This window comes from Ranitomeya variabilis, chromosome 1, assembly GCF_051348905.1.
Source record: "Ranitomeya variabilis isolate aRanVar5 chromosome 1, aRanVar5.hap1, whole genome shotgun sequence".
Classification (NCBI taxonomy): Eukaryota; Metazoa; Chordata; class Amphibia; order Anura; family Dendrobatidae; genus Ranitomeya; species Ranitomeya variabilis.
The window spans coordinates 11,370,912-11,443,000 of record NC_135232.1 but is presented as its reverse complement, the minus strand read 5'-3'; the positions used below and the strand labels follow the sequence as shown (position 1 = coordinate 11,443,000).

Genomic DNA, 72,089 nt, shown 5'->3' with positions numbered 1-72,089 from the left:
TCCTGACCTGCTGGACATGAGAGTCCCAGTCATCCGAAAAAATCAGAATATCATCCAGATACACAATCATAAATTTGTCCAAATAATCGCGGAAAATGTCATGCATAAAGGACTGGAAGACTGAAGGGGCATTTGAAAGACCAAAAGGCATCACCAAATACTCAAAATGGCCCTCGGGCGTATTAAATGCGGTTTTCCACTCATCCCCCTGCTTGATTCGCACCAAATTATACGCCCCACGGAGATCAATCTTAGAGAACCACTTGGCCCCCTTTATACGAGCAAACAAATCAGTAAGCAGTGGTAACGGATATTGATATTTAACCGTGATTTTATTCAAAAGTCGATAATCAATACACGGCCTCAAAGAGCCGTCTTTCTTAGACACAAAGAAAAAACCGGCTCCTAAGGGAGATGACGAAGGACGAATATGTCCCTTTTCCAAGGACTCCTTTATATATTCTCGCATAGCCGCGTGTTCAGGCACAGACAGATTAAATAAACGACCCTTAGGGTATTTACTACCCGGGATCAAGTCTATGGCACAATCGCACTCCCGGTGCGGAGGTAGTGAACCAACCTTGGGTTCTTCAAAAACGTCACGAAAGTCAGACAAGAATTCAGGAATCTCAGAGGGAATATATGATGAAATGGAAACCAAAGGTACGTCCCCATGAGTTCCTTTACATCCCCAGCTTAACACAGACATAGCTCTCCAGTCGAGGACTGGGTTATGAGATTGCAGCCATGGCAATCCCAGCACCAAAACATCATGTAGATTATACAGCACCAGAAAGCGAATAACCTCCTGGTGATCCGGATTAACACGCATAGTCACTTGTGTCCAGTATTGTGGTTTATTACTAGCCAATGGGGTGGAGTCAATCCCTTTCAGAGGTATCGGAGCCTCCAATGGCTCCAAATCATACCCACAGCGTTTGGCAAAGGACCAATCCATAAGACTCAAAGCAGCGCCAGAGTCGACATAGGCGTCCGCGGTAATAGATGACAAAGAACAAATCAGGGTCACAGATAGAATAAACTTAGACTGTAAAGTGCTAATTGAAACAGACTTGTCAGGCTTCTTAGTACGCTTAAAGCATGCTGATATAACATGAGTTGAATCACCACAATAGAAGCACAACCCATTTTTTCGTCTAAAATTCTGCCGCTCGCTTCTGGACAGAATTCTATCACATTGCATATTTTCTGGCGTTTTCTCAGTAGACACCGCCAAATGGTGTACAGGTTTGCGCTCCCGCAGACGCCTATCGATCTGAATAGCCATCGTCATGGACTCATTCAGACTCGCAGGCACAGGGAACCCCACCATAACATCCTTAATGGCATCAGAGAGACCTTCTCTGAAAATCGCCGCCAGGGCGCACTCATTCCACTGAGTAAGCACAGACCATTTGCGGAATTTTTGGCAGTATATTTCAGCTTCATCTTGCCCCTGAGACAAGGACATCAAAGCCTTTTCCGCCTGAAGCTCTAAATGAGGTTCCTCATAAAGCAACCCCAAGGCCAGAAAAAACGCATCCACATTGAGCAACGCAGGATCCCCTGGTGCCAATGCAAAAGCCCAGTCTTGAGGGTCGCCCCGGAGCAAGGAAATTACAATCCTGACCTGCTGTGCAGGGTCTCCGGCAGAGCGAGACTTCAGGGACAAAAACAATTTGCAATTATTTTTAAAATTTTGAAAGTGAGATCTATTCCCCGAGAAGAATTCAGGCAAAGGAATTCTAGGCTCAGACATAGGTGCATGAACAACAAAATCTTGCAAATTTTGTACCTTTGTGGCGAGATTATTCAAACCTGTAGCTACACTCTGAAGATCCATTTGAAACAGGTGAACACAGAGCCATTCAAGGATAAGAAGGAGAGAAAGAGAGGAAGGCTGCAGTATAGGCAGACTAGCAAGTGATTCAATTAAGAGCACACTCAGAACTAGAGGGAAAAAAAAAAAAAATTGTAGCAGACTTCTTTTTTCTCTCCTTTCTCAGCCAGTAATTTAACCCTTTTTTTTGGGCCGGTCAAACTGTCATGATTCTCAATGGCGAGAGAACATAGCCCAGCATATATGAGAACTAGCTCTTGGAAGATGGAAACTATACTGACCATGAACTAAACCTGCCGCACAACTAGAAGTGGCCGGGTAGCATGCCTACGTTTTTTTATCCCTAGATGCCCAGCGCCAGCCGGAGAACTACCTAATCCTAGCAGAGGAAAAGACAGTCCTGGCTCACCTCTAGAGAAATTTTCCCAAAAGGCAGACAGAGGCCCCCACATATATTGGCGGTGATTTTAGATGAAATGACAAACGTAGTATGAAAATAGATTTAGCAAAAATCGAGGTCCGCTTACTAGATAGCAAGAAGACAGAAAGGGCACTTTCATGGTCAGCAGAAAACCCTATCAAAACACCATCCAGAAATTACTTTAAGACTCTAGCATTAACTCATAACACCAGAGTGGCAATTTCCGCTCACAAGAGCTTTCCAGACACAGTAACGAAACAGCAGCTGTGAACAGGAACAAAATGCAAAAACACACAAGGACAAAAGTCCAACTTAGCTGGGAGTTGTCTAGTAGCAGGAACATGCACAGAAAGGCTTCTGATTACATTGTTGACCGGCATGAAACTGACAGAGGAGCAAGGTTATATAGCGACTCCCACATCCTGATAGGAGCAAGTGAACAGAGGGGATGATGCACACAAGTACAATTCCACAAGTGGCCACCGGGGGAGCCCAGAATCCAATTTCACAACACGGAGCATGCTGCTATGCGGAGTTATATAAAGGAGTCTTTGGAGAAAGGACTTATTCGCCCCTCCTCCTCCCCTCTTGGTGCTGGGTTCTTTTTTGTGGCTAAGAAGGATGGTTCCCTGAGACCTTGTATTGATTATCGCCTTCTAAACAAAATCACGGTCAAATTTCAGTATCCTTTGCCATTGTTATCTGATCTGTTTGCTCGCATTAGGGGGTCTAGTTGGTTCACCAAGATAGATCTTCGTGGTGCGTATAACCTTGTGCGTATTAAGCAGGGTGATGAATGGAAAACTGCATTTAATACGCCCGAAGGCCATTTTGAGTACTTGGTGATGCCTTTTGGACTTTCTAACGCTCCTTCTGTCTTTCAGTCCTTTATGCACGACATCTTCCGCGAATATCTGGATAAATTTATGATTGTGTATCTGGATGATATTCTGTTTTTTTCGGATGATTGGGAGTCCCATGTTAAGCAGGTCAGGATGGTGTTTCAGGTCCTGCGTGCCAATGCTTTATTTGTGAAGGGCTCAAAATGTCTTTTTGGAGTCCAGAAGGTTTCTTTTTTGGGTTTCATTTTTTCTCCTTCTGCTATTGAGATGGACCCAGTCAAGGTTCAGGCTATTCATGACTGGACTCAGCCTACATCTGTTAAGAGTCTTCAGAACTTCTTGGGTTTTGCTCATTTTTACAGTCGCTTCATCGCTAATTTTTCTGGTGTTGTTAAGCCATTGACGGATTTGACCAAGAAGGGTTCTGATGTTACTAATTGGTCTCCTGCGGCTGTGGAGGCCTTTCGGGAGCTGAAGCGCCGGTTTTCTTCGGCTCCGGTCTTATGTCAGCCAGACGTCTCCCTTCCTTTCCAGGTCGAGGTTGATGCTTCTGAGATTGGAGCGGGGGCTGTTTTGTCGCAGAGAAGCTCTGATGGCTCTGTGATGAAGCCATGTGCTTTCTTTTCAAGAAAGTTTTCGCCTGCCGAGCGGAATTATGATGTTGGTAATCGGGAGTTGTTGGCTATGAAGTGGGCATTTGAGGAGTGGCGACATTGGCTCGAGGGAGCTAAGCATCGTGTGGTGGTCTTGACTGATCACAAGAATTTGATTTATCTCGAGTCGGCCAAGCGGCTGAATCCTAGACAGGCTCGTTGGTCGTTGTTTTTCTCTCGTTTTGATTTCGTGGTCTCATACCTGCCTGGTTCGAAGAATGTGAAGGCTGATGCTCTTTCTAGGAGTTTTGTGCCTGACTCTCCTGGTGATTCAGAGCCAGCTGGTATCCTCAGAGAACGGGTGATTTTGTCTGCCATCTCCCCAGATTTGCGACGAGTGCTGCAGGAGTTTCAGGCGGATAGACCTGACCGTTGTCCACCGGAGAGACTGTTTGTCCCGGATAGATGGACCAACAGAGTTATTTCCGAGGTTCATTCTTCGGTGTTGGCAGGCCATCCTGGGATTTTTGGTACCAGAGATTTGGTGGCTAGGTCCTTCTGGTGGCCTTCCTTGTCGCGGGATGTGCGTTCCTTTGTGCAGTCTTGTGGAATTTGTGCTCGGGCTAAGCCTTGCTGTTCTCGTGCCAGTGGCTTGTTGTTACCTTTGCCTGTCCCGAAGAGGCCTTGGACGCACATTTCCATGGATTTTATTTCAGATCTCCCTGTCTCTCAGAGAATGTCTGTCATTTGGGTGGTGTGTGATCGTTTTTCTAAGATGGTCCATTTGGTGCCCTTGCCTAAGTTGCCTTCCTCCTCCGAGTTGGTTCCTCTGTTTTTTCAAAATGTGGTTCGTTTGCACGGGATCCCTGAAAATATTGTTTCCGACAGAGGATCCCAGTTTGTGTCTAGATTTTGGCGGACCTTTTGTGCTAAGATGGGCATTAATTTGTCTTTTTCGTCGGCCTTCCATCCTCAGACGAATGGCCAAACCGAGCGCACTAATCAGACTTTGGAAACCTATTTAAGATGTTTTGTTTCTGCTGATCAGGACGACTGGGTGACTTTTTTGCCATTGGCCGAGTTTGCCCTTAATAATCGGGCTAGTTCTGCTACTTTGGTTTCGCCTTTTTTTTGTAATTCAGGGTTTCATCCTCGTTTTTCCTCGGGTCAGGTGGAGCCTTCTGACTGTCCTGGAGTGGATGTTGTGGTGGATAGGTTGCATCAGATTTGGAATCATGTGGTGGACAATTTGAAGCTGTCACAAGAGAAGGCTCAGCGCTTTGCCAACCGCCGTCGCTGTGTGGGTCCCCGACTTCGCGTTGGGGACTTGGTGTGGTTGTCTTCTCGCTTTGTTCCTATGAAGGTCTCCTCTCCTAAGTTTAAGCCTCGGTTTATCGGTCCTTATAAGATTTTGGAAGTCCTTAACCCTGTGTCATTTCGTTTGGACCTCCCGGCATCGTTTGCTATTCATAATGTGTTCCATCGGTCGTTGTTGCAGAGGTATGTGGTGCCTGTGGTTCCTTCGGTTGAGCCTCCTGCCCCTGTGCTGCTTGAGGGAGAATTGGAATACGTGGTGGAGAAGATCTTGGATTCTCGTATTTCTAGACGGAGGCTTCAGTATTTGGTTAAGTGGAAAGGCTATGGTCAGGAGGATAATTCCTGGGTTGTCGCCTCTGATGTTCATGCGGCCGATTTGGTTTGTGCCTTCCATGTGGCTCACCCTGATCGCCCTGGGGGTTTTGATGAGGGTTCGGTGACCCCTCCTCAAGGGGGGGGTATTGTTGTGAACTCCGTTTTCAGGCTCCCTCTTGTGGTCACAGATGGTATTGTGTGACTTTGGTTTTTTGGCTCCCCCTGGTGGTTTGGTTTATTATCCTGCGGGTCTGGCTGGATCAGCTGCCTCGTTATTGATCAGGGAGGCTCCTATTTAGCTCTGCTTCACTTCCACTTGTTGCCGGCTGTCAATGTATTCAGTGCTATTCTGATTACTCCTGATTATCCCGTTTTCTGCCTCTTCAGGATAAGCTAAGTTCTGTTTGAATATTTTTTGCTCATCTGCCTGCAATATGATTTCTGTGTATGATGAGTCTAGTCCAGCTTGCTAATATGTGATTTCTTGTTGCTGGTAAGCTCTGGGGTACGGAGTTGCTTCCCCCGCATCGTTAGTTGGTGCGGGGGCTCGAGCAATCTCTGCGTGGATATTTTGAATAGGGTTTTCTATTGACCGCACAGCTCCCTTCCTATTTTCTGCTATCTAGTATTAGCGGGCCTCATTTGCTAAATCTAATTTCATCTCTGTGTTTGTGCTTTCCCCTTAACTCACCGTTAATATTTGTGGGGGGCTACTCTATATCTTTGGGGTCATTCCACTGAGGCAAGAGAGGACTTTCTTTCCCTCCAGGAATAGTCAGTTTCTCAGGCCGTGAAGAGACGTCTAGGATTTTCAGGTAAAGTTCCACGGCTACCTATAGTTGTTTGCGGATAGGATCAGGTTGCGGTCAATCTAGTTACCACTTCCCCAGAGCTAGTCGTCTGTTCAGTTACTTAGCTAGTCCGACCTGCGATCCTTGCCACTAGGATCATAACAATCAGCCTTCACGTTTTTCGAACCCAGAAGATATGAAACCACGAAATCGAAACGAGAGAAAAACAGCGACCATCGAGCCTGTCTAGGATTTAACCGTTTGGCAGACTCGAGATAAGTCAAATTCTTGTGATCCGTCAAGACCACCACACGATGTTTGGCTCCCTCAAGCCAATGTCGCCACTCCTCAAATGCCCACTTCATTGCCAACAACTCTCGATTACCAACATCATAATTCCGCTCGGCAGGCGAAAACTTTCTTGAAAAGAAAGCACATGGTCTCATTACAGAGCCATCAGAGCTTCTCTGTGACAAGACAGCCCCTGCTCCAATCTCAGAAGCATCAACCTCGACCTGAAAGGGAAGAGAGACACGGGCTGGCGCAAGACAGGAGCCGAAGAAAACCGACGTTTCAGCTCCTGCAAGGCCTCCACGGCCGCAGGAGACCAATTCGTCACATCAGAACCCTTCTTGGTCAAATCCATCAAAGGCTTAACCACACTAGAAAAATTAGTGATGAAGCGACGGTAAAAATTAGCAAAACCCAAGAACTTCTGAAGACTCTTCACAGATGTAGGTTGAGTCCAGTCATTAATATCCTGAACCTTGACTGGATCCATCTCAATAGTAGAAGGAGAAAAAATAAAGCCCAAAAAGGAAACCTTCTGGACTCCGAAGAGACATTTAGAGCCCTTCACAAACAAGGCATTGGCACGCAGGACCTGAAATACCAGCCTGACCTGCTTCACATGAGATTCCCAATCATCAGAAAAGACCAAAATATCGTCCAGGTACACAATCATAAATCTATCCAGATACTCTCGGAAGATGTCGTGCATGAAGGACTGAAACACAGAGGGGGCATTAGAAAGCCCAAAAGGCATCACCAAGTACTCAAAATGGCCTTCGGGCGTATTAAATGCTGTTTTCCATTCATCGCCCTGCTTTGTGCGCACAAGATTATACGGTCCTCGAAGATCTATCTTGGTGAACCAACTGGCCCCCCTAATCCGGGCAAACAGATCGGACAACAGTGGCAAGGGGTACTGAAATTTGACCGTGATTTTCTTTAGAAGGCGATAATCTATACAGGGTCTCAGAGAACCATCCTTCTTGGCCACAAAAAAGAACCCCGCACCCAAAGGGGACGAGGACGGGCGAATATGCCCCTTCTCCAAAGACTCCTTTATATAACTCCGCATAGCGGCATGTTCTGGTACAGATAAATTAAAAAGTCGTCCCTTAGGGTACTTACTACCAGGAATCAAATTTATAGCACAATCACAATCCCTATGAAGAGGTAGGGCACTGGATTTAGGCTCATCAAATACATCCTGGTAGTCCGCCAAAAATTCAGGGACTTCAGAAGGAGTAGAAGAAGCAATTGACACCAAAGGAGCATCGCCATGAATCCCCTGGCAACCCCAACTTGACACAGACATTGCTTTCCAATCCAGGACTGGATTATGAGCCTGCAGCCATGGCAGACCCAACACGACGACATCATGCAAAGTATGTAGCACAAGAAAGCGAATCACCTCCTGATGTGCAGGAGCCATGCACATGGTCACTTGGGTCCAGCACTGAGGTTTATTCTTGGCCAATGGCGTAGCATCAATTCCCTTTAGTGGGATAGGGAATTGTAAAGGCTCCAAGACAAAACCACAGCGCCTGGCAAATGACAAATCCATCAAATTCAGGGCAGCACCTGAATCCACAAAAGCCATAACTGAGTAGGATGACAGAGAGCAAATCAAAGTAACAGACAAAATGAATTTAGGTTGTACAGTACCAATGGTGACAGACCTGGTGAACCTTTTTGTGCGCTTAGAACACTCTGAGATAACATGAGCAGAATCACCACAGTAAAAGCACAACCCATTCTGACGTCTGTGATTTTGCCGTTCAATTCTGGTCAGAATCCTGTCACATTGCATAGGCTCAGGCTTCTGCTCAGAAAATACCGCCAGATGGTGCACAGGTTTGCGCTCCCGCAAACGCCGATCAATCTGAATGGCCAAAGACATTGACTCATTCAGACCCGCAGGCGTGGGGAACCCCACCATAACATCCTTAAGGGCTTCAGAAAGACCCTTTCTGAAAATCGCTGCCAGGGCGCACTCATTCCATTGAGTGAGCACAGACCACTTCCTAAACTTCTGACAGAAAACCTCTGCTTCATCCTGACCCTGAGAGAGAGCCAGCAAAATCTTTTCTGCCTGGTCTACTAAATTAGGTTCCTCATAAAGCAATCCAAGCGCCAGAAAAAACGCATCCACATTTAGCAATGCAGGATCTTCCGGCGCCAGAGAGAATGCCCAATCTTGAGAGTCACCACGAAACAAAGAAATAACAATTTTAACTTGCTGAACAGAGTCACCAGAGGAGCGAGGTCTCAGAGAAAGAAATAACTTGCAATTATTCTTAAAGTTCAAAAACCTAGATCTATCTCCGGAGAACAGCTCAGGAATTGGTATTTTAGGCTCTGACATAGGACTGCGGACTACATAATCCTGAATGCCCTGTACCCTTGCAGTGAGATGATCCACACTAGAAGACAGACTCTGAATGTCCATATCTGCAGCTGAATTCAGAACCACCCAGAGATTAAGGGGAGGAGAGAGGCTAAACACAGTGCAGAAAAAAAAATGACCTCAGGACTTCTCTTCTCCCTCTTCTGCTGCATTAACACTTTGATGGCCTGCTGTACTGTTATGATCCGGTGGTAGGATCACAAAACTGACCTGACCTGTAAACCAGAATATTAGGACAAGTTCTGGGGATGTGGAAGCTATACTGACCGCAATCCTGATCCTATCCACACACACTAAAAGCAGCCGTGGAGCGTTACCTAAAAACCTAGACGCCTCTTCACAGCCTGAGAAACTGGCTACCCCTAGAGAGAAAGCAAAGACCTCACTTGCCTCAGAGAAATAACCCCAAAGTTTTAGACAGCCCCCCACAAATAATAATGGTGAGATAAGGGGAAAATACAAACGTAGAAATGAAACAGGTTTAGCAAATGAGGCCCGCTAACACTAGACAGACAGAAGATAGCTAAGAGTCTGTGCGGTCAGTACAAAAACTATCAAAAACAAACCACGCAGAGAATACAAGAACCCCCATACCGACTCACGATGTGAGGGGCGCACTCTGCACCCCAGAACTAACCAGCAAGCGAAAAATCACATTAAAGCAAGCTGGACTGAACTCATCATATACTGAGAAACGTTTTCAAGGAAATAATGAGCAAAATGAACAAGCAAGACTTAGCTTCTCCAGTAGGAGACAGGTCACAAGGAAGATCCAGGAGTGATCAGAATCAGGACTGAATACAACGACAGCAGGCAACAAGTGAAGGTCCAGGTGAGTTAAATAGGAACAGCAAAGCAGGAAATGAAGCAGCTGAGCCCAGCCACAGACCAGCCATATCGCTAAAGGCCACCAGAGGGAGCCCAAGAACAAACTCACACAGTACCACTCATGACCACAGGAGGGAGCCCGAGAACGGAATTCACAACACACCGGGGTTGGGGGCATCCGTTGTCCGCTGCCAATGGCCCGGGTGTATATAGATTTTTGTGGCGGGATCGGGGTGAAGGAAGTGTGGTTGGCCGAAAAATTGCCCACCGACGTTTTATTGGGGACTAGAATGAGTGAATATACTCGATATTTCTCGAGCAAGCTCGGGTGTCCGAGTATTTTTTAGTGCTCGGAGATTTAGTTTTTATAGCTGCAGCTGAATTATTTACATGTTAGCCAGCTTGATTACATGTGGGGATTCCCTAGCAACCAGGCAACCCCCACATGTACTTATGCTGGCTAACAGATGTAAATCATTCAGCTGCGGCAATAAAAACTAAATCTCCGGACACTAAAAAATACTCGGAGGACACCCGAGCGTGCTCGGGAAATCTCAAGTAACGAGCATATTCACTCATCACTATTAGGGACTGATTTGGGGAGGATGGTTGCATACTATTTCCCTGACCCCCTTCCCAATCTAATGCTGATGATAATGATGGGAAATTGCATGTGTTAGGCTACGTTCACATTTGCGTTGCGTCGGGCGCAGCCGCGGCGACGCATGCATCATGCGCCCCTATATTTAACATGGGGGGCGCATGGACATGCGTTGTCTCGCGTTTTGTGACGGATGCGTCATTTTTGGCGCAACTGTCAGGGCCTGTAGCAATTTTTTAGCGTTAAAAAAATGAACGCATGCGTCACAAAACGCTGCGTTATGCATGCGTTGTGCATGCGTTGTGCGTGCGTTGTGCGTTGCGTCGCTGACGCAGCACACAACAACGCAAATGTGAATGTAGCCTTACCCGACAATGCTTTACCATTTAATGATTTACCTGTGTCAGGACTCTGAACATTTTTTATTACCTTTTTGTGCATTACTGCCCTTTTCCAAGATGGCGTCTTTGGTCTCATGTGCACTGTGTCTTCCTGCTATAAAACTCCACCCCAGCCTTCAGTCTGTGCTAGAGTATTCTGCCTTGCATCCAGCTCCTGACCTCTGGTGACTCCCTGGCTATATACCTGCTCCTGTGAACCTGTGGGGATATCCTGCTACTCTGCACTAAGTTCCTGCTGCATACACCAGTTCCAGTAATCCTCCTTCAACTGCAGCTCATGTTTACTTCCATCTGCATTTGCTGGACATATAAGCTGTTGCTGCTCTGCAAGAACCTGAGACTATTACCCAGACCTCCCTGGTTGAGCTAAGATATTATTTGAACTGCCTTATAAGCATATCTAACTGTGTTTTGGACTAAGCAAGGACTTATTCGTGTCAAGTATCCTCAAGAATAATTGTGCTTCATAGACTTTCTGCGTGATTGCATTTTCCTCTGAAGTTTCCTATAGACTGCTGAGCTGCATTTGATATTTGCACCAAGTGTTGTGGACTTGAGTTTCTCTCTGCACCTGTTTGAATCTCCGTGTGATAATATAGACTTTACCACTTATAAAACTGTGTCCTGTAGTTGTCTTGTTCCACGCAAAGAGTCTCCTGAGTTATCCCCTATAATTATTACAGGATACTCTAGCCTAAAAAAAAAAGGAGACTGCTGGAACAATGACTGCAGAAAGCAGACTAGAGCAGATGTTTTCCATAATTAGATCACTGCAGAAAGATGCGGAAGGTCTGCAAAATAAGTTTGGAAGCTTTGAACACAATCAACAAATGTTTGGACAGACTTTGCAGGACTTAAGCACCCGCATGGCAGCCCAGGAAAACAAACTTGCTGGCATAGAGTCCCAGTATGGACGGGCTTTTCAGGACGTAAGCACGCAAATAGCTGCACAAGCGACTTTTCCCTCTGGGCAACCGCCACCAGCTAACCCACCTAAGTTGCCCCCATTCAGATTTAATGGTGATCGCGACAAATTTCGTGGCTTTGTGAATCAATGTATGCTATATTTTGATGTGCATGCTGACCGTTTTCCTAATGATAGATCCAAAGTATTGTGTGTAATAATGCTGCTGACCGCACACGCGCTCGCCTGGGCGAATCCGATGATTGAGTCTCGTGACCCATGGTTAAATAACTTGGATGATTTCTTGGCCGCTATGGCATTAATGTTTGATGATCCTAATCTCCGTGCAACCGCTGAATCTGCTTTATTGTCTTTACGCCAGGCAAAACGTTCTGTTATTGAGTATGCTACTGAATTCAGGAGATTAGTGGTAGTTACCAATTGGGACAGTTATGCACAATTGCCTATTTTTAAAAGGGGTCTGTCTAGTATTGTAAAAGATGAACTAGCTCGCTCTGAGTCACCACAAGAGCTAGAGACATTTATACAGCATTGTGTGCGCATTGACATTCGCCTTACTGAGCGTAGGCAGGAGAAGTTTGCTGCATATAACCGTATTTCTAACTTTTCCCTTCCTTCCAAAGAGCCTGCAGGTAAAACATCTCGGGAGGTGGAAGAGGTGCCCATGCAAATTGATTCTTTTCAGAGGCGCGAGATCAATGAGCGCCGGAAGCATCGCCTTCGTGAAAGTCTATGTTTCTACTGCGGCCAGTCTGACTACTTCTTGATCAATTGTCCTAAGTGTCCTAGACGGCCTAACAAGGTGCTAGCAGCAGTAGGGGAGTATTACAACTGTGATGATGAATCTGACATCTCTGAATGTAGCCTGCCTTTAAACGCTGTATTCCATTCACTTTCTATGACTTCACCCCCCAAGGAGCTGAAGGAGAAGAACTCTCACTGTTCTCTCCCTAATAAGATCCTGTGTTCAGGACAGTGGATTTCCAGTGCAGCTATGATTGACTCTGGTGCAAGTGGCAATTTCATGGATATCGCATTTGCCAAAGAACATCGTATTGAAATTCAGCAAAGCGCCTCCCCAATTACCATGGAAACAGTGGATGGGTCACCTTTATTCTCTCGGCCTGTGGATCAGGAGGCCGTACCCCTTGAAATTTTGTTGGAGCCTAATCATCAGGAGCAACTTTGCTTCTTACTAATTTCGTCTCCTCATTTTCCTTTGATTTTAGGCATTCCTTGGTTGCGTTCTCAGAACCCAGTTATCAACTGGGAGACCAAGGAGATTATCTTTCCAACAAGGAGCAACTCAGCGTTAACAGAAGCTGTCCCTGAGTCCACAGCTACAGAACCACATGTACAGGTATTTTCTTTACCTCCAGCATATAAAGAGTTCTCTGACATCTGTGACAAGAAGAATGCAGATCAGCTTCCTCCACACAGGCATTATGACTGTCCCATTGAGTTGCTTCCTGGGGCAGCTATTCCTTTTGGTAACGTATACCCATTGGCGGCACTTGAGCTTCAAGCCTTAAAGGAGTATATTGATGAAAATCTGGCCAAAGGCTTCATACGTCCTTCTTCCTCACCAGCAGGGGCACCTATCTTTTTTTGTAAAGAAGAAGGATGGGACCCTGAGACCCTGTATTGACTATCGGGAACTCAATAAGGTAACCGTACGAAACCGTTACCCTTTGCCTCTGATTCCCGAATTACTGGAAAGAGTCCGCCATGCTAAGGTGTTCTCTAAACTGGATCTTCGTGGGGCTTATAATTTGGTGCGTATTCATCCAGGGGATGAGTGGTAGACAGTATTCAGATGCCGGTATGGACACTTTGAATCTCTTGTGATGCCCTTCGGGCTTTGAAACGCCCCTGCAACGTTTCAACACCTTGCTAATGACATTTTCAGAGATTTGTTGGACCAGTTTGTAGTGATCTATTTGGACGATATACTAATCTTTTCTGACTCTCTACAGGAACATGAAGAACATGTCAAAACTGTTTTAAGACGTCTGAAAGAGAACCATCTGTATATTAAGCCGGAGAAATGCGAGTTCCATCATTCTGAGATACAGTTCTTAGGTTATATCATCTCTCCCCAGGGGCTGAACATGGAATCTGGTAAGATTCAGGCTATCCTTGACTGGCCGGTAACCAAGAACGTTAAGGAGGTCCAACGTTTTATTGGTTTTGCAAATTTCTACAGACGCTTCATTCGAAATTTTTCTGATATTGTCCCTCCCATTACTTCCTTGACAAAGAAGGAAAAGCCCTTTAAATGGTCATCACAGGCTCAAGAAGCTTTTGATCGGCTTAAGATCTGTTTCACATCAGCACCGCTGTTGATACACCCAGATCCAACACTTTCTTTCATTGTGGAGGTGGACGCTTCTGATAATGCTTTGGGGGCTATTCTCTCTCAAAGAACTGGAGAGAAGGGTCTGCTACTTCCTTGTGCTTTCTTTTCCCATAGACTAACCTCAGCGGAGAAGAATTACGACGTGGGAGACAAGGAATTGCTGGCTATTACTGCGGTTTTCAAAGAATGGAGGCATCATCTGCAAGGAGCTGTACAACAGATCATAGTGCTAACTGACCATCGCAATTTAGAGTTCCTTAGATCCGCTAGATGTCTTTCTCCTCGTCAGGCTCGTTGGAACTTATTTTTAAATCAATTTCACTTTGTTATCTCGTACTGTCCAGGTTCTCGTAATGGGAAGGCTGATGCTTTATCCCAAATCCATGCTACAGATTCCGTACCTGGAGCCCCGTCCAAGACCATTCTATCTGATGTCAATTTCATCGGAGTTATCCACGATCAGGACTTGTGGAAGGAGTGCAGGGAGGCCTATGACGGTGACGTATTTCTGGCCAACCCACCTGTGGATATTAATCTTGTCTTTAAGGGTGGCAGGTGGTTCAGAGATCGACGTATCTACGTCCCTGAGGTCATCCATCTACAGATCCTCAAGTTGGTACATGACTCCAAGTTGGCTGGTCACAGGGGGGTACAGAAGACACAAGAGTTCCTGAGCCGATTCTTCTGGTGGCCAACTTGCCTGAAGGATACCAAGGACTATGTTCTCTCTTGCGAGGTATGTGCTCGTTACAAGACTCCTCATGTGGCACCCATGGGTCTTCTACAACCATTACCTGTTCCGTCCCGCCCTTGGGGGTCTATATCAATGGACTTTATTGTGGAGCTGCCTACATCGGGGGGCATGAATACAATCATGATGGTAGTTGATCGCCTGACTAAAGCTGCTCATTTTGTTCCATGTACCGGCCTCTCCTGAGCTAAAGATACAGTGAACTTGGTTATACAGAATGTCTTTCGGTTGCATGGGGTTCCGGATGAGATCATCTCTGACCATGGAGTGCAGTTCACTTCAAGATTCTGGAAGGGGTTTTGCTCTGCACTCAATATTAATGTCTGTCTCTCTTCCGTTTACCATCCCCAGACAAATGGTCAGACTGAGCGTACCAACCAGACGCTGGAACAATATCTAAGATGCTATGTCAGCCATCTCCAGGATGATTGGTTGGAGTTGCTGCCGTTAGCCGAATTTTCATATAACAATTCTCAGAGCGCCTCCACTAAATTTACACCTTTCTTTGCCAATCTGGGTTATCATCCGTGTATCTTAGCTAGGTCTCCAATTAAGTCTCCGGTTCCGGCAGTGGAGGAAAGGCTGACTGCGATGAGGCAAAATCTGGAGGTTCTGAAGGAATCCCTGACCACAGCTCAAGAACGTTATAAGAGATCGGCTGAAAGATTCCGTAAACCTGCACCATTCTGCCAATGGACAGAAATTCATTGGCCCTTTCAGGATTAACGGTATTGTGAGCTCTGTGGCATGCCGGCTGAAGCTGCCTAGGACTATGAAGGTACACCCAGTTTTTCATGTATCTTTACTAAAGCCTGTTTCTCCTAATACCTTCCAGGGACGTGTTGTGCCACCTCCGCAGCCTGTGGTGATTGATGGGCAAGAACAATTTGTGGTGGAGGAAATTGTTGATTCCAGGATTCGCAGGAATCGGCTCCAATATCTGATAAGATGGTAGGGATATCCCCCTGAGGAAGACTCTTGGGAACCTGTGGAAAACATCAATGCCCAACAGAAGATTTCTCATTTTCATCAGAGATTCCCTGAGAAACCAGGTCCAGGATCGTCCTGAGGCCGCTTCTAAGGAGGGAGTAATGTCAGGACTCTGAACATTTTTTATTACCTTTTTGTGCATTACTGCCCTTTTCCAAGATGGCGTCTTTGGTCTCATGTGCACTGTGTCTTCCTGCTATAAAACTCCACCCCAGCCTTCAGTCTGTGCTAGAGTATTCTGCCTTGCATCCAGCTCCTGACCTCTGGTGACTCCCTGGCTATATACCTGCTCCTGTGAACCTGTGGGGTTATCCTGCTACTCTGCTCTGAGTTCCTGCTGCATACACCAGTTCCAGTAATCCTCCTTCATCTGCTGCTCGTGTTTACTTCCATCTGCATTTGCTGGACATGTAAGCTGTTGCTGCTCTGCAAGAACCTGAGACTATTACCCAGACATCCCTGGTTGAGCTAAGATATTATTTGAACTGCCTTATAAGCATATCTATCTGTGTTTTGGACTAAGCAAGTACTTATTCGTGTCAAGTATCCTCAAGAATAATTGTGCTTCATAGACTTTCTGCGTGATTGCATTTTCCTCTGAAGTTTCCTATAGACTGCTGAGCTGCATTTGATATTTGCACCAAGTATTGTGGACTTGAGTTTCTCTCTGCACCTGTTTGAATCACCGTGTGATAATATAGACTTTACCACTTATAAAACTGTGTCCTGTAGTTGTCTTGTTCCACGCAGAGTCTCCTGAGTTATCCCCTATAATTATTACAACCTGATAACCATTTTTCTGAAAATACCAAGGGTAATACTGATGATGATGATCATGAAAATGTGCATGTTTTACCTGCTAACCATTTATCTCCTAATGATGATGTGTCTACAGGTGCAGGAGTGCTCAGCAGCATCACCCTATGGGGTGAAATGGCTGAGAAACACCTAACAGGAGCAAGTGATGGTGCTAAGGGAAATGGAGAGATGCATGGGAACTGTAAGCAAGGTGATGCCGTGCAACTGACCAGTGCCACAGAGGAAGGTAACTGCCCCATAGGTAGCACTGCTCCTGAGGTGATCGGGGTGGATGGGTAGGTAGTACCCATAGCAGTTCCGGCTGATGGGTCTGTGGAAATCCCCGGGAAGACAGCCTACGTAGCTGCTGTCACCCGCAGTCAGAGTGCCCAGAACACAGATAACGTTCTGCCTTCTGGACCCTCATCAGTCACAGGCATGACTGAACCAGAAATGGACCCAGAGCATGTCCCAGAGGGTTCCCGTGGGGAAGGGACCCTGACCCTGACCCTGACGTCGCTTCTGGCTGCCTCCAGCCAGAAGTTCCAGGCTGCTCTGCACTCAGATGTGAGCCTGGAGAATTTGAGACACGTCACCGAGACGCTCATCTCCGTGACAAGGAGTGGGTGTTCTGGGAACGAGGGAGGTTGTACCGGGATACAGTACCCGGAAAATCCCAAAAGGAGTGGTTGAGGGAAAGACAGCTGGTCATCACATACCAATTCAGGGGTGAGTTGTGGTGTATTGCCCATGAGATCCCACTCGCTGGACACTTGAGGATCAGCAAAACTAAGGCCCGGCTGTCTCAACACTTCTATTGGCCCAAGATGGGGACAGATGTAACAACCTACTGATGCTCCTGTATCACCTGCCAAAGAGGGGGGAAGGTAGGGCCTGCTCTTAAGGCTCCTCTGATCCCTTTGCCAGTGATAGAGGAGCCTAAGGGATATTATTTGTTATGATCCTTAGTGGCTGAGGATCACGAATAGACCAGCAAGTGAATAAACTAAGGACAAGCTCTAGGGAGATGGTAACTGGACTGATCGCAAATCTGAACCTATCCAACACAACTAGAGGTAGCCGGTGAACGTGCCTAAAAAATTCCTAGACATCTCGAGCCAGCCTGAGGAACTAGCTACCCCTAAAGAGAAAGAAAGACCTCGATTGCCTCCAGAGAAATCCCCAAAGATATAGAAGCCCCCAACAAATATTAACGGTGAAGTAAGAAGAAGGCACATACGTAGGGATGAAATCAGATTCAGCAAAAGAGGCCCACTAGTACTACAAAGCAGAAAATAGAGCAGGGGTCTATGCGATCAATAAAAAACCCTTACAAAATATCCATCCTGAGATTTCAAGAACCCACGCACCAACTAATGGTGTGTGGGGAGAAACTCAGTCCACTAGAGCATCCAGCAAGCGAGGGAATAACATTTTAGCAAGCTGGACAAGAAAACATGATAAACACTGCTGATCAAAAAATGAGCAAACAAAACTTAGCTTGTCCTGGATGGACTGGGAGCGAGGTAGTCAGAAGGAATCTGAGTAGCACTGATTACATCGACAGCCGGCAACAAGTGGAAGTGAAACAGAGCTATATAGGAACCTCCCAGAGGATAAAGAACCAGCTGATAGCCAGAGACCAGCAGGATAACAAACAAAGCCACCAGGGGGGGCCCAAAGCAAAAGTCACACCATACCACCAGTGACCACAAGAGGGAGCCTGAAAACAGAGTTCACAACAGTACCCCCCCTTAAGGAGGGGTCACCGAACCCTCATGAAAACCCCCAGGGCGATCAGGATGAGCCACATGGAAGGCACGATCCAAATCGGCCGCATGAACATCAGAGGCGACAACCCAAGAATTATCCTCCTGACCATAGCCCTTCCACTTGACCAAATACTGGAGCCTCCGTCTAGAAATACGAGAATCCAAGATCTTCTCCACCACGTATTCCAATTCTCCCTCAACCAGCACCGGGGCAGGAGGCTCAACCGGAGGAACCACAGGTACCACATACCTCCGCAACAACGAGCGATGGAACACATTATGAATAGCAAATGATGCCGGGAGGTCCAGACGGAATGACACAGGGCCAAGGACTTCCAGAATCTTATAAGGACCGATAAACCAAGGCTTGAACTTAGGAGAGGAGACCTTCATAGGAACGAAGCGAGAAGACAACCACACCAAGTCCCCAACACGAAGTCGGGGACCCACACAGCGACGGCGGTTGGCAAAGAGCTGAGCCTTCTCTTGTGACAGCTTCAAATTGTCCACCACATGATTCCAAATCTGATGCAACCTATCCACCACAACATCCACTCCAGGACAGTCAGAAGGCTCCACCTGACCCGAGGAAAAACGAGGATGAAACCCCGAATTACAAAAAAAAGGAGAAACCAAAGTAGCAGAACTAGCCCGATTATTAAGGGCAAACTCGGCCAACGGCAAAAAAGTAACCCAGTCGTCCTGGTCAGCAGAAACAAAACATCTTAAATAAGTCTCCAAGGTCTGATTAGTTCGCTCGGTTTGGCCATTCGTCTGAGGATGGAAGGCCGACGAAAAAGACAATTCAATGCCCAACTTAGCACAAAAGGTCCGCCAAAATCTAGACACAAACTGGGATCCTCTGTCAGAAACAATGTTCTCAGGAATCCCGTGCAAACGAACCACATTTTGAAAAAACAGTGGAACCAACTCGGAGGAGGAAGGCAACTTAGGCAAGGGCACCAAATGGACCATCTTAGAAAAACGATCACACACCACCCAGATGACAGACATTCTCTGAGAGACAGGGAGATCTGAAATAAAATCCATGGAAATGTGCGTCCAAGGCCTCTTCGGGACAGGCAAAGGTAACAGCAAACCACTGGCACGAGAACAGCAAGGCTTAGCCCGAGCACAAATTCCACAAGACTGCACAAAGGAACGCACATCCCGCGACAAGGAAGGCCACCAAAAAGACCTGGCCACCAAGTCTCTGGTACCAAATATTCCAGGATGACCCGCCAACACCGAAGAATGAACCTCGGAGATGACTCTGTTGGTCCATCTATCCGGGACAAACAGTCTCTCCGGTGGACAGCGGTCAGGTCTATCCGCCTGAAACTCTTGCAGCACACGTCGCAAATCTGGGGAGATGGCAGACAAAATCACCCCTTCTCTAAGGATACCAGCCGGCTCTGAATCTCCAGGAGAGTCAGGCACAAAACTCCTAGAAAGAGCATCAGCCTTCACATTCTTCGAACCCGGCAGGTACGAGACCATGAAATCAAAACGAGAGAAAAACAACGACCAACGAGCCTGTCTGGGATTCAGCCGCTTGGCCGACTCGAGATAAATCAAATTCTTGTGATCAGTCAAGACCACCACACGATGTTTAGCTCCCTCGAGCAAATGTCGCCACTCCTCAAATGCCCACTTCATAGCCAACAGCTCCCGATTACCGACATCATAATTCCGCTCGGCAGGCGAAAACTTTCTTGAAAAGAAAGCACATGGCTTCATCACAGAGCCCTCGGGGCTTCTCTGCGACAAAACAGCCCCCGCTCCAATCTCGGAAGCATCAACCTCCACCTGGAAGGGAAGTGAGACATCTGGCTGACATAAGACCGGAGCCGAAGAAAACCGACGCTTCAGCTCCCGAAAGGCCTCCACAGCCGCAGAAGACCAATTAGTCACATCAGAACCCTTCTTGGTCAAATCCGTCAAAGGCTTAACAACGCCAGAAAAATTAGCTATGAAGTGATGGTAAAAATTAGCAAAACCCAAGAACTTCTGAAGACTCTTAACAGATGTAGGCTGCGTCCAGTCATGAATAGCCTGAACCTTGACTGGGTCCATCTCAATAGTAGAAGGAGAAAAAATGAAACCCAAAAAAGAAATCTTCTGGACTCCAAAAAGACATTTTGAGCCCTTCACAAATAAAGCATTGTCACGCAGGACCTGAAAGACCATCCTTGTTATGGTTCTCAATGGCAAGAGAACATAGCCCAGCAAACATAAGAACTAGCTCTTGGAAGGATGGAAACTAAACTGACCATGAACTAAACCTGCCGCACAACTAACAGTAGCCGGGTAGCGTAGCCTGCGTTTTATCCCTAGACGCCCAGCGCCGGCCGGAGGACTAACTAATCCTGGCAGAGGAAAATATAGTCCTGGCTCACCTCTAGAGAAATTTCCCCGTAAGGCAGACAGAGGCCCCCACAAATATTGGCGGTGATTTAAGATGAAATGACAAACGTAGTATGAGAATAGGTTTAGCAAAATTGAGGTCCGCTTACTAGATAGCAGGAAGACAGAAAGGGCACTTTCATGGTCAGCTAAAAACCCTATCAAAACACCATCCTGAAATTACTTTAAGACTCTAGTATTAACTCATAACATCAGAGTGGCAATTTCAGATCACAAGAGCTTTCCAGACACAGAAACGAAACTACAGCTGTGAACTGGAACAAAATACAAAAACAAACAAGGACTAAAGTCCAACTTAGCTGGGAGTTGTCTAGCAGCAGGAACATGCACAGAAAGGCTTCTGATTACAATGTTGACCGGCATGGAAGTGACAGAGGAGCAAGGCTAAATAGCGACTCCCACATCCTGATGGAAACAGGTGAACAGAGAGGATGATGCACACCAGTTCAATTCCACCAGTGGCCACCGGGGGAGCCCAAAATCCAATTTCACAACACATCCTGACCTGCTTAACATGAGACTCCCAATCATCCGAAAAAAACAGAATATCATCCAGATACACAATCATAAACTTATCCAGATATTCACGGAAGATGTCATGCATAAAGGACTGAAAGACTGAAGGAGCATTAGAAAGTCCAAAAGGCATCACCAAGTACTCAAAATGGCCTTCTGGCGTATTAAATGCAGTTTTCCATTCATCACCCTGTTTTATACGCACAAGGTTATACGCACCACGAAGATCTATCTTGGTGAACCAACTAGACCCCCTAATGCGAGCAAACAAATCAGTTAACAAAGGCAAAGGATACTGAAATTTGACCGTGATTTTATTCAAAAGGCGATAATCAACACAGGGTCTCAGGGAACCATCCTTTTTAGCCACAAAAAAGAATCCTGCACCAAGAGGGGATGAGGACGGGCGAATATGTCCCTTCTCTAAAGACTCCTTTATATAACTCCGCATGGCAGCATGCTCCGGCACAGATAAATTGAAAAGTCGTCCCTTAGGAAACTTACTACCAGGAATCAAATTTATAGCACAATCACAGTCCCTATGAGGAGGTATAGAATTGAGTTTGGGCTCCTCAAATACATCCTGGTAGTCTGACAAAAACGTAGGGACTTCAGAAGGAGTGGACGAAGCAATTGACACCACAGGAGGGTCACCATGAATTCCCTGACAACCCCAACTTGACACCGACATAGCTTTCCAATCCAGGACTGGATTATGAGTCTGCAACCATGGTAGACCCAACACAACGACATCATGCAAATTATGCAGTACAAGAAAGCGAATCACCTCCTGATGAACAGGAGTCATGCACATGGTCACTTGTGTCCAGTACTGAGGTCTATTCGTAGCCAATGGTGTAGAATCAATTCCCCTTAGTGGAATAGGGAATTTTAAAGGCTCCAAATCAAAACCACAGCGCCTGGCAAATGACCAATCCATCAGACTCAGGGCGGCACCTGAATCTACAAAAGCATTAACCGGGTAAGATGACAGGGAACAAATCAGGGTAACAGACAAAATGAACTTAGGCTGTAAAATACCAATGGTGACAGATTTATCAACCTTTTTTTTGCGCTTAGAGCATGCTGAGATAACATGAGCTGAGTCACCACAGTAAAAGCACAACCCATTTTGCCGTCTATAATTTTGCCGTTCACTTCTGGTCAGAATTCTGTCACATTGCATAGATTCAAGTGTCTGTTCAGAAGACACCGCCAAATGGTGCACAGGTTTGCGCTCCCGCAAACGCCGATCAATCTGAATGGCCAGAGTCATTGACTCATTCAGACCTGCAGGCGTAGGGAACCCCACCATGACATTCTTAATGGCTTCAGAAAGACCTTCTCTGAAATTTGCAGCCAGGGCACACTCATTCCACTGAGTAAGCACCGACCATTTCCGAAATTTCTGGCAGTACACCTCTGCTTCATCTTGCCCCTGCGAGAGGGCCAATAACGTTTTTTCAGCCTGGTTCTCAAGATTAGGTTCCTCATAGAGCAATCCAAGGGCTAGAAAAAACGCATCTACACTAAGCAATGCAGGATCCCCTGGCGCCAATGCGAAGGCCCAATCTTGAGGGTCACCACGCAAAAAGGAAATGATAATCTTAACTTGCTGAACGGCATCACCAGAGGAACGAGGTTTCAAAGAAAGAAACAACCTACAATTGTTCCTAAAATTCAGGAACCTAGACCTATCTCCAGAAAACAGCTCCGGAATAGGTATTCCAGGCTCTGACATAGGACTGTGAACAACAAATCCTGAATACTTTGAACCCTAGCAGCAAGATGATCCAGACTGGAAGCCAAGCTCTGGACATCCATGTCAGCAGCTGAACTCAGAGCCACACCTAGATTAAGAGGAGGAGAGAAGCTAGCCACAGCAGCTAGACACACGGCAACAACAACAAAAAAATTTCTCAAGGCTTCTTTTCTCCTGCTTCTGCCATGCAATTAACACTTTATGGGCCGGCTGTACTGTTATGATCCTTAGTGGCTGAGGATCACGAATAGACCAGCAAGTGAATAAACTAAGGACAAGCTCTAGGGAGATGGTAACTGGACTGATCGCAAATCCGAACCTATCCAACACAACTAGAGGTAGCCGGTGAACGTGCCTAAAAAATTCCTAGACATCTCGAGCCAGCCTGAGGAACTAGCTACCCCTAAAGAGAAAGAAAGACCTCGCTTGCCTCCAGAGAAATAATCCCCAAAGATATAGAAGCCCCCAACAAATATTAACGGTGAAGTAAGAAGAAGGCACATACGTAGGGATGAAATCAGATTCAGCAAAAGAGGCCCACTAGTACTAGAAAGCAGAAAATAGAGCAGGGGTCTATGCGATCAATAAAAAACCCTTACAAAATATCCATCCTGAGATTTCAAGAACCCACGCACCAACTAATGGTGTGTGGGGAGAAACTCAGTCCACTAGAGCATCCAGCAAGCGAGGGAATAACATTTTAGCAAGCTGGACAAGAAAACATGATAAACACTGCTGATCAAAAAATGAGCAAACAAAACTTAGCTTGTCCTGGATGGACTGGAAGCGAGGTAGTCAGAAGGAATCTGAGTAGCACTGATTACATCGACAGCTGGCAACAAGTGGAAGTGAAACAGAGCTATATAGGAACCTCCCAGAGGATAAAGAACCAGCTGATAGCCAGAGACCAGCAGGATAACAAACAAAGCCACCAGGGGGGGCCCAAAGCAAAAGTCACACCATACCACCAGTGACCACAAGAGGGAGCCTGAAAACAGAGTTCACAACAATTATTACTGTGGTGATGTATTTATTTTATTTTTTGAGGATACTGTTTTAAATAGGGTGGGTAGGTCCTGTTACTGTGCAGAGCGACACTATGTTGCTTTTTTTTCTTCATCTGGTAAAGTGTAGAAGTTGGGAAAAAATTAAGTAATGTGGTGTGCAAGCGGAGCTCCAGATAACTGTGTTATTTCCTGCATAGATGAGCCCTGGCTCGAAGAAGTGTTGGCAGTCTGTGCTGGATGAAGATGAAAAGCGAAGATGAAGGACTTCACCTAGAGACGTCACTGGTGAGTCTGTGTGTTACCTGTACACTGACACTATACAGTGTATACTATATACAGAGGTCCTGTGTACAATGTCACCAGTGATCACTGTATTACCTTTACACTGACACTGTCATGCTGCTGCTGTGCAGTATAACGCAACCTCCACCAGAGGGAGCATGAGAGGGAAGTGAGACTGCGTACACAGAGAAGCACCACAGAGCAGCAGCACAGGCACCACCAAGTGGAGAGAGAGTGGTAAGACAAGCCGAGTCAAAATACAATTAGAGGCAGAAGTACCAAAAGGGATAAGCAGTACACATGGTCAGGAAGCGAGTCTGAATACGAGCCTAGTCAGGAACCAGAGAATCAAAACGGACAAACGGGAAATGCTGGGAAAAGGGCAGACAGAGGGAGTCAACAGACATGGGGCAAGTCAGGGATCACAGCAGGACAAATCAAGAACTACCAGAGTCAGGTTCACATGCCGAAGGCAGAACTATAGCTGACACCACCAGCAGGATGCATCGGAGCTAAATAGCAAACCTGAACCCAGAATGAGACAGAGCAAAGTTAACCCTTGACATGATCCGCCCGGAAAAAGGCAGACAGGATTAAACCCTGGAAGGGATCATGACAGTACCCTCCTCTCAAGGGGGGGCCACAGGACCCCCAGGTTTCCCAGGTTAATGCCTGGACCAATCTATCAACATGGACAGATCACGCCGGGAGCCAAGATCCATCCTCAGGACCGTAACCCCTCCAATGGACCAAATACTGAAATGACTATACGGACCATGCGAGAATCCACAACCCGTTCCACTTCATACTCGGTCTGACCATCCACAGAGACAGGAGGCAGAGGGGAAGGAGGCCCAGCAGAGGATGGTACAAATGACTTAAGAAGAGACTTATGGAACACATTCGGGATCCGAAGCGATCGAGGAGCCGTAAGCGAAAGGCAACTGGATTGACCACCTCAATGATCTCATAAGGACCAATAAACCTGGGACCTAGCTTAGCAGAAGGTACCTTAAGATGAATGTTCCTGGTAGACAACCACACTTTATCTCCTACCAGGAATATAGGTCCTACAGACCGTCGCTTATCCGCAAAAAGTTTATGTTTGCCCTGAGCCTCCCCAATGTTCTTTGGACCTAAATCGTTGCACTGCCGTATCAGCCCCTGGACATCCTGAATCCAGCCTAGGAAATTCACCAAAATCGGGGTAAAAACCATAGATACAGAAGAATGGAGATGTGCCCATGTACTGGTTAATCCGATTGTTAAATGCAAACTCAGCCACTGGCAAGAAAGAACACCAATCGTCCTGCGGAGACGTAGCAAGACACCTCAAAATCTGTTCAAGTGACTGATTGGTCCTCTCCGTCTGACTGTTGGTCTCAGGATGGTAAGCAGGAAAGGTCAAGCAAACACCCAATCTTTTACAAAATGCCCTCCAAAATTTGGACACAAATTGTACCCCTCTATCAGAAAACACATTCACCAACGTGCTCAACAAACAGCTTAGATAGTATTTCAGCATTAGACAATCCTGCCAGAGGTACAAAATGCCCTTGTTTACTGAATCTGTCATCCGCTACCCAGATTACAGTTTTGCCATTAGAAAGACAGAGATCAGTGATAAAATCCATGGACAAATGAGTCCAAGGTCTATCCGGAATTGGTAATAGCACCAATTCTCCATCTGGCCGGTTATGGGAGCTCTTAGCACAGGCACAGGTATCACAAGCAGAGACAAACACAGTGATATCAGAGGTCATGGAGCACCACCAAAACAGCCTAGCAATGGATTTCCGGGTGGCTGAGATCCCCAGGTGTCCACTGAGAGCAGAATTGTGGAACTCTCGGAGAACCCTCAACCGGTACTGAACCGAGACAAAGAGCTTATTGTCAGGCAAAGAGGGAGGAGCAAGAGACTAAGCCTTCCGAATCTCCTTCTCCAACTAAGAGGATACCCCCGCAACAACCACGCCATGCTGAAGCATGGAGGAGGGAGGATTGGGGGGTGATATCGGATCAACACTGTGAGATAAGGCATCCACCTTGACATTCTTGGAACCAGGCCGAAAAGTGATTGAAAAATGAAAACGAGAAAAAAAAAGCGACCACCTAGTCTGTCTAGGAGTTAACCGTTTGGCAGATTCAATATACGACAAGATCTTGTGGTCCGTAATAACCATGATCCGATGAACCGCCCCCTCCAAAAAATGCCTCTATTCTTCAAAAGCCAATTTTATGGTCAATAACTCCCAGTTACCAACATCACAGTTCCTCTCTGCAGAGGAAAACTTCCTGGAGAAAAAGGCACATGGTCTTAAACTGGTCAAAGTAACGGGTCCCTGAGACAACACTGCCCCTACTCCCACTTCTGATGCATCCACCTCTACAATGAATGGTTCAGATGGATCGGGCTGAACCAATACAGAAGCAGACATAAAACTCTTTTTTAATGTAACAAATGCTTCAACTGCCAAGGGTGATCAAACTTTGAGATCAGCCCCCTTGCGAGTGAGATCGGTGAGTGGCTTGACCACCTGAGAAAACCCCTTGATAAATTTTCGATAATAATTGTCGAAACCCAGAAAACGTTGAAACCCCTTGGTTGCACCCAATCAACAATGGCCTGCACCTTTATGGGATCCATCCGAAACCCATTGGAAGAAAGGATGATCCCCAGAAAAGAAAGCTCTTGGACACAAAACAAACATTTCTCAGGTTTAGCGAACAGAGAATTTCATCGTAACCTGTGAAGAACAGCATGTAGATGACCAATGTGGGATTCCTTGTCAGGCGAGAAAACAAGGATATCATCCAGGTATACAAACATAAAGCGCCCGATAAAATCAGAAAAAACATAATTCATAAGGTTCTGAAACACCGCGGGCGCATTCGTGAAACCGAAGGGCATGACTAAATTTTCAAACAGACCCCCGGAGGTGAGAAATGCCGTTTTCCACTCATCCCCTTCCTGAATGCAGATAAGGTTATATGCTCCCCTGAGATGAAGTTTGGAAAACCACTTAGCCCCGGACAATTGGTTAGAGAAATCAGGAATGAGTGGGAGATGGTAGGTATTTCTCACCGTAATTTTATTTAGTTCCCGGAAATCGAGGCACGGGCGTAAACCACCTTCTTTTTTCTTAACAAAAAAGAATCCCGTGGCCACAGGTGAGACAGAGGGATGGATGTGACCTTTGCATAGGCTATCAGAGATAGCCATCCATATCCTGTCTCCTCCATATATCTCTGAACTTATCTCCCGATATCTTCCCTCACGTAATCTCCGGTCCTCCCAAGACCTCCTTCTCTCCTCCACACTTATTCGCTCCTCACCCAACCGCCTCCAAGACTTCTCCCGAATATCCCCCATCCCCTGGAATTCTTTACCCCAACACGTCCGACTATCAACCACATTCGGATCCTTCAGACAGAACCTGAAAACCCATCTCTTCAGAAAAGCCTACAGCCTGCACTGACCCTGCTGCCTTCTCACCAACACTGGAGCTACCGCCTCCCCAACGCCGGAGCTCCTGCAACCCTCAACCTATTGTCTCCATCCCCACCATCCTGTAGAATGTAAGCCCACAAGGGCAGGGTCCTCGCCCCTCTGTATCAGTCTGTATTTGTTAGTTTGCTTACTGTAAGTGATATCTGTAATTTGTATGTAACCCCTTCTCATGTAAAGTGCCATAGAATAAATGGCTCTATAAAAATGTACAATAATAATAATATTATTATTAATATAGTTTTTCATAGCAGTACATTCCGGGCCAGAATAATTGTACAAACAGGCTTTGGGCAATTTAGAACCCAGAATAAGATTAATGGTATAATCAAGGACGATGGGGTGGTAAGACTTCAGCCTCTTTTTCGGAGAACACGTCCCCAAAGTCCTTTAGGTACTCCGGAATACCCCCTGGACTAATGGCAGACACAAAAACAGCAGAAAGACAACCATTGGAACAATTAGGACCCCATTTAACAATATCACGAGATCCCCAGTCTATAGCAGGATTATGCCTCTGCAACCATGGGAACCCCAACACCAGTCCCACAGGAAGATTATTCATAACATAACATGAAATTCGTTCCTGGTGCAAGGAACCCCCTTGAAAACGAAGTCCTCAGAGATAAACTTAGACATTTTGAGCCACCAGTGTTTTATCAATTGCAACAATATGGATGGGAGTCTCTAGCCTAACTGTCCCTAACTTTAACTTGGACACCAGAGTCAATGAAGTTCATGGAAGATCCACAGTCCACAAACTCTGAAGTGGATGCAAAACCACCTCCATAACACAGTTCCTCCTCTAACAAAACTATTTGAAATGATGAAAATGGTACCTGAGAGTTTGGATGACCTCCTAGACAATCACCCAGACTTGGCAGCTTGTTACTTGATGGACAGGAGGGGCAGTCCTTCTTGCAATGTCCCGGATCTCCACAATAAAAACATAATTTCCCATCACGTCGTTGTTTCCTCTCTTTCTCCTTGAAGTTGGTGGCACCAACTTCCATAGTCTCCTTGAATGACATCACCTCAGACTTGGCAGGCAATACAGGAATCTCACGCTGGATAATTCCTCTCTCCCGTAGCCTCCGGTCCATATGAATGGCCTGGGTCATGGCCTCCTCCAGGGAAGTGGGCGGCATATGAAGGGCCAGCATGTCCTTGATATGATCAGAAAGTCCTCTCTCAAACAGGCATCTCAGAGCAAAGTCACCCCAAGACACCTCAACAGACCACCACCTAAACTCAGAACAATACTGTTCAGCAGTGAGTTCATTCTGGGAGAGACCCATGATCATGTCCTCTGCTACCCTGATCTGGTCTGGTTCATCATAAATCAGTCCCAAAGCCTCAAAGAATTTGTCCACAGACACACGTTCAGGGGAAGAAGCAGGTAAAGAGAAAACCCACGACTGAGGTCCCTCCCGCAGTAAGGAAATGATTATCCCCACCCGCTGACTCTCACCTCCAGAAGATCTGGGTCTCAGAGAAAAAAAATAGCTTGCAACTCTCCCTAAAAGTATGGGATCTCTTCCTCTCCCCGGAGAAGGTATCTGATCTGGGAGCTTGACTGTAGGTTCAGGAGAGTGCAATGAGACATCAACAGAGTTAGAGTGCTCACAGTCAGTCTATAACAATTTTACTGTGTCAGAAAGCTCCCTTTGCAGGTGGTTTTGAGACGAGGCCCTCTGTTCCACAAACAGGTCTTGTATCATCATTGTCAAACTGTCCATTTGATCCGCCAAGGTATGGAGCGGATCCATAGCAAACAGAGCAGAGAAAAAAAATGCAGAAATCCCTTTAAATGTATTGGGTCAGCTATAATGTCATGCTGCTGCAGTGCAGTATAACGCAACCTCCACCAGAGGGAGCTTGAGAGGGAAGTGAGACTGCGTACACAGAGAAGCACCACAGAGCAGCAGCATAGGCGCCACCAAGTGGCAAGAGAGTGGTAAGACAAGCCGAGTCAAAATACAATCAGAGGCAGAAGTACCAAAAGGGATAAGCAGTAAATGTGGTTAGGAACAAGCCAGGAGGTTCAGCAATGATCAGAAGTGGATAAGACAAAGTCAAAAGGCAGAAGCGAGTCCGAATACGAGCCTAGTCAGGAACCAGAGAATCAAACAAACAGGGATATGCTGGGAAAAGGGCAGACAGAGGGAGTCAACAGACACGGGGCAAGTCATGGATCACAGCAGGACAATGTGTTTTAGAGCAAACTCTTTCATATGTCTTGCACTGAGTAAAGGCTTCCGTTGGGCCACTCTGCCATAAAGGCCTGACTGGTGGAGGACTGCAGTGATAGTGTCATGTCGGATGCTGTTCAGACCAGGTCGTCCGACAGACAGCGGTAATTCCGCTTTTGACCACTATGTGCTCATTGGCGTCGGCTAGATTTTATCTAGCTGTTCCGGGGTTAATTTACCTGATCCTCGTATTGGAAGCTGGGCCATGCCCATTGCCTTTAAATAGTTCTCCGGATCATTGGGCGTCGCCGATTATAGCTTCTGTCTTGTGCGTTATTTCGGTCTGGAGTGGAGAGCTGGTTGTTGGAGATTCGTTGCTGGTGGTGTATTTTCCTTTGTCTTATTTACTCCTTCCTATATTTGTATTTATTTTGCCCTGCACATTTATAGTGCTTTCCTGAGTGACTGCGGCGTGGTGTATATTTTCCTTGTCTGTGCTAACTGTGGGTATTGGGGAATAACATCTTCACTGGGTGGTGGGCGGAGGTTTCAGCCTAGGGCTGAGCTCAGGAGACAGGGTGAGGTTCGAGGCCTGGACATGCACACCTTCAGTGTAAACTCCAGGTAGAGGGTCAGTCAGGATTTCCATAGTCTGAGGGAAACTGCAGGGGCCCGGGTTATTAGCTCTCGCTCACCTAGTCTCTCCCTGACAGGAACCTTGAGTACAGCAGAAATTATGCTGTAACCTTGGCCAGATCTGTGCCTTGTCACAATTCTGTCTCTGAGCTCCTTGGCCAGTTTCTTTAACCTCATGATTCTCATTTTGTTTGACATGCACTGTGAGCTGTGAGGTCTTATATAGACAGGTGTGCACCTTTCCAAATCAAGTCCTATCAGTTTAATTAAACACAGCTGGCCTCAAATGAAGGAGAAGAACCATCTCAAGGAGGATCACAACGAAATTGACTGCATGTGACTTAAATATGAGTGTCTGAGTAAAGGGTCTGAATTAGTGATGAGCGAGTGTACTCGTTGCTCGGGTTTTCACGAGCATGCTTGGGAGACGTCCGAGTATCTGTTATTGCTTGGAGATATAGTTTTCATTGGCTCAGTTGCATGATTTACGGCTGCCAGATAAGCTGAATACATGTGGGAATTCCCTAACAAACAGGCATTCCTCACATGTATTCAGCGTATCTGGTAGCCGTAAATCATGCAACTGAGGCGATGAAAACTATATCTCCGAGCAATAACAAATACTCGGTCACCCGAGCTTGCTTGGGAATACCCGAGCAACGAGTATACTCGCTCATCACTAGTCTGAATACTTATGACCATGTGATATTTCAGTTTTTCTTTTTATTAAATTTGCAAAAATTTCTACGTTTCTGTTTTTTTTTCAGTCAAGATGGGGTGCAGAGTGTACATTAATGTACTTTCTAGAATTTACCAAATGGCTGCAATGAAACAAAGAGTGAAAAATTTAAAGGGGTCTGAATACTTTCCGTACCCACTGTATACAAGTACATTGGTTATTAATATTTAGGCAATAAAACCTGTGAAGAAACATGTAAAATAACACAAAATGTTTTGACTTGTTTGAATTGTTAATTGTTAACACCACAATTCAGAAACATGGAAATACCAAAAAGGAAAACCAAAATACTGGGTTTCCTCAGATGTTCTGATCAACGCATTAACCTAATTATCCCTGTGTGGCCTATTAATAAAAAACAACAACATAATCACGTTCCTCCATCATGTTCTCATACACTTTATGCAGTTAATAGCCTCTGTGTCTGTACTGTTACATACTTAGGCAGTTAACTGGTTCATGCAGCTTTACATGAACACCCGAGCCTTACACTATGGCTGGTCCAAATAACTAAAGCAATTGTTACCATCCACCTCTTGTGTCTCCCCTTTTCCTCATAGTTTGTAAGCTTGCGAGCAGCAGGGCCCTCTTTCCTCCTGGTATCTGTTTTGAACTGTGATTTCTGTTATGCTGTAATGTCTGTTGTCTGTATAAGTCCCCTCTATAAGTTGTAAAGCGCTGCGGAATATGTTGGCGCTATATAAATAAAATTATTATTATTATTATTATTATTATGAAGAGGACAAGAGCAGCATGACTCGGGCGCTCAAGTACCTTTTCCAGATGTTGGGAGGTAAAGAAAAGTTTGGCCGACTCTGCCCATGAGTCCTGGAATTAGGACACAAAGAATTAAGATATCAAATAAGATAAAATCAGAAGACGTTTGTAGAATGCTTTCTCAAGATGTCACTTCGAGGTTCTGGGTTCCTTTTCTGATGGGGATTGCGGTCATAGCCGGGAATGTTATAGGTTTTTAAAAAATTCCAGCCATCATCAGGATCAAGTATTGGATGAGATTAGTGGGGAAACCCCATTTTTAGAGACTGTTATTAGCTCTCAGGATGGTGGGAATAGCTGCAAATGATTTTCTTGCGTTTAAGGTCTCTTTAGAAAAATCCGGAAACACTTTGATGTTTTCATATGGAGGAGGAAAATTCTTGTGCTTCATAAGATAATCTAATAGTCTGTCTTTTGTTTTAAAGAAATGAAGTTTAGCAATCACTTCCCTCGGGACCTCTCTTGGGAGAAAAGTAGGTTTTTGCAACCTGTGAGCCCTATCTATGGTCAGATCGATGTTGGAGGAAGTGCGTAGAGCCTAATGAATTAGATCTTGGATCTATGGAGCAAGATCTGCAGGGGAAACATTTTCTGGAACATCTTGAAGTCACATCTTCTGTTACAATCCTCCAAGTCTGTGAGTTTTGCCTTTAGTACTTTAACCTCGTGTTTTAACAGGCAATTATCCGTCTCCAGTGTATTCTGTTTGGTGGCTATAGACTCAACTTTTTTGTCTATGTCTGTAATTTTTTTATTAACTGTTTCTAATTGGGTTCATATAGCTGCAAATGAGGAATGAGGTTAGTTTTCAAATCAACTTGGTTGTGACAACCCTCCGATGTAAGGGCTTCTATATATTGTCTTGGGAGACCCACTGACATCGTACTGTAACGGGGGCCAGGGTGGTAGCCGTACCGAGGGATTACTGCTTCCTCATCACACCCCGATGCTCCGCTACAGAAATTTCATGTCCATTTTTTGGTGTGCTGTGTGTGTCAGTAGTTCACCCACCTGTGAGTCAGAATCCTTCACAGCATACAGGACTCCAATCCGTCGCAAACACAAACAAATTCATTTTCAATAAAACTTTACTTAACTCCTTCAGTTGCATTACAGACACCGTCCAACAGTCCTCACATGTCACAGATGTTTCACCTTCTAAGCTGTCCCTGGTCTTTCCTGACAACACATTATCTGGCACCGTAATCTCCATTCCTGCAGTACACTGGATTGTCGGCCTAGCTGGTCCCCGATGCTTCACCATCCTGGGGGAAAAGTCAGGTTGCCTCTGCAATTCCTGTTTGGCCCGTAAGTCCCGGACATCACGGGAGGTAACCCACAGACAAGCCACCGACCCTTCAAGACTGCCTCGCTTCCCACGTGCTTCAAGATCTGACATCCCCAGACCTGCTTCCCTCAGTGCTTCTTCTGTCTACTCACCACACAACTACTACCACTCCTTCTAGAACAATTCCTCTCACTCTGCTCTAGCTCCTCCCACTAACTGAAAATTACCTCAGGAAGGCCCTCTCCCTGCCACTGGCCCCACCTCCTTTCTCAACTGTCATTACTGCTGAAACCAGTTCTTAACATAATCTAATATCTAATTCTATAGTGCCCTCCAGTGTATCTAACCCGCAACTACACTATCATAACCCTTACCAGTGCTGACCTACCACTGCCACTGACTGTCCCTATTTGTGTCCCTAACACACAAATATCAGAACAGTGTCAGCCATTATTATACAGTGTCAGCTATCATATATTATTATTATTATTATTTATTTATATAGCACCATTGATTCCATGGTCTGTACATGAGAAAGGGTTACATACAAGTTATAGATATCACTTACAGTAAACAAACTAACAATGACAGACTGATACAGAGGGGCGAGGACCCTGCCCTTGCGGGCTTACATTCTACAGGATGGTGGGGAAGGAGACAATAGATTGAGGGTTGCTGCAGCTCCGGTGTTGGTGAGGCAGTAGCTCCGGTAGTGATGAGGAGGCAGTGGGGTCAGTGCAGGCTGTAGGCTTTCCTGAAGAGATGGGTTTTCGGGTTCCGTCTGAAGGATCCGAATGTGGTTGATAGTTGGACATGTTGGGGCAGAGAATTCCAGAGGATGGGGGATATTCGTGAGAAGTCTTGGAGGCGGTGGGGTGAGGAACGAATAAGTGTGGAGGAGAGAAGGAAGTCTTGGGAGGTCCGGAGATTACGTGAGGGACGATGTCTGAAGATTAGTTCAGAGATATATGGAGGAGACAGGTTATGGATGGCTTTGTAGGTCAGTATTAGTAATTTGAACTGGATACGCTGAGGGAATGGGAGCCAGTGAAGAGATTTGCGGAGGGGGGAAGCAGAGGAGTAGCGAGGAGAGAGGGGAATTAGTCGGGCAGCAGAGTTAAGGATGGACTGGAGAGGTGCATGGGTGTTAGCAGGGAGGCCGCAGAAAAGGATGTTGCAGTTGTCAAGGCGGGAGATGATGAGGGCATGCACAAGCATTTTAGCAGATTGACAGTTGAGGAAAGGACGGATTCTGGAGATATTTTTGAGCTGGAGGCGACAGGAGGTGGAAAGAGCTTAGATGTGCGGTTTGAAGGACAGAGTCGAAGGTTACTCCGAGGCAGCGGACTTCCGGTACGGGGGAAAGCATTGATTGTGATAGATAGGTCAGGTAAGGAAGATCTATGAGATGGAGGAAAGATGATGAGTTCAGATTTGTCCACATTGAGTTTGAGGAAGCGAGAGGAGAAGAAGGAGGATATGGCTGATAGACACTCTGGGATTCTGGACAGCAGAGAGGTGACGTCTGGGCCAGAGAGGTAGATCTGAGTGTCATCAGCATAGAGGTGGTACTGGAATTCATGGGACTTTATGAGTTGTCCCAAGCCAAGTGTATAGATTGAGAAGAGTAGGGGTCCTAGAACAGAGTCTTGGGGGACTCCAACAGAGAGAGGGTGGGATGAGGAGGTAGTGTGGGAGTGGGAGACGCTGAATGTGCAGTTGGAAAGGTACGAGGAGATCCAGGATAGGGCGAGGTCTTTGATGCCAAAGGAGGAGAGGATCTGTAGTGGGAGGCAGTTGTCAACTGTGTCGAAAGCAGAGGACAGGTCTAGGAGGAGGAGTATAGAGTATTGTCTATTAGCTTTGGCGGTAAGTAGGTCGTTAGTGATTTTGGTCAGGGCTGTCTCAGTTGAATGATGGGGGCGGAAACAAGATTGTAGATTGTCAAAGAGCAAGTTAGATGAGAGGTGGGAGGAAAGTTCAGTGTGGACGTGCTGCTCCAGGAGTTTGGAAGCGAATGGGAGCAGCGATATTGGGTGATAGCTGGACATAGCAGTTGGATCGAGGGTTGGCTTTTTAAGGATAGGCATGATTGTGGCATGTTTGAAAGCAGAAGGGAAGGTGCCAGAATATAGTGATAGGTTGAGGAGGTGGGTTAGGGATGAGATAAGAGTGGTGGTGAGGTTGGGGAGGAGGTGGGATGGGATGGGGTCGAGCGCACAGGTGGTGAGGTGCGACTTGGAGAGGAGACAATTAAGCCCCCCTTCAGTGATGTTGGAGAGGGAGATTATGGGGTTTGGGCATTGGTCTGGTATACAAAGGGGTTGTGGTGGTTGAACAATGAAGATTTGCCTTGTCTGGTCGATCTTATTTTTAAAGTGTGTGGCAGCAGAGATGAGGGAGGTTGGAGGGGGCAGTGGGGGGCGGAGGAGAGAGTTAAAGGTTTTGAATAACTGTTTGGGGTTGTAGGATAGGGAAGATACGAGGGTACAAGAGGATATATTACACAGGGCACAAAGTAAACACAAAACGTACCCGGTTTCATTAGGTAGCCATGTACAGAAATGCAGGGCCCAAACCAGCCGCCTGCACACCCCTTACAGTACCCTGCATACTGCCTGAGGATTTATATCTAGTATGTGGTCACCAGGACTATAAATGGCTTCTCCTGAGTGCAGAAGGAACCTGCACCTTGGCATGCCTTATATTATTATTATTATTATACATTTTTATAGCGCCATTTAGTCTATGGCGCTTTACATGTGAACGGGGCAAATATAGACAAGTACAATAAACATGAGTAAAACAAGGCACTAACTGGTACAGAAAGCGAGAGGATCTGCTACCTTCATACTTCTGTACGGTGACCTAGATATAAATGCTGTCCCCAAACATTCCCTATATAAACGAGCTGCAGACAATCGCCCCGAATGGTGGACCTCATATAATGGAGATGGGGACAGAGAAAAAGAATATATTCATTCACCCTTTCATTACATAAATGTTGGTATTACTAGTGGATATAACTGCTAGAACTGGTATATTTGTTATGACGACACTATGTAAAGAGACGTAAGATCAGACATCATAGATCTTCAGTTATCACATCTGCAGAATATCACCGTGCTCCGCCAGTAATCATATATGATGAGATCTACAGACAAGATGTCCATCAGTGACCGGGATTCGTCCCCTCCAGGCTCTTATAGCACGGGGAAGTATCTGATGGATAAATGTCTGTAATGATAAAATGGAGGAATTGCTATAGGAAATATTTATACTTTGCTCTGATTATTATTAGACAATTAAATCTCCCGCTATGTCTGATAATTCTGTATTCAGTATTCGCTTTATAAGTGTTATCCATAATATCAATAACACCGGGCGCTGTCTCTATATAGAGGCCCCCTGTGCCCCTGTACACACTCCCTGCCTGTCATTATACGACACATTCTGCTCAAAATCAGGAGAAAAACTAACAACAGCTCAGAATCAGCACAGAAAAGGGCAAAAATCAGCTGTGTAATGGCTGATAACAGAGAGAGCAAGAGAACTCACACACAACCTGCTCACTATAAGGCTGCCGTCACACTATTAGTATGTGGTCAGTATTTTACATCAGTATTTGTAGCCAAAACCAGGAGTGGGTGATAAATGCAGAAGTGGAGCAGATGTTTCTGTTATACTTTTCCTCTGATTGTTCCACTCCTGGTTTTGGCTACAAATACTGATGTAAAATACTGACCAAATACTGATAGTGTGACCGCAGCCTAAGACAAAGAACTAGAAACATGACAGAGACGTCATCACAGGTCCTCCACCAATCACCACACACTACTGAGCTCCGCCCCTGATCACATGACAGTGACGTCACCACAGGTCCTGCAGATCATCCACCGCAACAGATTCGACCTGAAAGAGGAAAAAAATTAATCTATCAGATATCAACCCATAACCTCAGCAGTGCGCCCAGCAGAGGCCGAATGTACAGAGAGCGGGAGTCGGCTCAGTACTGAGCGTGTACCAGCACCTGAGTGACGGCAGCACCGAGGAGCGACAGAGACTCCGGTACAGGATCCATCAGTCACTGACGTCTTGTAGATGTGATCGGAGCCTTAGTTACAGGATCCATCCGTCGTGGTCGGTGACGTCTTATAGATGTGATCGGAGCCTTAGTTACAGGATCCATCGGTCGTGGTCGGTGATGTCTTATAGATGTGATCGGAGCCTTAGTTACAGGATCCATCGGTCGTGGTCGGTGACGTCTTGTAGATGTGATCGGAGCCTTAGTTACAGGATCCATCGGTCGTGGTCGGTGATGTCTTGAAGATGTGATCGGAGCCTTAGTTACAGGACCCATCGGTCGTGGTCGGTGATGTCTTGTAGATGTGATCGGAGCCTTAGTTACAGGATCCATCGGTCGGTGACGTCTTGTAGATGTGATCGGAGCCTTAGTTACAGGATCCATCGGTCGTGGTCGGTGACGTCTTGTAGATGTGATCGGAGCCTTAGTTACAGGATCCATCGGTCGTGGTCGGTGACGTCTTGTAGATGTGATCGGAGCCTTAGTTACAGGATCCATCGGTCGTGGTCGGTGACGTCTTGTAGATGTGATCGGAGCCTTAGTTACAGGATCCATCGGTCGTGGTCGGTGACGTCTTGTAGATGTGATCGGGGCCTTAGTTACAGGATCCATCGGTCGTGGTCGGTGACATCTTGTAGATGTGATCGGAGCCTTAGTTACAGGATCCATCTGTCGTGGTCACTGACGTCTTGTAGATGTGATCGGAGCCTTAGTTACAGGATCCATCGGTCGTGGTCACTGACGTCTTGTGGATGTGATCGAAGCCTTAGTTACAAGATCCATCTTTTGTGGTCGGTGACATCTTGTAGATGTGATCGGAGCCTTAGTTACAGGATCCATCGGTTGTGGTTGGTGTATTGTAGATGTGATCGGAGCCTTAGTTACAGGATCCATCGGTCGTGGTCGGTGACGTCTTGTAGATGTGATCGGAGCCTTAGTTACAGGATCCATCGGTTGTGGTTGGTGTATTGTAGATGTGATCGGAGCCTTAGTTACAGGATCCATCGGTCGTGGTCGGTGACGTCTTGTAGATGTGATCGGGGCCTTAGTTACAGGATCCATCGGTCGTGGTCGGTGACATCTTGTAGATGTGATCGGAGCCTTAGTTACAGGATCCATCTGTCGTGGTCACTGACGTCTTGTAGATGTGATCGGAGCCTTAGTTACAGGATCCATCGGTCGTGGTCACTGACGTCTTGTGGATGTGATCGAAGCCTTAGTTACAAGATCCATCTTTTGTGGTCGGTGACATCTTGTAGATGTGATCGGAGCCTTAGTTACAGGATCCATCGGTTGTGGTTGGTGTATTGTAGATGTGATCGGAGCCTTAGTTACAGGATCCATCGGTCGTGGTCGGTGACGTCTTGTAGATGTGATCGGAGCCTTAGTTACAGGATCCATCGGTTGTGGTTGGTGTATTGTAGATGTGATCGGAGCCTTAGTTACAGGATCCATCGGTTGTGGTTGGTGTATTGTAGATGTGATCGGAGCCTTAGTTACAGGATCCATCGGTCGTGGTCGGTGACGTCTTGTAGATGTGATCGGAGCCTTAGTTACAGGATCCATCGGTTGTGGTTGGTGTATTGTAGATGTGATCGGAGCCTTAGTTACAGGATCCATCGGTCGTGGTCGGTGACGTCTTGTAGATGTGATCGGAGCCTTAGTTACAGGATCCATCGGTCGTGGTCAGTGACGTCTTGTAGATGTGATCGGAGCCTTGGTTACAGGATCAATCGGTCGTGGTCGGTGACATCTTGTAGATGTGATCGGAGCCTTAGTTACAGGATCCATCGGTCGTGGTCGGTGACGTCTTGTAGATGTGATCGGAGCCTTAGTTACAGGATCCATCGGTCGTGGTCGGTGTCGTCTTCTAGATGTCATCGGAGCCTTAGTTACAGGATCCATCGGTCGTAGTTGGTGTCGTTTTATAGATGTGATCAGAGCTTTAGTTATAGGATCCAATGGTCGTGGTTGGTGTCGTTTTGTAGTGTCTATCGGGGCCTTAGTTACAGGATCCATCAGTCGTGTTCATTGGATTCTTGTAGATGTGATTGAAGCCTTAGTTACAAGACCCATCGGTCATGGTCAGTGACGTGTTGTAGATGTGATCGGAACCTTAGTTACAGGATCCATCGGTCGTGGTCGGTGATGTCTTGTAGATGTGATCGGAGCCTTAGGTACAGGATCCATCGGTCGTGGTCAGTGACGTCTTGTAGATGTGATCGGAGCCTTAGTTACAGGATCCATCGGTCGTGGTCGGTGATGTCTTGTAGATGTGATCGGAGCCTTAGGTACAGGATCCATCGGTCGTGGTCGGTGACGTCTTGTAGATGTGATCGGAGCCTTGGTTACAGGATCAATCGGTCGTGGTCGGTGACATCTTGTAGATGTGATCGGAGCCTTAGTTACAGGATCCATCGGTTGTGGTTGGTGACGTCTTGTAGATGTGATCGGAGCCTTAGTTACAGGATCCATTGATCGTGGTTGGTGTCATTTTGTAGTCTTTATTGGGGCCTTAGTTACAGGATACATCAGTCATGGTTGGTGACATCCTGTAGGTGTGATCAGTGGTTTACTTACATTGTCATAGTCACATCAGAATGAGTGATAGAAATCCAGAAACCCGGGCAGCAGACTTCCTTTTTTTAGATAACTTTATTAGTCCAGAAGAATCAGCACATTTTGACCTCACAATGCCTTTATCAAGCCATATAAATAAAGAAATATGCATTTTGGATCTCCCGTTATATTGTCCCTTATATTTTCCTTCTTCTCCTTTATCATGAAGACGCCGGCAGGACGAGATCCCTCCAGCTGATCCAGTGTTCATCCCTCCTCCTCCTGAATGACCCCGGGGATGGACGAGGTCAGGGATGAGACCACCAGAAGATTATTCCACTTGGCCCTGGAGATCGTCTCCCTGCTGAGCGGAGAGGTAACTCCTCTACATTTCTATCAGCTTTATTGTGTTCTGTGACAAGTCCGACATCGGGAGGAGGAAATCCAGAATAGAGAGAAGGATTCTATCCTGTAAGAGCAGCGATTGTGTGGAGCTCTCTGCCCGGAGGAGTTGTCATGGGGATTCCCTATAAGAGCTGTAGAGGGGCCGGGATGTCTGTCCGGAGGGGAATAATATTCCCGGTTATGGCCCCAGATTACTGGAGACGGTTATTGATCCCGGGATTTCTACTGATTGTCAGATCTGGAGTCGGGAAGGAATTCTTCTCCCTAAGTGTCTCTCTCCATACACAGGATTACACAATAGTGAGGAAGACACCGGGGGACGGTGTGACTCCCATCATCCATCTCCAGGAGTCAGGAGGGCGGAGCCCGGGCCCCATCACAGAGCCTCCCCCGCCCTCCCTGCTACATGAGAGGAACAAGAAGATCCTGGAGCTCAGCAACAAGATGATTGAGCTGCTGAGAGGAGAGGTGACTGCTGGGAAATTATACAGGACTGGAGGATTCTGGGTGATGAGCGGAGAGGTGACTGCTGGGACATTATACAGCACTGGAGGATTCTGGGGATGAGCAGAGAGGTGACTGCTGGGACATTATACAGGACTGGAGGATTCTGGGTGATGAGCGGAGAGGTGACTGCTGGGACAATATACAGCACTGGAGGATTCTGGGTGATGAGCGGAGAGGTGACTGCTGGGACATTATACAGCACTGGAGGATTCTGGGTGATGAGCGGAGAGGTGACTGCTGGGACATTATACAGCACTGGAGGATTCTGGGTGATGAGCGGAGAGGTGACTGCTGGGACATTATACAGGACGGCACTGGAGGATTCTGGGTGATGAGCGGAGAGGTGACTGCTGGGACATTATACAGGACTGGAGGATTCTGGGTGATGAGCGGAGAGGTGACTGTTGGGACATTATACAGGAAGGCACCGGAGGATTCTGGGTGATGAGCTGATAGGTGACTGCTGGGACATTATACAGGACAGCACTGGAGGATTCTGGGTGATGAGCGGAGAGGTGACTGCTGGGACATTATACAGGACAGCACTGGAGGATTCTGGGTGATGAGCGGAGAGGTGACTGCTGGGACATTATACAGGACAGCACTGGAGGATTCTGGGTGATGACGGTGTCGCTGTTGTCAGGTTCCTATAAGGTGTCAGGACGTCGCTGTCTATCTCTCCATGGAGGAGTGGGAGTATCTAGAAGGACACCAGGATCGGTACCAGGACGTGATGATGGAGGAGCTCCGGCCTCTTACACCACGAGGTGAGAAGCGAGGCTCCTTGTTGGCTCCGGTGGATGTGATGACGTCTCTCCGGCGTCGTCCTATAATAGATGAGTTTTCTCCAGACTTGCTCTGGTTTTCTCTACATTTTCTCCGTCTGACAACAGCTTTCATTTCCCTGATTATTTTCTTCTGATCTGTGAGTCGCGGTTTCTCCGTTGTCGTCACGTCTTCATCAGTTTTGGGTCTTCGTTCTCGGCGGCTTCTTTCAGAATCTTTAGCTTTCGTTTGTTACTCAGCAGAGTCGGGGTTAATTTACTGATCATTCTCCCCCAATCCGCTGTCGCTCGTCCGTCCCTCAGAATCGGTACAGGCCCAATGTCGTCATCAGTCGTGGTCGGCATCCGGCTCCTTCCTCTTGGCTGACACTTGTGTCCCCTTCCTTGGTCTTCTCCTTCGTTCTCTCTTCTTCTTTGTGACAAATCACTTTCTCCCTTCTGTGCACAAATATCGGCACGGGACCGTCCCTCAGACCTGGAAACACGAGTGCTGTCCTGACATAAAGGTGTTGGAGCCGATCACCCGTCAGTCTGACATGGAGGCTTTCCAGCGGTTCTCCGGCCTCCGCGCCTCAACCCCGTCCTGATGGGGCAAATTTCCATTTTTGCATTTTTTTCCCTCCCCTTCTTCCATAACACATAACATTTTTTTTCTATCCGCATGTTTGAGATCTTGTGGTTTTTTTTGCATCATGAACTTTGCATTTTACACTATAATGTGCTGAAAAACAGGAAAAAATTCCAGATGAGGTGAAAGTTAATAAAAATGCTGATGTTTTGATTTTTTTTTTCTTATAGTGTTTTATTCAGGATAAAACCCGATGTGACAAATATGTTTGTTGATACATTTTTTTTTGTTCTCATTTTTAGAAACAAAGTAAAACTAATGGGGACTTTAACCTGAGATCCTGTTCATACCGGACTTTATAGGAAAACCTTGGCGGCAGAGACAGGGGCCTTCTGGAGGCCACAGATGGTCATAGCCGGCTCTAATGCTGAGCTGGCTGTCAGTCAGTGCCGGCTCTAATGCTGAGCTGGTTGTCAGTCAGTGCCGGGGCTGCGCCGCTCTCTATACACTGAGCGGTGACTGTAGCTGCTCCAGCCGAAACTCCATGACTGGAAGCCGAATGCTGCTGAGAGGAACTAAAGATAATTTCCTCTCAGTGCTGACACCGGACAGGTTCAATATGTTATTAACCTGCAGGTTAACCCCATGTCTGCAGGTTATTAGCATTGTTTTACATAACAGGTTCCCTTTAAATGACACTGTCAGGCTGTCAGCAGCAGTAAAATGTTTAAACAGCAGGAATCGGAGCTTGCGCCACAGACCCGCACCTGGCTTCCTCCATGCATGAGCCTCATTACATGATGTCAGAATGTCCGGGACGGGGGTCCTTGCCTCAAGGGCTCAATGACCGCAAAATGTCAGGGGGTCCGCTCTTCCTCTTCATGAGGTCTGATCAGAACAATGTAAGTGGGATGGTGACACAGGTGTTGGCCCCGCAGGGACATCGGGCCCCACAATGGTGATATGTAAGTCTCCCGTAAAGGGTTGTTCGTTCAGTAGGATATGTATTATGGGGCTTTTTTGTGGAATCTGACCAGACAATTTCTCCTTGGCTCCCCGTGTACATCAGTAAGCGCCCATGACCCCGGTGCCTGCTCTATAGTTGTCTTCTTATATTACACATTGATAGGCACTAACCGCTGCGTATCGGGGTCTCCCCACAACATCGTCCTCCCGAGCGCTGCAACTTCATCCGCTAGCCGTACACATGCACTTTGTTCTCCTTCAGATTCAAACTCAGAACTTTCCGCGCACTTGCTGCCTATTTTAGCGTTTATATTGAGGCAAATGTTAAGATTTATCTCTATAATAAATATGCAGTAACTCATCGATTAATAGGAGGACGGCAGGTTCTCTTTTAGTGATCCCAGGGGATCCTGTCCAGGAGGGAGGCCGTGTCCTCATGGTGACCTTATGAGCTCTCAGAAAACAATCACTGGTAAATGGTAACTGTCCTTCCCCCAATCTCCATAATGGCGAATTAAGAGAAGAAACCGATGAATAGAAATGTGGATGTCATGAACCGGGGTTGTTTGGTTGCCCCTGGTTCTTTTCTGCAGGGTATTTATTTATATCCCACTTCCCAGTTCTGGTTTGGAACTCACAGCTCTCTGGCGCCCCCCTTACCCTCAGGTCAGTCAGGCAACTGTACCTAGGATGATGAGTCACCAGAAAGGCTGCCTGATATGTACTGGCTGTGGGGCACACACTGCAGTGAGGGTGATATAATTATTCCCAGCCACAGCTGAGCAATACACTCTAAAAAACCCTGTTCCGTCACTGCCAGCGTCACCCACCAGTGCAGGACGCTTCTGCTGCCACCATCTTCTGTTCCTCAATTAATAATGGGTCAGGAGCCAACCCAATTAGTAGGGTAAATTACTTCAGAGGACGTGACAGTACGTTATAGAGCAAGGAGAAACTAAGCTAGTAATTTTATATATTTTACTCCAAAAGGTAGGCAGTGTTTACAAAAGTGCAAAAAGATTATAAAATGAGACAATTATGTATATACAGATAATTACAAAATAAATACAGATAATTACAAAATAAAAAAAGGATTAAAGGAAGAAAATAGACTTACAGTTCTTTCATATCAGGGCTATCCATGCGGTTGGGGGGAGGAGAACATATGGGGTCCCAATGCATCACAGATGTGACTCTCAACTAGTTCCTTGGACAAAAGCTGACTCTGAAGCGTACTGAAAACTCCTAACCATCGTAGCTCAGGTATTGCACCCCGTATAGCGACCATGGAACTACCATTCTTCCCGGCATGAGTTGGGCATTAATTTGATCCTAAACATGAAGTATCTGTATGACCCGGTTAAGCAGAAATCCATTTATCTGTTTCTTCTAGGTGCTGCGCTTAGAAAACACACTGGTGTGTAGCCCTATTGTCTCACATCACAAATATGTAACTTTCATATCTCTGTCACCACCTGAGGTCAAATTATTCATCATGAATAATAATTGTCACATAACTCAGAGGACACATGGCTGCAAGCAAAAGCATTACTGGGGGGGGGAGTATAGGATTACACAGAGCTGACAGGCAATGTGAGGAGGGGGGTCAGAAGTCCACAGCCTCTGTCTGGGCCACATGTCACTTACACACGCAGGGAGATGCAGCATAGTTCAGTGTGTAATGGAACAACAAGACATTACGTAATATTTCCTGACAGTGGAGCTTTCTCCATCTCCTCTGTGGTACCATCCCTGGTGGAGAGGGAACTTGGAGGAGTTGTGTTTCTTAGCACGGCTCCTCCATCTGACTGGCGAGTGTCTTCTCTGTCCCCCTCCTCAGGGTCCTCATCCTCCGAGTGCAGAGCAGAGAGCATTAGGCTTTGTCCTCGCTGATCATCACTTCATACTTGAGGCCACAATGTGCTGGGACCTCTGTACCGGTGGTGAAGACCACAACAATGTACTGTAACTTAGTCCCTGATACATAAACCTAGATTTACCGATTCTGAGAGACGTGTCTCATATATAGACAGATACACGGCCGGTCATGTATTCAGTCTGTGTGTCTCCACAGATGGATCCAGGAGGAGAAATCCACCAGAGAGATGTCCCCGTCCTCTGCATCCCCAGGACTGTCCGGAGGAGAATCGCAACATCCCGGAGGATCATCAGGTAGATGACACTGAAGCCCCCACAACATCTGACCATGAAGTGATGGGACCTGAGCTCATCTTACAGTTTTCTTTTTAGGGTGAAGATCTGATTGACATTAAGGTTGAGGTAATACATGGAGCACAAGAGGCGATCGCAATATGGGCCGACCAGCAGGGTGAGGAGGGGAGACTGTCATGTCTGTTCTGTGGTCACCTACTACTACTCCCATCATCTCATCATCACATCACACAATCTATTCCATCACTGTGTGTCTCCACAGATGGATCCAGGAGGAGAAATCCACCAGAGAGATGTCCCCGTCATCTGTATCCCCAGGACTGTCCGGAGGAGAATCACAACATCCCGGAGGATCATCAGGTAGACGGTGCTGAGCCCTGTACCGGATCTGTATATGGGAGGACATTTCTAATCGAGGTCATAGAGGTCACAGATTTTGGTGGTTTCTTGGATTGTGCTGATTGTTACATCTGATATATCAGGAGGAAGATCCGACTAAGAATAAAGTGAAAGACGAGACAGAAGAAGAAGCGATGATGAGGGGGGATCAGCCGTGTATCAGTGACGGGAAGGAGGAGATTCCGGGAGATGTTTCCACAGGTAATAATGACCGATGTGTGATGATGACCGGCTCGTGATAATGATGATGACCTGCGTGTGATGATGATTATGTAAGGTGTGTGATGATGATGATCAGCGCATGATGATGATGACCAGCACGTGATAATGATAATGACCTGCGTGTGATGATGATGTCCAGTGCGTGATGATGATGATGTTCGTCACGTGATCATAGAATTGTAGAGTTAGAAGGGACCTCCTGTGTCATCTGGTCCAACCCCTTGCTCAAAGCAGGATTCACTAAATCATCCCAGACAGATGTCTGTCCAGCCTCTGTTTGAAGACTTCCATTGAAGAACTCACCGCCTCTCGTGGCCGCCTGTTCCACTCAGTGATCACCCTCACTGTCAAAAAGTGTTTTCTAATATCTAATCTGTGTCTCCTTCCATTGTTTCATCCCATTGCTTCTAGTCTTTCCTTGTACAAATGAGAATAAAGATGATCCTTCTACAATGTGACAGCCCTTGAGATATTTGTAGACAGCTATTGTCTCAGTCTTCTTTTTTGCAAGCTAAACATTCCCAAATCCTGTAACCGTTCCTCATAGGACATGGTTTGCAGACCGGTCACCATTCTGGTCGCTCTTCTCTGAACTTGCTCCAGTTTGTTGATGTCTAAAATGTGGTGCCCAAAACTGGACACAGTATCCAGATGAGGTCTGACCAAAGAGGAGTAGAGGGCAATAATGACTTCACGTGATCTAGACTGTATGCTTCTGTTAATACATCCCAGAATTGTATTTGCCTTTTTTGCTGCTGCATCACACTGTAGACTCATGTTCAGTCTGTGATCTATTAGTATACCCAAGTCTTTATCACATGTGCTGTTGCTTAGCCCTATTCCTCCCAATCTGTATATGCTTTTTTCATTTTTATTGATGATGATGATAATGATGTCCACCGTGTGATGATCATGATGACCGCCGCGTGATGATCATGATGTCCGGCTCGTGATGATGATGTTCTGTGTGTGATGATGATCGGCGTGTGATGATGATGACCGACACGTGATGAAGATGACCGGCGCGTGATGATGATGACTGGCGCGTATGATGACTGGCGCGTGATGATGATGACCTGCGTGTGATGATGGTCGGCGTGTGATGATGATGACTGGTACGTGATGATGATGACCGGCGCGTGATGATGATGATGACCTATACATGTGATGATGATCTATACTAGATCAAAGGTTTATTCAAGTCACCACAGTATTAAAGAAGGTCTTCGTAGTAGGTTAAAGTAGGTAACATTTCGACCCCGTGGTGGGTCTTTATCAAACCTCACTGGAAAAACAAGTGCACATACTGTACAATTAGAGAGAGAAAAAAAGAGTGGTATATACAAAAAACAAAGCGATTACTATACCCATCCCAACGTTGGGGATGGCAGACTGTGTATAGATACGTGAAAGAAGATACAAAAAAAAATTTTTGTGACATATGTACAAAAATATATACAATTAATATATACAAAAATATATCGAAAAGGCCCAAAGAAATAGTTTAGTGGCGTTACTGAGTGCAGAATACAATTTGCATTACGGGAGAATGAACAGGGAGGCTGGCAGAGGACATCAGTTCAAAACATCATATGGAAAATTTGGACCATTGAAAATTGAGGAGTGCAAACATAAGTACTGACCTTTAGAAGAGATAAAAGTAGAAAAACGGAGCCGCAGTGGAGAAAAATCTGTAAGTTTCCCAATACGGGCTGTATCACTCCCTTCCTCTACAGTTATAAGGGTTAAAATTTGACCAACGATTTCTCATTTTTACAACAAAATTAACAAAACCATTTTTTTTAGTGATCACCTCACATTTGAAGTCAGTTTGAGGGGTCTGTATGGCTGAAAATAACCAAAAGTGACACCATTCTAAAAACTGCACCCCTCAAGGTGCTCATAACTACATTCAAGAAGTTTATTAACTCTTCAGGTGTTTCACAGTAGCAGAAGCAATATGGAAGGATAAAATGAACATTTAACTTTTTAGTCACAAAAATGATCTTTTAGCAACAATTTTTTTAATTTTCCCAAGTGTAAAAGGAGAAAGTGGACCACAAATGTTGCTGTCCAGTTTGTCCTGTGTACGCCAATACCCTATATGTGGGGGGAACCACTGTTTGGGCCCATGGCAGGGCTTGGAAGGGAAGGAGCACCATTTGATTTTTTGAATGAAAAATTGGCTCCAATCTTTAGCGGACACCATGTCGTGTTTGGAGAGCCCCTGTGTGCCTAAACATTGGAGCTTCCCCACAATTGACCCCATTTTGGAAACAAGACCTCCAAAGGAACTAATCTAGATGTGTGGTGAGCACTTTGAACCCCCAAGTGCTTCACAGAAGTTTATAACGCAGAGCCGTGAAAATAAAAAATAATTTTTCTTTCCTCAAAAATGATTTTTAGCCCGCAATTTTTTATTTTCACAAGGGTAACGAGAAATTCGACCCCAAAAGTTGTTGTCCAGTTTGTCCTGAGTACGCTGATACCCCATATGTGGGGGTAAACCACTGTTTGGGCACACGTCGAGGCTCGGAAGGGAAGTAGTGACGTTTTGAAATGCAGACTTTGATGGAATGGTCTGCGGGTGTCATGTTGCATTTGCAGAGCCCCTGATGTGCCTAAACAGTAGAAACCCCCCACAAGTGACCCCATTTTGGAAACTAGACCCCCCAAGAAACTTATCTAGATGTGTGGTGAGCACTTTGAACCCCCAAGTGCTTCACAGACGTTTATAACGCAGAGCCGAGGAAAAAAATATATATTTTTTCTTTCCTCAAAAATAATTTTTTAGCCCGCAATTTTTTATTTTCACAAGGGTAACAGGAGAAATTGGACCCCAAAAGTTGTTGTCAAGATTGTCCTGAGTATTCTGGTATCCCATACGTGGGGGTAAACCACTGTTTGGGCACACATCAGGGCTCGGAAGGGAGGGAGCACCATTTGACTTTTTCAACGCAGGATTGGCTGGAATCAATGGTGGCGCCATGTCACGTTTGGAGACCCCCTGATGTGCCTAAAAAGTGGAAACTGTTGTGAATTCCGTTCTTGGGCTCCATCCTGTGGTTGCGAATGGTATTTTTGGGAGTTCTGCTCTTGGGCTCCCTCTGGTGGTTTCAAGTGGAACTTAGCAGCTGCTTTCACTAATCGGTTCTCTGGCCTTGTTATTTAACTGGGCTTTTGGCTGTAGTGGATCCCAGCTGTCAATGTTTCTCCTGTGGATTCAGTCCTTTCCTGGAAGTTCTCTGTTGGCCAGTCCATTTTCAGCTTAAGATAAGTTCTGCTAGTTTTTGGGTGTTTCCCTGCTTATGACCTTCTGTTCAGTTTAAGTTATGTCTCTTTTGTCCAGCTTGTCATTATGAAATATTCCGGCTAGTTGGAAGCTCTGGGGTCGCAGATTTGCCCCTCCACACCGTGAGTCGGTGTGGAGGTTATTTTTGTAAACTCTGCGTGGACATTTAGTTTTTATACTGACCGCACAGTAGCCTTTTCTATCTCTGTCTATTTAGATAGTATTGGCCCCCTTTGCTAAAATCTAGTTTCATTTCTGAGTTTGTCATTTCCCTCTCCACTCACCGTCAATTTTTGTGGGGGGCTATCTTCCTTTGGGGGTTTCTCTGAGGCGAGATAGTTTTCCGTTTCCATCTTCAGGGGTAGCTAGTTCTTGGCTGTGAAGAGGCGTCGAGGCAGAGTTAGGAACGCTCCACGGCTATTTCTAGTGTTGGTGTTAGGAGTAGGGATTGCGGTCAGTAAAGCTACCACCTCCTCAGAGATAGTACATTATTTGTTTTACCCACCAGGTCATTTCAGTGCTGCTCCGTATTCACTAGGTCATTTCAGTGCTGCTCCGTATTCACTCGGTCATTTCAGTGATTACTGTCTGTGGAGCTGTTACCTCCTCTGAGCTTGTCCATGATTGGTTTTACCCACCAGGTCATCTCAGTACCGCTCCGTAACCACCAGGTCATAACAGTACAGCTGGCCCACAATGTGTTAAATGCATCTCAAAAGAGGGAAGAGAAAGTTCTGAGTCATTGTTTTTTTTTTCTTGTTGCTTGTTTCGTCCTTTTTTTTCCCCTTGATTTTTGGATGGTGCAGGAGCTTGGTGCTGATATGGAGGTTCAGGGTCTGTCTGCGCGTGTTGATCATCTCGCTGCAAGGGTACAGAGTATCCAAGACTATGTTGTCCAAACTCCTGTTTCTGAGCCTAGAATTCCTATCCCTGATTTGTTTTCTGGGGATAGATCTAGGTTTTTGAACTTTAAAAATAATTGCAGATTATTTTTTGCTCTGAGACCCCGTTCCTCTGGTGACCCCATTCAGCAGGTGAAGATTGTTATTTCTTTGCTGCGTGGCGACCCGCAGGACTGGGCATTCTCCCTTGAGCCAGGGAATCCTGCATTGCTCAATGTAGATTCATTTTTTCAAGCACTTGGACTGCTTTATGACGAACCCAATTCTGTGGATCAGGCAGAAAGAATTTTGCTGGCTCTGTGTCAGGGTCAGGAAGCGGCAGAGATATATTGTCAGAAATTTAGAAAGTGGTCTGTGCTTACAAAATGGAATGAGGATGCCCTGGCGGCTATTTTCAGAAAGGGTCTTTCTGAAGCTCTTAAAGATGTTATGGTGGGGTTTCCCACGCCTGCTGGTTTGAACGAATCAATGTCTCTGGCCATTCAGATTGATCGGCGCCTACGTGAACGTAAGGTAGTGCACCATATGGCGGTGTCCTCTCGGCAGAGTTCTGAGTCTATGCAATGTGATAGCGTTTTGACGAGAGCAGAACGGCAGGAGTTCAGACGTCAGAATGGGCTGTGTTTTTACTGTGGTGATGCTACTCATGCTATCTCTGACTGCCCGAAACGAACTAAGAGGGTTGCTAGGTCGGTTACCATCAGTACTGTACAGCCTAAATTTCTCTTGTCTATTACTCTGATTTGCTCATTGTCGTCCTTTTCTGTAATGGCATTTGTGGATTCTGGCGCTGCCCTGAACTTAATGGACCTAGAATTTGCCAAGCGCTGTGGTTTTTCCTTGGAGCCTTTGCAGAGTCCTATTCCCTTGAGGGGGATTGATGCTACGCCATTGGCCAAGAATAAACCTCAGTACTGGACACAGTTAGCCATGACCATGGCTCCAGCACATCCGGAAAATATTCGCTTTTTGGTGTTGCATAATTTGCATGATGTGGTTGTGCTGGGGTTTCCATGGTTACAGGTACATAATCCAGTGCTGGATTGGAAATCTATGTCTGTGACTAGTTGGGGTTGTCAGGGGATACATAGTGACATTCCTCTGATGTCAATTTCCTCGTCCCCTTCTTCTGAAGTTCCTGAGTTTTTGTCGGATTTCCAGGATATATTTGAGGAGCCTAAATCCAGTCCTCTGCCTCCTCATAGGGACTGTGATTGCGCTATTGATTTGATTCCTGGCTGTAAGTTCCCTAAGGGTCGACTTTTCAATCTGTCTGTGCCAGAGCATGCCGCTATGCGGACTTATGTAAAGGAGTCCTTGGAGAAGGGGCATATTCGCCCGTCTTCGTCACCGTTGGGAGCGGGGTTCTTTTTTGTTGCCAAGAAGGATGGCTCCTTGAGGCCCTGTATAGATTATCGCCTTCTCAATAAGATCACGGTCAAATTCCAGTACCCTTTGCCTTTGCTCTCTGATTTGTTTGTCTCGGATTAAAGGGGCTAGCTGGTTTACCAAGATTGACCTTCGAGGGGCGTATAATCTGGTCCGCATCAAACAGGGTGATGAATGGAAAACAGCATTTAATACGCCCGAAGGCCATTTTGAATATCTTGTGATGCCTTTCGGGCTCTCTAATGCTCCATCTGTGTTTCAGTCCTTTATGCATGATATTTTCTGGGAGTATTTGGATAAATTTATGATTGTATATTTGGATGATATTTTTTTATTTTCCGATGATTGGGAGTGCCTTTTTGGAGTTCAGAAGGTTTCTTTTCTGGGGTTCTTTTTTTCTCCCTCGGCTATTGAAATGGACCCTGTTAAGGTCCAGGCTATTTATGATTGGACTCAGCCCACATCTGTGAAGAGCCTTCAGAAATTTTTGGGCTTTGCTAATTTTTATCGCCGCTTCATTGCTAATTTTTCTACTGTGGTTAAACCTCTGACCGATTTGACCAAGAAAGGTGCAGATGTGGTGAATTGGTCCTCTGCGGCTGTGGAGGCCTTTCAGTACCTTAAGCGTCGTTTTACTTCTGCCCCTGTGTTGCGTCAGCCAGATGTTTCTCTCCCTTTTCAGGTTGAGGTTGACGCTTCTGAGATTGGGGCAGGAGCTGTTCTGTCTCAGAGAAGTTCTGATGGCTCTGTGTTGAAGCCGTGTGCTTTCTTCTCCAGAAAGTTTTCGCCTGCTGAGCGTAATTATGATGTCGGCAATCGGGAGTTGTTGGCTATGAAGTGGGCATTCGAGGAGTGGCGACATTGGCTTGAGGGAGCCAAGCATCGTGTTGTGGTCTTGACCGACCATAAGAATCTGATGTACCTTGAGTCGGCCAAGCGGTTGAATCCTAGACAAGCTCGGTGGTCTTTGTTTTTCTCCCGTTTTGATTTTGTGGTCTCGTATCTTCCGGGATCTAAGAATGTGAAGGCTGATGCCCTGTCTAGGAGTTTTTTGCCTGATTCTCCTGGAGTCCGTGAGCCGGCTGGTATTCTCAAGGAGGGGGTGATTCTTTCTGCCATCTCCCCTGATTTGCGGCGGGTGCTTCAGGAGTTTCAGGCTGATAGACCCGACCGCTGTCCTGTGGGGAAATTGTTTGTTCCTGATAGATGGACTAGTAAAGGTACCTTCACACGAAACGACATCGCTAGCGATCCGTGACGTTGCAGCGTCCTGGCTAGCGATATCGTTTCATTTGACACGCAGCAGCGATCAGGATCCTGCTGTGATGTCGCTGGTCGCTGAATAAAGTCCAGAACTTTATTTGGTCGTCCGATCGCTGTGTATCGTTGTGTTTGAAAGCAAAAGCAACGATACCAGCGATGTTTTACACTGGTAACCAGGGTAAACATCGGGTTACCAAGCGCAGGGCCGCGCTTAGTAACCCGATGTTTACCCTGGTTACCAGCGTAAAAGTAAAAAAAACAAACAGCACATACTTACATGCGTCCCCCAGCATCTGCTTCCTGACACTGACTGAGCGCCGGCCCTAAAGTGAAAGTGAAAGCAGAGCGGTGACGTCACCGCTGTGCTGTTAGGGCCGGAGCTCAGTCAGTGTCAGGAAGCAGACGCTGGGGGACGCATGTAAGTATGTGCTGTTTGTTTTTTTTACTTTTACGCTGGTAACCAGGGTAAACATCGGGTTACTAAGCGCGGCCCTGCGCTTAGCAACCCGATGTTTACCCTGGTTACCCGGGGACCTCGGCATCGTTGGTCGCTGGAGAGCGGTCTGTGTGACAGCTCTCCAGCGATCAAACAGCGACGCTGCAGCGATCGGCATCGTTGTTGCTATCGCTGCAGCGTCGCTTCGTGTGAAGGTACCTTTAGGTGATTTCTGAGATTCATTGTTCGGTGTTGGCTGGTCATCCTGGAATCTTTGGTACCAGAGATTTGGTTGCCAGGTCCTTTTGGTGGCCTTCTTTGTCACGGGATGTGCGTAACTTTTGGGTTTTTGCCTCCGATGTCCATGCTGCCGATTTGGTACGTGCTTTTCATTTGGCTCGTCCCGATCGGCCTGGGGGCTCTGGTGAGGGTTCGGTGATGACCCCTCCTCAAGGGGGGGGGGTACTGTTGTGAATTCCGTTCTTGGGCTCCATCCTGTGGTTGCGAATGGTATTTTTGGGAGTTCTGCTCTTGGGCTCCCTCTGGTGGTTTCAAGTGGAACTTAGCAGCTGCTTTCACTAATCGGTTCTCTGGCCTTGTTATTTAACTGGGCTTTTGGCTGTAGTGGATCCCAGCTGTCAATGTTTCTCCTGTGGATTCAGTCCTTTCCTGGAAGTTCTCTGTTGGCCAGTCCATTTTCAGCTTAAGATAAGTTCTGCTAGTTTTTGGGTGTTTCCCTGCTTATGACCTTCTGTTCAGTTTAAGTTATGTCTCTTTTGTCCAGCTTGTCATTATGAAATATTCCGGCTAGTTGGAAGCTCTGGGGTTGCAGATTTGCCCCTCCACACCGTGAGTCGGTGTGGAGGTTATTTTTGTAAACTCTGCGTGGACATTTAGTTTTTATACTGACCGCACAGTAGCCTTTTCTATCTCTGTCTATTTAGATAGTATTGGCCCCCTTTGCTAAAATCTAGTTTCATTTCTGAGTTTGTCATTTCCCTCTCCACTCACCGTCAATTTTTGTGGGGGGGCTATCTTCCTTTGGGGGTTTCTCTGAGGCGAGATAGTTTTCCGTTTCCATCTTCAGGGGTAGCTAGTTCTTGGCTGTGAAGAGGCGTCGAGGCAGAGTTAGGAACGCTCCACGGCTATTTCTAGTGTTGGTGTTAGGAGTAGGGATTGCGGTCAGTAAAGCTACCACCTCCTCAGAGATAGTACATTATTTGTTTTACCCACCAGGTCATTTCAGTGCTGCTCCGTATTCACTAGGTCATTTCAGTGCTGCTCCGTATTCACTCGGTCATTTCAGTGATTACTGTCTGTGGAGCTGTTACCTCCTCTGAGCTTGTCCATGATTGGTTTTACCCACCAGGTCATCTCAGTACCGCTCCGTAACCACCAGGTCATAACAGTACAGCTGGCCCACAATGTGTTAAATGCATCTCAAAAGAGGGAAGAGAAAGTTCTGAGTCATTGTTTTTTTTTTCTTGTTGCTTGTTTCGTCCTTTTTTTTCCCCTTGATTTTTGGATGGTGCAGGAGCTTGGTGCTGATATGGAGGTTCAGGGTCTGTCTGCGCGTGTTGATCATCTTGCTGCAAGGGTACAGAGTATCCAAGACTATGTTGTCCAAACTCCTGTTTCTGAGCCTATAATTCATATCCCTGATTTGTTTTCTGGGGATAGATCTAGGTTTTTGAACTTTAAAAATAATTGCAGATTATTTTTTGCTCTGAGGCCCCGTTCCTCTGGTGACCCCATTCAGCAGGTGAAGATTGTTATTTCTTTGCTGCGTGGCGACCCGCAGGACTGGGCATTCTCCCTTGAGCCAGGGAATCCTGCATTGCTCAATGTAGATTCATTTTTTCAAGCACTTGGACTGCTTTATGACGAACCCAATTCTGTGGATCAGGCAGAAAGAATTTTGCTGGCTCTGTGTCAGGGTCAGGAAGCGGCAGAGATATATTGTCAGAAATTTAGAAAGTGGTCTGTGCTTACAAAATGGAATGAGGATGCCCTGGCGGCTATTTTCAGAAAGGGTCTTTCTGAAGCTCTTAAAGATGTTATGGTGGCCTGCTGGTTTGAACGAATCAATGTCTCTGGCCATTCAGATTGATCGGCGCCTACGTGAACGTAAGGTAGTGCACCATATGGCGGTGTCCTCACGGCAGAGTTCTGAGTCTATGCAATGTGATAGCGTTTTGACGAGAGCAGAACGGCAGGAGTTCAGACGTCAGAATGGGCTGTGTTTTTACTGTGGTGATGCTACTCATGCTATCTCTGACTGCCCGAAACGAACTAAGAGGGTTGCTAGGTCGGTTACCATCAGTACCGTACAGTCTAAATTTCTCTTATCTGTTATTCTGATTTGCTCATTGTCGTCCTTTTCTGTAATGGCATTTGTGGATTCTGGCGCTGCCCTGAACTTAATGGACCTAGAATTTGCCAAGCGCTGTGGTTTTTCCTTGGAGCCTTTGCAGAGTCCTATTCCCTTGAGGGGGATTGATGCTACGCCATTGGCCAAGAATAAACCTCAGTACTGGACACAGTTAGCCATGAACATGGCTCCAGCACATCCGGAAAATATTCGCTTTTTGGTGTTGCATAATTTGCATGATGTGGTTGTGCTGGGGTTTCCATGGTTACAGGTACATAATCCAGTGCTGGATTGGAAATCTATGTCTGTGACTAGTTGGGGTTGTCAGGGGATACATAGTGACATTCCTCTGATGTCAATTTCCTCGTCCCCTTCTTCTGAAGTTCCTGAGTTTTTGTCGGATTTCCAGGATATATTTGAGGAGCCTAAATCCAGTCCTCTGCCTCCTCATAGGGACTGTGATTGCGCTATTGATTTGATTCCTGGCTGTAAGTTCCCTAAGGGTCGACTTTTCAATCTGTCTGTGCCAGAGCATGCCGCTATGCGGACTTATGTAAAGGAGTCCTTGGAGAAGGGGCATATTCGCCCGTCTTCGTCACCGTTGGGAGCGGGGTTCTTTTTTGTTGCCAAGAAGGATGGCTCCTTGAGGCCCTGTATAGATTATCGCCTTCTCAATAAGATCACGGTCAAATTCCAGTACCCTTTGCCTTTGCTCTCTGATTTGTTTGTCTCGGATTAAAGGGGCTAGCTGGTTTACCAAGATTGACCTTCGAGGGGCGTATAATCTGGTCCGCATCAAACAGGGTGATGAATGGAAAACAGCATTTAATACGCCCGAAGGCCATTTTGAATATCTTGTGATGCCTTTCGGGCTCTCTAATGCTCCATCTGTGTTTCAGTCCTTTATGCATGATATTTTCTGGGAGTATTTGGATAAATTTATGATTGTATATTTGGATGATATTTTTTTATTTTCCGATGATTGGGAGTGCCTTTTTGGAGTTCAGAAGGTTTCTTTTCTGGGGTTCTTTTTTTCTCCCTCGGCTATTGAAATGGACCCTGTTAAGGTCCAGGCTATTTATGATTGGACTCAGCCCACATCTGTGAAGAGCCTTCAGAAATTTTTGGGCTTTGCTAATTTTTATCGCCGCTTCATTGCTAATTTTTCTACTGTGGTTAAACCTCTGACCGATTTGACCAAGAAAGGTGCAGATGTGGTGAATTGGTCCTCTGCGGCTGTGGAGGCCTTTCAGTACCTTAAGCGTCGTTTTACTTCTGCCCCTGTGTTGCGTCAGCCAGATGTTTCTCTCCCTTTTCAGGTTGAGGTTGACGCTTCTGAGATTGGGGCAGGAGCTGTTCTGTCTCAGAGAAGTTCTGATGGCTCTGTGTTGAAGCCGTGTGCTTTCTTCTCCAGAAAGTTTTCGCCTGCTGAGCGTAATTATGATGTCGGCAATCGGGAGTTGTTGGCTATGAAGTGGGCATTCGAGGAGTGGTGACATTGGCTTGAGGGAGCCAAGCATCGTGTTGTGGTCTTGACCGACCATAAGAATCTGATGTACCTTGAGTCGGCCAAGCGGTTGAATCCTAGACAAGCTCGGTGGTCTTTGTTTTTCTCCCGTTTTGATTTTGTGGTCTCGTATCTTCCGGGATCTAAGAATGTGAAGGCTGATGCCCTGTCTAGGAGTTTTTTGCCTGATTCTCCTGGAGTCCGTGAGCCGGCTGGTATTCTCAAGGAGGGGGTGATTCTTTCTGCCATCTCCCCTGATTTGCGGCGGGTGCTTCAGGAGTTTCAGGCTGATAGACCCGACCGCTGTCCTGTGGGGAAATTGTTTGTTCCTGATAGATGGACTAGTAAAGGTACCTTCACACGAAACGACATCGCTAGCGATCCGTGACGTTGCAGCGTCCTGGCTAGCGATATCGTTTCATTTGACACGCAGCAGCGATCAGGATCCTGCTGTGATGTCGCTGGTCGCTGAATAAAGTCCAGAACTTTATTTGGTCGTCCGATCGCTGTGTATCGTTGTGTTTGAAAGCAAAAGCAACGATACCAGCGATGTTTTACACTGGTAACCAGGGTAAACATCGGGTTACCAAGCGCAGGGCCGCGCTTAGTAACCCGATGTTTACCCTGGTTACCAGCGTAAAAGTAAAAAAAACAAACAGCACATACTTACATGCGTCCCCCAGCATCTGCTTCCTGACACTGACTGAGCGCCGGCCCTAAAGTGAAAGTGAAAGCAGAGCGGTGACGTCACCGCTGTGCTGTTAGGGCCGGAGCTCAGTCAGTGTCAGGAAGCAGACGCTGGGGGACGCATGTAAGTATGTGCTGTTTGTTTTTTTTACTTTTACGCTGGTAACCAGGGTAAACATCGGGTTACTAAGCGCGGCCCTGCGCTTAGCAACCCGATGTTTACCCTGGTTACCCGGGGACCTCGGCATCGTTGGTCGCTGGAGAGCGGTCTGTGTGACAGCTCTCCAGCGATCAAACAGCGACGCTGCAGCGATCGGCATCGTTGTTGCTATCGCTGCAGCGTCGCTTCGTGTGAAGGTACCTTTAGGTGATTTCTGAGATTCATTGTTCGGTGTTGGCTGGTCATCCTGGAATCTTTGGTACCAGAGATTTGGTTGCCAGGTCCTTTTGGTGGCCTTCTTTGTCACGGGATGTGCGTAACTTTTGGGTTTTTGCCTCCGATGTCCATGCTGCCGATTTGGTACGTGCTTTTCATTTGGCTCGTCCCGATCGGCCTGGGGGCTCTGGTGAGGGTTCGGTGATGACCCCTCCTCAAGGGGGGGGGGGTACTGTTGTGAATTCCGTTCTTGGGCTCCATCCTGTGGTTGCGAATGGTATTTTTGGGAGTTCTGCTCTTGGGCTCCCTCTGGTGGTTTCAAGTGGAACTTAGCAGCTGCTTTCACTAATCGGTTCTCTGGCCTTGTTATTTAACTGGGCTTTTGGCTGTAGTGGATCCCAGCTGTCAATGTTTCTCCTGTGGATTCAGTCCTTTCCTGGAAGTTCTCTGTTGGCCAGTCCATTTTCAGCTTAAGATAAGTTCTGCTAGTTTTTGGGTGTTTCCCTGCTTATGACCTTCTGTTCAGTTTAAGTTATGTCTCTTTTGTCCAGCTTGTCATTATGAAATATTCCGGCTAGTTGGAAGCTCTGGGGTCGCAGATTTGCCCCTCCACACCGTGAGTCGGTGTGGAGGTTATTTTTGTAAACTCTGCGTGGACATTTAGTTTTTATACTGACCGCACAGTAGCCTTTTCTATCTCTGTCTATTTAGATAGTATTGGCCTCCTTTGCTAAAATCTAGTTTCATTTCTGAGTTTGTCATTTCCCTCTCCACTCACCGTCAATATTTGTGGGGGGCTATCTTCCTTTGGGGGTTTCTCTGAGGCGAGATAGTTTTCCGTTTCCATCTTCAGGGGTAGCTAGTGTATTTCTAGTGTTGGTGTTAGGAGTAGGGATTGCGGTCAGTAAAGCTACCACCTCCTCAGAGATAGTACATTATTTGTTTTACCCACCAGGTCATGTCAGTGCTGCTCCGTATTCACTAGGTCATTTCAGTGCTGCTCCGTATTCACTCGGTCATTTCAGTGATTACTGTCTGTGGAGCTGTTACCTCCTCTGAGCTTGTCCATGATTGGTTTTACCCACCAGGTCATCTCAGTACCGCTCCGTAACCACCAGGTCATAACAGGAAACCCCTCAATTCTAACTCCAACACTAACCCCAACACACCCCTAACCCTAATCCCAACTCTAGCCATGACCCTAATCACACCCCTAACCCTAATCCCAACCCTAACCCCAACACACCCTTAACCATAATCCCAACCCTAACCACAACCCTAACACACCCCCAACCCTAATCCCAACCATAACCCTAACCACAAGCCTAACCCCATCACCCCCCTAACCCTAATCTTAACCCTAACCCTAACTCCAACCCTAACTCTAATTCCAACCCTAAGGCTATGTGCCCACGTTGCGGATTTGTGTGCTAATTTTTCCAAACCGTTTTTGAAAACTCCGCAGGTAAAACGCACTGCGTTTTACCTGCGTATTTACCGCAGATTTCCAGTGTTTTTTTGTGCAGATTCCTATTGAGGAACAGGTGTAAAACGCTGCGGAATCCGCACAAAGAATTGACATGCTGCAGAAAATACTGAGTGATATTTTCCGCACTATGGGCACAGCAGATTTGGTTTTCCATAGATTTACGTGGTACTGTAAATGTGATGGAAAACTGCTACGAATCCGCAGTGGCCAATCCGCTGCGGATCCACAGCCAAATCCGCACCGTGTGCACATAGCCTAGTTCTAACCCTAACTCCAACCCTAACCCTAACCCTATTTATAACCCTAACCCTAATTGCAACCCTAACCCTAGTGGAAAAATAAAAATAAATATATTTTCTTTATTTTATTATGTTCCCTACCTATGGGGGTGATAAAGGGGGGTTTATTTACTTTTTTTATTTTGATCACTGTGACAGGATCTACCACAGTGATCAAAATGAATGAACAAATCTGCCGGCCGGCAGATTCGGCGGGAGCACTGCGCATGCGCCGCCATTTTGGAAGATGGCGGTGCCCATCCTAGAAGCCGGACGGACACTGGGAGGTACCCCGGCACTCCGGAGGTACAGGGGGGTGGGATGGGACAGCGGGGGGGGTGCCGGACAGGAAGGAGGGGAGATGATTATGGCAGGGGACATAACGGAGGGGAGGAAAGACTGACGGCGGCGGCAGATTGCCGCTGTTAGTCGGTGGGGGGGTCAGATCGGGGTGTCCAGCCGTGGCCGATGGTATTGCAGCATCGGCCATGGCTTGATTGTAATATTTCACCAAGTTTCATTGGTGAAATATTACAAATTGTTCTGATTGGCTGTTTCACTTTCAACAGTCAATCAGAGTGATTATAGCCACAGGGGGCAAAGCCACCCCACCTGGGCTGAAGTACCACTCCCCCTGTTCCTGTAGGTCGGGTGAAATTGGAGTTAACCCTTTCACCCGACCTGCAGGAACGCGATCCCTCCATGACACCACATAGGCATCACAGGTTGGATTGGCACCGACTTTCATGACGCCTACGTGGCGTCACAGGTTGGGAAGGGGTTAAATGTTATTTTTTCTTTCCACATTGCTTACTTCCTGTGAAGCACCGGAAGGGTTAATAAACTTCTTGAATGTAGTTTTGAGCACCTTGAGGGGTGCAGTTTTTCGAACGGCATCACTTTTGCTATTTTCTATCACATAGGCCCCTCAAAGTCACTTCAAATGTGAGGTGGTCTCTAAATAAATAAGGTTTTGTAATTTTTGTTGGAAAAAAAGAGAAATTGCTGATTACATTTTTAATTCTTCTAACTTCCTAACAAAAAAAAAGTTTCAAAAATGATTCTGATGTAAAGTATACATGTGGGAAATATTATTCCTTAACTATTTATGATTATTTAACTACCGTATATACTCGAGTATAAGCCGACCCGAGTATAAGCCGACCCCCCTAATTTTGCCACAAAAAACTGGGAAAACTTAATGACTCGAGTATAAGCCTAGGGTGGGAAATGCAGCAGCTACCGGTAAATGTCAAAAGTAAAAATAGATACCAATAAAAGTAAAATTAATTGAGACATCAGTAGGTAAAGTGTTTTTGAATATCCATATTGAATCAGGAGCCCCATATAATGCTCCATACAGTTCATGATGGACCCCATAAGATGTTCCATATTAAAATATGCCCCATATAATCCTGCATAAAGGTTAATAATGGCCCCATAAGATGCTCCATAGACACATTTGCCCAATATAATGCTGCACAAATGCTGATTATGGCCCCATAAGATGCTCTATAAAGATATTTGCCCCATATACTGCAGTGCCCTACAAACGTTAATTATGGCCCCATACAGACACTTGCCCCATATAGTGCTGCACAAACATTATGGCCCCATATAGTGCTGCACAAACGTTATGCCCCATATAGTGCTGCACAAACGTTATGGCCCCATATAGTGCTGCACAAACATTATGGGCCGCATATAGTGCTGCACAAACGTTATGGCCCCATATAGTGCTGCACAAACCTTGATTATGGCCCTATAAGATGCTCCATACAGACACTTGCCCCATATACTGCAGTGCCCTACAAACGTTAATTATGGCCCCATACAGACACTTGCCCCATATAGTGCTGCACAAACATTATGGCCCCATATAGTGCTGCACAAACGTTATGCCCCATATAGTGCTGCACAAACGTTATGGCCCCATATAGTGCTGCACAAACATTATGGGCCGCATATAGTGCTGCACAAACGTTATGGCCCCATATAGTGCTGCACAAACATTATGGGCCCCATATAGTGCTGCACAAACGTTATGGCCCCATATAGTGCTGCACAAACATTATGGCCCCATATAGTGCTGCACAAACATGGGCCCCATATAATGCTGCACAAACGTTATGGCCCCATATAGTGCTGCACAAACGTTATGGCCCATATAGTGCTGCACAAACGTTATGGCCCCATATAGTTCTGCACAAACATTATGGGCCCCATATAGTGCTGCACAAACGTTATGGCCCCATATAGTGCTGCACAAACGTTATGGCCCCATATAGTGCTGCACAAACATTATGGGCCCCATATAGTGCTGCACAAACGTTATGGCCCCATTTAGTGCTGCACAAACGTTATGGCCCCATTTAGTGCTGCACAAACATTATGGGCCCCATATAGTGCTGCACAAACGTTATGGCCCCATATAGTGCTTAACAAACATTATGGCCCCATATAGTGCTGCACAAACATGGGCCCCATATAATGCTGCACAAACGTTATGGCCCCATATAGTGCTGCACAAACGTTATGGCCCCATATAGTGCTGCACAAACGTTATGGCCCCATATAGTGCTGCACAAACATTATGGCCCCATATAGTGCTGCACAAACATTATGGCCCCATATAGTGCTGCACAAACGTTATGGCCCCATTTAGTGCTGCACAAACGTTATGGCCCCATTTAGTGCTGCACAAACATTATGGGCCCCATATAGTGCTGCACAAACGTTATGGCCCCATATAGTGCTGCACAAACGTTATGGCCCCATATAGTGCTTAACAAACATTATGGCCCCATATAGTGCTGCACAAACATGGGCCCCATATAATGCTGCACAAACGTTATGGCCCCATATAGTGCTGCACAAACGTTATGGCCCCATATAGTGCTGCACAAACGTTATGGCCCCATATAGTGCTGCACAAACATTATGGCCCCATATAGTGCTGCACAAACGTTATGGCCCCATATAGTGCTGCACAAACATGGGCCCCATATAATGCTGCACAAACGTTATGGCCCCATATAGTGCTGCACAAACGTTATGGCCCCCATATAGTGCTGCACAAACTTTATTGCCCCATATAGTGCTGCACAAACGTTATGGCCCCATATAGTGCTGCACAAACATTATGGCCCCATAGATGCCCCATACAGATATTTGCCCCATTTGCTGCGATAAAAAAAAAAATCACATACTCACCTCTCCGTCGCTCAGGCCCCCGGCACTTTCAATAGTCACCTGCAGTGCACCTCATTCCTGCGCCACTCCATGCTCAGCACTGACGTTCAGCAGAGGGCGCACACTAACTACGTCACCGCGCCCTCTGACCTGAGCGTCACTGATGAAGACAGATCGGCGCCCGGAACGAGGAAAGGTGACTATCGCGCAGCGCTGCGCTCCCCTCCCCGTATACTCACCTGGTCCTGGCGCTGTGCAGTCCCTGCTTCCCCGACGCCGCAGCTTCTAACTGTACTGAGCGGTCACATGGTACCGTTCAATACAGTAATGAATATGCGGCTCCACCCCTATGGGAGGTGGAGCCGCATATTCATTTACTGTAATGAGCGGTACCATGTGACCGCTCAGTACAGGAAGAAGCTGCTGCTGCCGGCGCCGGGGAAGCCAGGGACCTGCAGGGACCGCGCCTGGACTAGGTGAGTATTTTTAGACAGCCCCCGCTCCCCCTCCCCTGCCGACCTCTGGGTATGACTCGAGTATAAGCCGAGAGAGGGACTTTCAGCCCAAATAAGTGGGCTGAAAATCTCGGCTTATACTCGAGTATATACGGTATATGGTTAAAGGGGATAAAAATTTAAAATTTGTAAACTCTGAAATACAAACTTGAAGTATAATATGTCACAACAAACAATCTCAGAATCAGTGGGATGTGTGGAAGCTCCAGAGTTATTACCACATAAAGTGACGCTGGTCAGAATGAGTCTCCGTCACTAACATACGGAAGTTACAAAGTGGCTTGGTCCTAAGGAGATAATGTGCCTTCAGAGCTATTGCAGTCTTCTAAGGTTTCCTATCGTGCCCTTCGGCATACTGAGGACATCATTACGGTGGCTGGAGCTCGGCTACTCATGGATGTACAGTCACCTTTGTGACTATAGTCAATCTCATTTGTATACGGTACTGAAATATTAAAACTCCATTTTTAATTGCATGGACACTTTTCTACACTACACTAAGGGCATGATAGGAAGCTTGAGAGACTGAAATGGCACAGGTGGTATATTAAGGAGGTAAATCCTGATGGCACGTTCGCTTTAAGAACTGTCTGTTTATTTGCTGTCTAATCTCTGCAACCTCTGACTTGTGCCAATGTTACCAGTTTATAAGTGTTCTTCACTTTACCCATCATTGTTTTAATGTTATGGCATGTAGTTGTTTTCCTTATTACCGGTCCTTTCACTGACGAGGGTTTTCATTGGGAACTGCATAAAATACATTTAGAAATCCCTTTTGTGTTGTAGATTGGATGTGAATTTTTTCTATCTTTCATCCTTATAGGAAATCCTTGTGAGACTAACAGTTTATCACTAATTTGTAAAAAAGATGCTATCAGGAAGCACTCTAATGGAGAAAACCTCATTACCCTTCATGGACCTCCTGGACTTCACTGCACTTCACTTTCTAGTAATCCTCCTAATCATGAGGAATCCTCTTCTGAGCAATCTCACATTGTTAACACAATTCCAGGTGACAAAGTGGATACAAGATTTCAGTGTGACAAGCAAATTACTGAAAGCTCAGATTTTTTAACACAAGGAAAACACAAAGGAGAGAAACCATACTCCTGTTCAGAATGTGGGAAATGCTTTACAAAGAAATCAAAATTTGTTAGACATGAGAGAAGTCACACAGGAGAAAAGCCATATTCATGTTTGGAATGTGAGAAGTCCTTCGCAGATAAAGGGAGTCTTATTACACATCAGAGAATTCATACAGTAGAAAAGCCATTTTCATGTTCAGAATGTGAGAAGTCCTTCATAGATAAAGGGAGTCTTATTAGACATCAGAGAATTCATACAGGTATTAAGCCATACTCCTGTTCGGAATGTGGGAAAAACTTTACAGATAAAGGGAATCTTAATAAACATCATAGAATTCACAAAGGAGAAAAGCCATTTGCATGTTTGGAATGTGAGAAGTCCTTCACAGATAAAGGCGGTCTTATTAGACATCAGAAAATTCATACAGGAGAGAAGCCATATTCATGTTCAGAATGTGGGAAATCCTACACAGATAAAGGGAATTTTATTATACATCAGAGAATTCACACAGGAGAGAAACCATATTCATGTTCAGAATGTGGGAAGTTCTTCATATGTAAAGGGAGTCTTATCAAACATCAGAGAATTCACAAAGGAGAGAAGCCATATTCATGTTCTGAATGTGGGAAATTTTTTTTATATAAATCGCAAGTTGCTATGCATGAGAGAATTCACACAGGAGTAAAGCCATTTTCATGTTTAGAATGTGGGAAGTCCTTCACAGATAAATGGAGTCTTATTAAACATCAGAGAATTCACAAAAGAGAGAATAAACCATATTCATGTTCAGAATGTGGGAAATCTTACACAGATAAAGGTAGTTTTATTACACATCAGAAAATTCACGCAGGAGAGAAGCCATGTTCATGTTCAGAATGTGGTAAGTTCTTCACAGCTAAAAGGAGTCTTATTAAACATCAGAGAATTCACATTGGAGAGGCTCCATATTCATGTTTAGAGTGTGGGAAATGTTTTTTATATAAATCACATGTCGCCATGCATGAGATAATTCACACAGGAGAAAAGCCATATTCATGTGCAGAATGTGGGAAGTTGTTCACAGCTAAAAGGAGTCTTATTAAACATCAGCGAATACACACAGGAGAGAAGCCGTTTTCATGTTCAGAATGTGGGAAATGTTTTTTATATAAATCACAAGTTGCTGTGCATGAGAGAACTCACACAGGACAAAATCCATTTTCTTGTGCGGAATGTGGGAAATCCTTCTCACATGAAAGGTATCTTATCATACATCAGAGAATTCACACAGGAGAGAATCCATATTCATGTTCAGTATGTGGAAAGTCCTTTAGAGTTAAAGGGACTCTTAGTAGACATCAGAGCATTCATACTAGAGAGACACCATATTCATCTTAAGAATGTGGGAAATGTTTTAGAGATAAATCACATCTGGTTAGACATCAAAGAATTCACACAGGGGAGAAACCATTTTCATGCTTACAATGTGGAATGTGCTTTACAAAAAAATCAAGTCTTGTGAGCCACGAGAGAAGTCACACATTGAAACATGATCAGAATGTGAGAAATCTTTCATACACAAATCATATCTTGTAATGAAAGAAGGTATGCTGGAAACAAAATGTAATTATGTTCTCTGTGTTGTATACATTTTAATAAACATTGCTCAGTATAAATGACTACACCCCATTGGATAAGATTTAACTAATATCTCACTGAACTTCAGAACAATTTCTAACATTTTGCTACAGGAAAGAAATATATCTTGTTACCGTGTTAGCCAGTAGATAGAAAAATATTTAGAATTAAGAGTCCTCAGTGGTTGATACCTTTTAATAGCTAACTGAAAAGATGGTAACAAATTGCAAGCTTTCGAGACTACATACGTCTCTTCATCAGGCAAAGACTAAAACAAATTCTGAAGAATCACATATTTATGCACAACATAGTATAGAGAAGAAAAAAAAAAAAAGAGGGGAAAAAAACCATGGATAAGCCAGGTGACATGAAGCAGAATTACCATGGGTGATAAACAGTTACGTCCATAAATATTGGGCCAATTCTTAGATAAGGATTGTTTTATTGTCCTGTGATTAGGGTCTGGTTCTGTTGTGATGACCCCACATGGTCTGATGGGCAAGTTCCTTAGTTAATGTAAAAAGACATACCGTATATACTCGAGTATAAGCCGAGATTTTCAGCCCAAATTTTTGGGCTGAAAGTGCCCCTCTCGGCTTATACTCGAGTCATGATCGGTGGTGGGGACGGCGGGTGAGCACTGTCATATACTTACCTAGTCCCGGCGTTCCTGTCGCTCCCCCTGCCTGTCACACTGTCTCCGGGTGCCGCAGCCTCTTCCCCTGTACAGCGGTCACGTGGGACCGCTCATTAGAGAAATGAATAGGCTGCTCCACCCCCCATAGGGGCGGAGCCGCCTATTCATTTCTCTAATCAGCGGTGCCGGTGACCGCTGACAGAGGAAGAGGCTGCGGCACCGAAGACCAGCTGTCCGGGGGAAGGAGCGGGACGCCGGGAGCAGGTAAGTATGACATATTCACCTGTCCTCGTTCCACACGCCGGGCGCTGTCTCCATCTTCCCGGCGTCTCTCCGCTCTGACTGTGCACTGCAGGCAGAGGGCGCGATGACGCATATAGTGTGCGCGCCGCCCTCTGCCTGATCAGTCAGTGCGGAGAGACGCCGGGAAGATGGCGCCGAGGAGCTGCAAGCAAGACAGGTGAGTATGTGTTTTTTTTTTTTTTTATTGCAGCAGCAGCTATGGGGCAATAATGGACGGTGCAGAGCACTATATGGCACAGCTATGGGGCAATGGTGCAGAGCACTATATGGCACAGCTATGGGGCAATGGTGCAGAGCACTATATGGCACAGCTATGGGACAATGGTGCAGAGCATTATATGGCACAGCTATGGGGCAATGGTGCAGAGCCCTATATGGCACAGCTATGGGACAATGGTGCAGAGCATTATATGGCACAGCTATGGGACAATGGTGCAGAGCACTATATGGCACAGCTATGGGGCAATGGTGCAGAGCACTATATGGCACAGCTATGGGGCAATGGTGCAGAGCATTATATGGCACAGCTATGGGGCAATGGTGCAGAGCACTATATGGCACAGCTATGGGGCAACGGTGCAGAGCACTATATGGCACAGCTATGGGGCAACGGTGCAGAGCACTATATGGCACAGCTATGGGGCAACGGTGCAGAGCACTATATGGCACAGCTATGGGGCAACGGTGCAGAGCATTATATGGCACAGCTATGGGTTAATGGTGCAGAGCACTATATGGCACAGCTATGGGGCAATGGTGCAGAGCACTATATGGCACAGCTATGGGGCAACGGTGCAGAGCATTATATATATGGCACAGCTATGGGGCAACGGTGCAGAGCATTGTATATATGGCACAGCTATGGGGCAACGGTGCAGAGCATTGTATATATGGCACAGCTTTATGTGGAGTATCTATGGGGCAATGGTGCAGAGCATTATATATGGCACAGCTTTATGTGGAGCATCTATGGGGCCATAATGAACGGTATGGAGTATCTATTTTTAATTTTGAAATTCACCGGTACCTGCTGCATTTTCCACCCTAGGCTTATACTCGAGTCAATAAGTTTTCCCAGTTTTTTGTGGCAAAATTAGGGGGGTCGGCTTATACTCGGGTCGGCTTATACTCGAGTATATACGGTAAATCCGTGTGACACATTCATTCCTGCAGTTAGTGTCAAAGGTCGTCATCAGTTTATACTCCCAGACTCTCCTGTCTTTCTGCGATTTGAAGTTACCTTTAAGTACAAGTAATTTCATGTCCATAATGTTATGATTTGGGAGACAAAAATGTATTGCCACAGGTATATCCATTCTTTTTTCTTTTATTGTATGGCGATGAGAGTTCATTCTTGTTCTCAGTTTCTGCCCTGTCTCCCCCACATACAGACCCCCAGTTGGACATTTAGTACAGATAATTAGGTACACCACATTAGAAGTGTCGCAGCTGAAGGTACCTGGGATCTTGTAGTCCTGATGTGAGTTGGGGATCTTTATCTTGTCCGTGGTCATTATAAATGGACAGGTTTTACATTTTTTCTGATTGCAGGGAAAGGTTCCTGCAGCTGTTGGAGAGGACAGGGGGCTTCTGACAATGATGCTTCTTAGATTTGGGGGCTGCTTAAAACACAGTAGTGGGGGGTCTGGAAAAATGGATTGTAATTGGGCATCTTTTTGCAGTAAAGGTTGTAATTTCCGTGCGGCTCCCCTTAGCGCCTCCAGATTTGGATTGTAGGTGACTACTAGGGGCACCCGGTTATTTTCTTCTTTAGCTTTGTAATGTAGCAGGTGATTCCTTGATATTCTGGTGGCTCTTGTAATCTGATTTTCAATTGCTCTTGGATGGTAGCCCTGATTCAAAAAGGTCTTTCTGAGGCGACCCAGGTGTTCATCTCTATCCATTGGGTTGGAACATATACGATTGTATCTGATGGCTTGGCTGTAGACAATGGAGTTTTTTATGTGTTTTGGATGGAAACTGTCCCATTTAAGGTATGTTGGACGGTCGATTGGCTTCTGATACAGGGATGTCTCTATTTTATTGTTCTGCAGCATAATGATGGTGTCCAAAAAGTTAATTTCAGCGCAGGAGTAGTTGAGTGTCAAGTTGATGGTGGGATGAAATTGATTAAACTGTTCATGGAACATCTTTAGCTGTGGCTCAGACTCCGTCCAGATGATTAAAATGTCATCAATGTAGCGGTAGTACGCCAGAGGCCTGGTGGGACATGAGGACAAAAAGTCACTTTCAAGCTTGGCCATGAAAAGATTTGCATACTGTGGGGCCATTTTACTTCCCATTGCTGTGCCAGTCTCCTGTAGATAGATCTTCTTGTCAAACTCAAAGTAATTGTGGGTGAGGATGAATTTTATAAGTTTCACCACAGAATCCGCATCAGTCCCTGTGTTTTCCAGGAAGAATTTGCAGGCATTTAATCCATCCTGGTGTGGGATATTGGAGTACAAAGATTCCACATACATGGTGGCCAGGATGGTTCCTTCTGGTAGAGGACCTATTGCTGATAGTTTATTCAATAGGTCAGTTGTGTCCTGAATGAAGCTGGGTGTGTCCTTTACCAGGGGTTTAAGAACACCTCTACCCATCCAGATACCTGCTCAGTAAGGGTGCCCACACATGAGATAATTGGTCTTCCTGGGTTTCCAGATTTGTGGATTTTGGGAAGCATGTAGAATGTCCCTGTTCTTGGACTTTCTGGTATCAGGTCATTGGCTCTTATGGATACGTCGGGCAGACAAGATACCAACTTGTTTAGTTCCTTGTAATAATCCTGTGTAGGATCCGACTCCAATTTTTCGTAGTAGCGTGTGTCCATAAGTTGTCTGTTTGCTTCCCTCATATAGTCTGATGTGTTCATCATGACTATTGCACCTCCCTTGTCAGCAGGTTTGATGATGATTTCTTTGTTGGTTTTCAGAGACTGTATGGCCTTTCTCTCCTGGGCACTGATGTTGGAAGCTTGTGTCCTGTTAGTATCTATGATGGTGGATTTTATCAAATGTCTGAAGGAGTCTATATATTTATCCAAATGAGGGTTGCGTCCCGGTGGAGGTGTCTAGTCTGACCTCTTCTTTGTTGTTAGGATCCCTTTTCCTTCAGTCCAGGTGGGTTCTGAATCGTTGGTATCATTGAAATGTTCCCTCAGACACAGTCTCCTGAAATAATGCTCCATATCACTGCAGAGTTCAGTTTTATCCAGGGCCTTAGTAGGACAAAATGAGAGTCCTCTGGAAAGCACAGCCAGCTCCACTTTGTTGGGTTTATAATCTGAGAGATTAATGACACAGTTATTTGTGCCTGGAATGGAGTGGTTGTCCAAGTTGTCAGGTTTAGGCTTTGTTTTGTATCTGTTTGTATAGAGTCCTGAATTGAGGCGCAATCTGTGCAGTTTCTTTTCCTTGTTATGAATTAGATGGGTCCGTAGTTTGTTGTAATATTGTTGTAATTCTTGCTCTGTGTCTTCTGTAAGTGTTTTCCTCAGGGTTTCAAACTGCCCTTGGACTTTACTCTTTATGCTGAGGAAGGAAGTTCCACTTCCGAAACGCGCGTTGGGGAGGGCGGGAGAGTGTGTGTGTCCCTGCGCCATCAGGTATGTGACTGGAGACGCTGCCATTGTGCATTATGGCCTTTGTTCATTTATGGCCTTTGTTTACTGATGTCTGTAATTTAGTGATGTCTCCCAGGGCGTCCACATGGTCTTTTACTGCCGTTTATGTAGTGGTAAGATCTGTCACTTTTTAGCCATGTTTCTGCCATTTGATCTTTTGTAAATTATTAATAAATATTTTTGCAATATACTTTTTACTTGGACTTTATTACACTGAATAGTGTTTGTGGTGTTTTTCTTCTTTATGCTGTAGCAGACATGCAAAAGCTGATTCCTTAATCTCTCAGAAGTCCTGTGACACAGGTTCTGTGCATAATGGGTGTTGTAGGTATGAAGAATTGGGTTTGTAAGCCAAAGTCCTTTGGGAATTAGATTCTCCTTTTTGCATGTAGATAGGAAAAAAATGTTGCTGTCCATTTGTGCCCGTTTCTTCAGAAGTGGCTTTAGTTCCATAAAGATGCGGTACATTCTGGTATCCTCCATTTTGATACAGGAAAGAAATATATCTTGGTACCGTGTTAGCCAGTAGATAGAAAAATTTTTAGAATTGAGAGTCCTCAGTGGTTGATAACTTTTAATGGCTAACTGAAAAGATGGTAACAAATTGCAAGCTTTCGAGACTACATACGTCTCTTCATCAACTTGACACTCAACTACTCCTGCACTGAAATTAACTTTTTGGACACCATCATTAAGCTGCAGAACAATAAAATAGAGACATCCCTGTATCAGAAGCCAATCGACCGTCCAACATACCTTAAATGGGACAGTTTCCATCCAAAACACATAAAAAACTCCATTGTCTACAGCCAAGCCATCAGATACAATCGTATATGTTCCAACCTAATGGACAGGGATGAACACCTTGGTCGCCTCAGAAAGACCTTTTTGAATCAGGGCTACCATCCAAGAACAATTGAAAACCAGATCACAAGAGCCACCAGAATATCAAGGAATCACCTGCTGCATTACAAAACTAAAGAAGAAAATAACCGGGTACCTCTAGTAGTCACCTATAATCCAAATCTGGAGGCGCTAAGGGGAGCTGCACGGAAATTACAACCTTTACTGCAAAAAGATG

At 45.9% G+C, this 72,089-nt stretch overlaps 1 protein-coding gene across 2 annotated transcripts; it reads left to right on the top strand.

The window, feature by feature from the left end:
• The first annotated feature begins 37,225 nt into the window (after positions 1-37,225).
• LOC143793510 (uncharacterized) lies at positions 37,226-66,963 on the top strand. 2 transcript variants are annotated; one of them, XM_077280544.1, is made up of 9 exons: positions 37,226-37,441; positions 40,246-40,392; positions 40,710-40,889; positions 41,572-41,695; positions 45,322-45,419; positions 45,498-45,576; positions 45,682-45,779; positions 45,902-46,019; positions 64,561-66,963. In XM_077280544.1, the coding sequence occupies exons 2-9, from the start codon at positions 40,303-40,305 to the stop codon at positions 66,198-66,200; spliced, it is 2,427 nt and encodes an 808-aa protein (XP_077136659.1). In that variant the 5' UTR covers positions 37,226-37,441; positions 40,246-40,302; the 3' UTR covers positions 66,201-66,963. The 2 variants fall into 2 exon arrangements, with proteins under 2 accessions (XP_077136659.1, XP_077136658.1); XM_077280543.1 differs by lacking the exons at positions 37,226-37,441; positions 40,246-40,392 and having other exon boundaries at positions 40,540-40,889.
• The last annotated feature ends 5,126 nt before the right edge of the window (positions 66,964-72,089 follow it).

Excerpts from the sequence above, each read along its gene's own strand:
- LOC143793510 (XM_077280543.1), top strand. The coding sequence starts at position 40,569 with ATGTCTGTCCGGAGGGGAATAATATTCCCGGTTATGGCCCCAGATTAC. Across the intron at positions 40,890-41,571 it reads TTGAGCTGCTGAGAGGAGAG|GTTCCTATAAGGTGTCAGGA; the intron begins GTGACTGCTGGG and ends CGCTGTTGTCAG. Across the intron at positions 41,696-45,321 it reads CCGGCCTCTTACACCACGAG|ATGGATCCAGGAGGAGAAAT; the intron begins GTGAGAAGCGAG and ends GTGTCTCCACAG.